Source organism: Mya arenaria, chromosome 2, assembly GCF_026914265.1.
Source record: "Mya arenaria isolate MELC-2E11 chromosome 2, ASM2691426v1".
Lineage (NCBI taxonomy): Eukaryota > Metazoa > Mollusca > Bivalvia > Myida > Myidae > Mya > Mya arenaria.
This window is the reverse complement of record NC_069123.1, coordinates 57,772,933-57,829,928: the sequence shown is the minus strand read 5'-3', so window position 1 is coordinate 57,829,928 and position 56,996 is coordinate 57,772,933. Positions and strand designations below refer to the sequence as shown.

The 56,996-nt window shown below is 37.8% G+C and overlaps 4 protein-coding genes across 6 annotated transcripts in view; 2 read left to right on the top strand and 2 right to left on the bottom strand.

Moving 5' to 3' along the window:
* Positions 1-1,568: 1,568 nt before the first annotated feature.
* LOC128224494 (telomere length regulation protein TEL2 homolog) lies at positions 1,569-21,003 on the top strand. 2 transcript variants are annotated; one of them, XR_008259493.1, is made up of 21 exons: positions 1,569-1,976; positions 3,059-3,280; positions 4,873-5,027; positions 5,326-5,473; positions 7,516-7,618; positions 8,330-8,398; positions 9,848-9,989; positions 10,276-10,412; positions 10,808-10,887; positions 11,228-11,362; positions 11,882-11,970; positions 12,220-12,311; positions 12,578-12,694; positions 13,056-13,127; positions 13,472-13,594; positions 14,438-14,577; positions 16,934-17,033; positions 17,335-17,399; positions 17,697-17,812; positions 18,639-19,593; positions 20,214-21,003. XR_008259493.1 is itself a non-coding variant. In XM_052934346.1 (21 exons), exons 1-21 carry the CDS (start codon positions 1,618-1,620, stop codon positions 20,241-20,243), a joined length of 2,577 nt encoding a protein of 858 aa, XP_052790306.1. In that variant the 5' UTR covers positions 1,569-1,617; the 3' UTR covers positions 20,244-21,003. The 2 variants fall into 2 exon arrangements, 1 of the variants encoding a protein (XP_052790306.1); XM_052934346.1 differs by having other exon boundaries at positions 18,639-18,721.
* A 2,020-nt stretch (positions 21,004-23,023) lies between these two features.
* On the top strand, positions 23,024-24,755 carry LOC128218912 (uncharacterized). Its single transcript, XM_052926689.1, has one exon. It carries the CDS (start codon positions 23,607-23,609, stop codon positions 24,504-24,506), a length of 900 nt encoding a protein of 299 aa, XP_052782649.1. The 5' UTR covers positions 23,024-23,606; the 3' UTR covers positions 24,507-24,755.
* A 14,670-nt stretch (positions 24,756-39,425) lies between these two features.
* Positions 39,426-52,170, bottom strand: LOC128210450 (coiled-coil domain-containing protein 57-like). Of its 2 annotated transcripts, none has more exons than XM_052914808.1 (21): positions 51,959-52,170; positions 49,212-49,366; positions 48,639-48,807; positions 48,352-48,473; positions 48,135-48,223; positions 47,765-47,922; positions 47,244-47,318; positions 46,865-47,065; positions 46,470-46,628; positions 46,067-46,229; positions 45,613-45,747; positions 45,055-45,226; positions 44,605-44,799; positions 44,292-44,329; positions 43,514-43,714; positions 42,905-42,964; positions 42,367-42,604; positions 41,875-42,077; positions 41,324-41,438; positions 40,832-41,011; positions 39,426-40,096 (listed from the first exon to the last, which is right to left on the bottom strand). In XM_052914808.1, exons 1-21 carry the CDS (start codon positions 52,036-52,038, stop codon positions 39,873-39,875), a joined length of 3,132 nt encoding a protein of 1,043 aa, XP_052770768.1. In that variant the 5' UTR covers positions 52,039-52,170; the 3' UTR covers positions 39,426-39,872. The 2 variants fall into 2 exon arrangements, with proteins under 2 accessions (XP_052770768.1, XP_052770763.1); XM_052914803.1 differs by having other exon boundaries at positions 44,229-44,329; positions 51,959-52,169.
* A 1,203-nt stretch (positions 52,171-53,373) lies between these two features.
* LOC128210523 (DNA polymerase beta-like) overlaps positions 53,374-56,996 on the bottom strand; it is a 15,905-nt gene continuing 12,282 nt past the window's right edge. The window contains exon 12 of the mRNA XM_052914874.1: positions 53,374-56,996. This exon is cut by the window's right edge and continues 1,387 nt beyond it. The gene's annotated coding sequence lies outside the window, so the exon portion shown is untranslated.

Below are 56,996 nucleotides of genomic sequence, written 5' to 3'. Positions count from 1 at the left end.
CAGCAAGTGCTGATAGGCGCCTTCATGTCTCTCAGGTAGCCTGCAAACCGACTGCCTGAACTCGTCTATAGATAGCTTGCGCCCAATGGAAACATCAGCCATGAAGCTTGTTTCTTCGTTTAAACTATTGTTACTACATTAGTGTTTATATATCTTGGCATATCTTGATCAGCTCGATAAATACTAATATCAATTTCTTATAAAGCACTTGCTTTGAAGTCCATTGTGACTGCTTCTACCATATCATTCTTACTCGAAAAGAAACACTACCTAGTATCAATTTATTATTAAGAACTGCTTCGAAGCCCGTTATGAAGGTAACTTTCACTGCTGCCTCCTCAAGGATGACAATGAATCTTTTAAATAACATTTTAAAAATGTATAATCAAAATGCTTCTCTTGAATTATATTCCCGTTATATTTCCTTCTCTGATAAAACAAATATCCATATACTAAGTTACGCAGATTGAAGAGAAAAACGCTATACATTGTGTAACATTAAAATTATAAAAACATAAATGTGTCATCTTCTTTTTAAAAAAAAGAGAAAATATCAGGAGTGACAACTATTTCCATGGGCAGACCTTACGGACGTGCATTTTCAGTCCTGAAGCAGTCGCGTGCGTTGGAACGCACGTCTGCACATGACTTTCATCTGTGGTACGTTTTGAACGCACAATCTTCAGATGACAACATGTTCCTGTTTGAAACCAGCTATGTTATAGCCGAGCTTCCTAAAGCCATTTTATCTAGCTCCTACATTGATTTTTTTTTGTTCCGTCGGTCAATCATAACGTTGGCGTAGAATTTCGACTTTGGACTGTTTATGTCTTTGTCGTCCGCACCAACCGGTATAGTAATTCTGGTGGTTGTGCTAACGCCGCTGTTGTGCTAACAGCCGTGGATTTACTATTGATATTGCGGAATCGAGTCTTTGATGTCTGTTTAAGGCTTGCTCAAGTCTGCGCTGACGGTTGCTCCTGGCATAGAACAGTTCTAACAGTTCCGTTTAATACTCTGTGCGCCATATCTGACTGAAGTAAAGCAATGAGCACCGAGCCCATCACCTGTTGTGCAGACGGGGTGCAAATAAATCGGACTCAGTTACCGTAATACATGTTTATGACGATGAGCAGTCGCTGCTTATAAGTGTTGTATCATAAGTATTGGTCAAGCTTAAAAATATGTCCCATACTGTTTTTTTTGTATAGTATACACGTATAAAATTAACACGTTTTTACACGTGCCTATTCGGGCAGCCCTCTACTGTATGTGTTACCAATGCAAAGTAAAATTGGATAACATTCGGGTTTGCATATCATGCTATATCAAATGCTTGAAGGTATTTCAACAATTATTATTTATTTTTAAATCATTATCGTGAGCTGCAATTATTCCATACAGTAAGCGTTTGTCGGTCCTTAACTCCCGATAAAACTTTCTGACGTTATCCTTCTTGCAACAAAGTATAAGTGTACGCAGAAGAACATCGTACCGTTTACCTCGTCAGGGGGGACCACTGCGAACAATATTTTGCTTGTGTCTGCATTTTCTTTGGACCCTTTCAACATGTCCGCGCCCATGAAATAGCCGAATGTTTGCAACCACCAGACAAAAATGTCGTCTGCGGTATATATACGAAGAACTGTTCGCGAAATTCAAAACAAATTAAGAAATGTTAAATCCAAGGACGATTATTTATCATGTTTAAGACTCATTTGCCAATACATTCCGCTAAAAAAATCGGACTCAAAGAATGAGAATTTAGATAAAAAGCCCATTGACGACGAAAACCAGGAAATATTCCTGAAAACTCACTATATTCAAATGTGCAAATTTCTGTTAGATATCATTTCGATAGAAAATGTTGGGCAACTAAGCCATTCTGAATTTTCACAGTATTTCCTTCATATCTTCCTTGACGGATCTTGCGAGAACGCATTCCTCATCTTAATGGACACTATTGCAATCACAAGGTAACACCCCCCCCCCCCCCCAATTTTTTGAGATGTTAATTGAAATACTGTGAAATCATTTATATTCGTTGGCATGAAATTTCGTGGTTTTTCATTAATGAAAAAATAAATCGAAACTGTGATCGTCTGCGTTATCTCCACGCGCTGGCCCGTTATTTCCGTCTTCTACGTCACATGGTTTATGACACTTGCTATAGTGGTACGACATGCCAATCAGTGCATATACCCATGTCCATTATCGATTTAATTGGAAATTAAGGTCATAAAAGAAGATGTACCCTGATCATAAATACAGATATGCGAAGCCATTGAATGCCAATTAGGAATTTTGCAAACTGTGAAAATAATGAGAAGGTTCGTATATTTGAGAAAAAAATCCCAATAGATAGCTGATGTTCAACATTTATTCAAATGTTTTTGTTTAATAAGTGTATTGAACGCGTTGTTTTGTACATACATTACGTTGGGTGCTCAAAACCTCCAATGTAATCGATTAATTGTTTCATTGAAAAAAAAAAACGAGAACCGACACTCATCACTCACATCTTGTTAGCCTGGAGATTTTCATGAACAGCACACGTTTAGGCACGCGCTTCTGTCATTTGGTTCATAAAACACAATAAATGATTTGGTTTATTATTTTTTAAACTCAGATATAATATATTAACAAAACGATGATTATAAGATATACAGTGAGACGTATATTAACCTGTATACTGCGGCCTCTGTAACGAAAATCTTGAGTATGTACATAACATGGCAATTGAAAAAGTGAATAAAGGGTCTATTATTTCGTGGGATCTTGAATTCGTGGATCATCCAACCCACGAAATCCACGAACATTAATGCCCCACGAACATTAATGATTTCACAGTATGTTTATTATGTTTTTATAACTATTAGGACTAACAAGCACAGAGCTCAACCAAATGGTATTACATTGAGGCCACCTTTCATCAAATCAAGTTTGCAGATAGCTGGTATTGAGCTTTTAGGACTCGAGTGATTGAAAGATACTTCAGTATGAAGTCACATTTGCATCGGTAATGATCAATTTTGAATTAATTTTGATTCTATTTCAGCCCAGGATATAAGTTGAATAAGTGCATCTTACTTCTAGAAGAGTTTCTAAAAGCCCACAAAGTAGCAAGCATCCTATTTGAGCAGAGTGGTTTGAACAAGGTAACAAGTTGCTCTATGTTTGAATGGAAGAGACAAGGAAGAATGTTACAATGGGAATCAATGATAGTGGAACTGGCATCAGTACCGGAGAAGATGGCCAATAAACTGAAAACTGAAGTAAGGTAAGTTACCAGGTACATTAAAGAATCTTGATCCTTGCCCTTTTTCTCAAAAAATAAATATCCTAAAACCCATACTCATAATGTCCTAAGTACATGTATTTATAAATACTTCTTTGAATAGCTCTAAGCAGCCAACATTCTCTAACTGCGATGCAGCTGTAGTAAAGTAGTTTTTTTGAGCTGTGTTGAGTTGCATCCTAAATTTATATTATTTTATTCTATTGTTCCATATGTTCTCATACATGTATTTCACAAAATGAAATTGATTTTCTACACTTACATAAAATTATATACTTGAACTACAAAATAGAAATACTAGTTTAAAGATTATTTATCTTAAAGCATTATATTGCAAAAAAAAAACGTTCTTGTCCTAAACAACAAGGCCCAGAACTTGTCTGTTACCATGTCTGCCTTTTATCGATAATATAAATAAACACCAAAATGATCTTGTAAAGCCTAACTAATAATAATTGCCCTATTATAAAATGTTCCCTCATTAATTCTTCATTTACCCATCTTTCTCTTTCATTGCTTTTTTTCAAAATTAAAATAGTTCAAAATTAAAATAGTATCATTTCCATATGTAATCTGCAGGTTTATTTTAATGATCTTGAGACTGAAGCACCATTTTTTTCTGCCTTCTTGGCATGCACTATCTGCCAATGGGAAAGTGGAACCATTATGTTATGTCCATTAGCACCATTCGCACATCTTGTACAATGTATCTGGTATTGGAATGGCCTACTTTCACACACAAGTGTGAGAAGATTACTGTAAATTTCAGGGATGGTAAAATTCCGGATTAATCTGGATTTAAGGCCTCACGGATCGATTTTGAGATTAATGTAAATCCGTTGAGTTTTTTCTGGGGGGGGGGGAGGGGTACAGGGAGCGATTCTAGCTCAGATCGAACAATATGGGTACGAAATGTGAGTTTTCTGGAAGTGTAAAGCCGGAAATTATCGAACCTATTTACGTCTTGGCAGTCGAGCTATATGATTGGTTAAGCTAGCATCAGGTGATTACGGAAATTACCGATGGGACTAGAAGACAGTATCGGGATTTGACAGACGACCAAGACTAATAAACGAGTATTGGAAAAAAAATGACCACAGTAATATACACTAGTTGAATTGAGTGAGCTTATGCAAAAGTCTCTCCCAATATTTATATTTCAGTCCAAGTTAGCTAGTTGTGCAAGTCCAAATTTAAACCCTGCATTTAATTTCCATAGAAAAAAAGAAATAAATAATATTATACATACAATTATATTTATTCAGGATTATCAATATGAATGATAAATAATGAAGGAAAAAATTGTTTCGCATTCATCCACTCTTGTCTTTCTTTTTCGGTCAAAACCAGTGGAACCAAAAATAAAATATTATTATTAATGGTGTGGCCTTGGCTTATGAAGCTGAATATCGACCATAAAAGTTCCTATGTAAAGTATAATCCAGAGTTCAAAAGGCCCTACATCATGGCTATATGTGCTTTTTATACTATCAGTCATTTTCAAAGCCCACAAGCTTAACATACCATAAAAGCTTACATGAAAATGTATAAAAAAATGATTGTGTAATTTGCAGTGAGATATTTCAACAGCAGCATTACATTCCATTGTTGATATCTGACATCCTGCTCACACTGGGAACAGCATGCCGCCATATACGCCTGTCACGAGATTGCAGCCTGGAGTTTGTCAGCCACTTGATTGGAAAGCTTTGCCTTTGTGGATATGCTGGTAGAAATTCTTGTACATTGTATTCCATTACTTCCATTTAAAAAAAATGCATACATCTATATGAATATTTCTGAAAATATTCTGAATGAAAGACAAACATTTCATCTAAGACTATGATAGAAAATAAATAAATGATTATAAATATGTATATGTAAAAACATTTGTAATACTAAATTAAGCGCAACACAAATGTTCTTGACATTGTTTATAAACATTCCTAACTATTTACTTCATAAATACAATCCCAAAACCTGGTTTTAAGATCGCAAGTACATTATTACGTGTTTTGCTCCTACAGATCAGTTTTGGAGACTTGTGCTACGTCAGACGATGCTGCTGGTGCGTAAAGACTTCATCTGGAGCCAGGTGATGGAGACTGTGGTCACAAGAGTGCCTGACCGCTGCATGGAGAGTGTCCTTGTGCCCCTGGTCAAGTCACTTACATGGTATGGCCACTAAATCACAAATATGTGTACGAATTTACTTAGAATACTTAGATGTATATATACCAATATACTTAATATTATTAGATGACGTGGTGCTGGATGGTGTTCTGGTGCCACTTGTAAAGTCGATCACATTGCTCCTCACTTGTAAAATACATGTGTGCATGTTCTTAAAACCCTAACCTAGCGCTTTTAAACACATTATCTAATGTACATATAGGTTCTTTCTTTACGCTTGCCAGTATGAAAAGCTCATACCTGCAGTCAATTGTATAAAACTTGGATAAGTGATTTGATTATTGGATAAATATTGACCATTCAATAAACATTTTGGATAATTTTAACCAAAGGAAAAACTTAACCGGGAAATACAGTTGGCTGCTGCTTAACATCTATATATTAAAGATGGAAAAAATTCATAGACCTTAAATGTTTGTCCATATAACTTTTTTAAATAAGTTTTAAATCATCAAGGATACAAAATTCATACATTTGGTCACGGTAAGAATAATCTCTTTTATGACAAGTTACATACCGTAACTCTATTGAAAATAATATCAAATAAATCTCCCTTGGAGACTTTAATATTCAAATTTTAACAAATGACTACTTTTATGACTAGAAGCATCAATATATATGTCTTATTGCAAACTTATATGTAATACAAAAACTATAACTCTATGACCATTTGTTTTCCAAATTGCCTTCCTTGATATGACAATTGTTTGTAATCCGTTGGTCAAAAGGTTACACCATTTCGTATGTATCATGTTCTGACCTTACTTGACTTGTCTGATCGGTATTGGCATTGCTTTTGCAATGAAAACAGGTTATTAGAAGTAGTACACTGTGCCAGAATTGACACTCTTTGTCTCTTGGACTCATACTTTTAAACATAATGTATGCTGATGATCATCTCCCCTTGGTAAAACGTCACTACAAATATTATTTGTTTTACATAAAAAACACATAAATAAATATAAACAAACTTGCATAATAGGCAGAAGAAAATGGTGCTGACGGCACTTTCACGGGTTTAGGGCATAATATCTAGCCTGAGTTTGATTAGGCCATTTTACTCAATATTCTTCAGAGTTATAACCCTTGATTTGTCAAAATTTGATCCAATTTTTGTGGGTGTCATCTTGTCAATCTTATCCAATCCTTAGCAAAAGAGGCAATGGTGATGAGGATATCTCATTTTCTTTTTATAAATAAGCAGATCACTTAATTATGCCAAAACTTCATCATATTCACTCTGTTCAATTGGGTAGGCAATGCCGTACAATCAGGACCATGAATCGATTATATCCCTTTACCAATGTGAAGTTCGCATGAATGACCAAGCATATGCATAACAACTTTATTTTAATTGTTTTTCTTTTCAATTTCTTTGCGTTTCTCAAAATATGCGAGGAATAGATACACTCAGTGATTTCAAGTGCTATACACTCATTGCTATTTTACTTTTTTTAGCATATGTTATGAAAAGATATTGAATTCATATAAAAATATCTGCATTTACTCATGAAAGGCAACATATTGGATACAAGAAGTTCATTGCAAATGGCCTATATTAAGATAGTCACCCTACTTGACTTACAACATACCTTCCAATCGCATTGACTGTCATAGGTGCTATCATTTGGGACCCTTATCACATCCTATGATGGCTCTAGTTTCATGTGAAATGAGAACTAACTGATTGTAGCTATGAAGAAAATACATCATCAAAAATACAAATAAGAGCTGTATAGTTAACAATTATTATAAAATGATGACAGAAAATGCTCTTGTTGGTAATTCTGTAAGGCATTAAAAACGATATTGGAAATAAAATGACTTGAGGCTTGGATTTACAAACTTTGTTCATGAGAGTGTATGCCAGTTGCAGTAAGTTCATTAAAGTGGGTAAATTAACTTGATATGAACTAAGTTGAAAAGGTTCTTGCCAACATTAAAACATATGTGAGCGAGTCCCTTTAAAGGATTAAACTGATAAAGTGATATTTGAATGTGCTCTATGTTCCTGTTACATGCAGGTATGGTTTGGTGGATCGTTACCTGGGCAACTGTGTGACGCAGAATCAGAAGGTCCAGCTTCTCTTATGTACAAAGCTCATCTTCCACAGGCACTACAAGTCTGTAAGTTTGTCCATGTCACATCAAGCAAGCTGGTACACGATGTATATTTCTACTGATGGTATCTGAATCAGCATGTATGGCTATATATGAAACAAAAAAATAGTACAGGAACAAGGGATGCCAATTTTCCTCTTTTCAGCTTACTCCCTCTGTTTTTGGCCCCAAAATTTTAAATACTAAAATTGATGCCTTTTATTTGATCAATACAAACAATATTGCTTGTGTATAATGGGATAGGGGGTCTCCTATTATGTACTGGTTTCCTCATCTTTTTTTGAACAATTTGCTTTAGCATCCTTGAGAAACTATAGTAACAAAACGATATTTGTTTTAAGTAATGGTGATATGAAAATGTTTTCTTTCTTTTTTCATATACGTTGAATTTGTACCTGTGACTTTCATACAGGTTTGAGTCCATGTGTTAAAGCAGAATATTTACCTTGCTTAGTCCTTTGTATAGGTAACAAGCAAGGAGTTATGAAGTCATTGTTTATTTCAATATTGTGCTGCGATTGGATTAGCATGCTGTCATTTAACCAATGATATACAACGTTGCAGAGGATATTGCCAATTTTTAAGCGTAATGAATACTTATTTAAAATGTTAATGTAATTATTTCACTTTGCTTGTGTGCCCTACTGCATTCATACAGCATAAACACAAGAAAAAATGTGATCAATCCTTTAATGACAAATGATTTTCTACTTTCAGCCTCAAGTCCTTCAGAATGTCATAGGTTACTTAGCAACAGGACCAACAAGACAGTACTTGTATATCAAGGTGGGCCATCTTAAACCAGTGTTTCATAAATCTTGTGTAAAACTACTGTTTGCTTCTAAACTCTGTGAACATTCGTCAATCAGTTAAACATTGCCAGTCACATTTTCCTTTTGCATCAAAGAAACATGTGATTTGTACCTTCCAAACAGCGGCTTCAATCAGTCAGTTGAGACACTTAAAAAAGTTTTGTTTGTCATGGTGCGTTTCTTGTAAGTGTAATTTAAAACTGAGTTCATTGGTTGTTACTAGTAAAACCAATGCAAACTGAAAATATATGGATGCTTTTTAGTAGTTAGTTCCATGTGATACATATAAGTAATCAACAAATGTTATCAACTCGCCGTAAATGTTGTACTTATGATTAAATTTAACATGATTTGTCCATCCAGACTGAGAGCCATAGCTATGTAACTAATGAAGCTAAATGGAAATAAGTGAAACTCATGTCAAGTGTGCAGACCCTAGTAGTGAGCTAATGCATGCCCAAAATGAAATTGCACTTATAATTAATAGTTAATATGTATAATGGCATTAGGGTGATGCTTGTGCAAGTTTTGACAACCTTTCAAAGCTTGCTAATGGATTTGTTTAGTTAGAAATGTATAGCTACATTATGGTGCTAAGCTTGCAGATAAAGTTTGATAAAATTATCAAACAGATTTTTCCATTAAAGTGAGCCATTTTTTATGGATATCAAGGATGAGGTCAATAATGTAATCTTCAGGGTTTGTCAGGTATTTGATTTATTTATTTTATGATCCATTATAATACATGGCAACTCTATATAGACCGTATGGTACAGCGGAGATATAAACATTAGCCTTACACTTAACACATGCCAGTCTTAATTATATCACTGCCCAGGTGTATTGCACAAGTTGTATATATATTGGCCAGTATTCTTTGTAAAATAAAAACACCATCAGTCATTTACATGAAAGAGTACCCGGTATTCACTACTTGCCTGTAAAACCTGTACTTGCCTTCAATGGTCATTAATTACCATTACTGAAAACAACTGTTCTTGTCACAAGTGATGTCTTCACTATTACATTATTTTGTATTTCAAAATTGAATTTAGCTGTTCATATTTTACTTTTTCTATGCTTTAAATTACACTTTGCAGTGTGTTTTTTTAAATTGAAGTCTTGAAATGTTTTGTTCTTGGACAATGCATCATCTGGGCGATATCAATTGTTTAATACACTTGTTATTAAATCATTTGTTATGCGAATCTGATTAGGTTAAAGGTCATATGATTTTCTGTTTTCTCCCTTTTTTCATGTTTTAAATCTTTAATTATGTGATTTTGATGTTGATCACTCAATTGGTGTTCTCTGGTGTGCATGTATGTGTGAGAAGCGAATGCACATTGACACACAAGCAGCATGTGTTTATCAGTCGATATCCATGTACCGTACACTGTCACATGCCAATGTCTTCATGCAGATGTTAAAGGAGCTAGTGCAGGTGTGGGGGGATGAGAGCGCGATGAGGCACACGTCATACGAGCAGCACGTGTACCTGACACAGGCCCTTGTCATCTCTATTGCCTTCCTCACAGAGTCACTCAAACACGAACACAAGGATGGTATGTCAGATTGGCTTGTTGTATTCATCATAGTGGTTGGGTCATTAAAACATATTTATCTGTATGATATTTTTTACTTATAGAATATGAGATAGTAGTATTATTACAGCAAAATCAAATGATATCATGTGGGTTAACACTGAGGTCCACAATTCATGTTATTGAGAGTATGGGAAAACACTCAAAACTCATTTGTTTTTTTTATTTATAAGATAAGCAAAATTTCCATAAAATCTGTCACTTCTTAAACAAATGTCCATAAACGAATAAGAGTATTTTTTGATAGAGTTGCTGAGATACCTTCTTGTGAGTGTGCAGAACCACCTAGGGTTCTCTGACGGGAAGGTACGCAGACTTGGCATGCTGGTTGGAGAAATTGTCACCCGTCGTCTTGAACCTGATGGCCCAGAACTCAGGTTTGAGGTTGGTGTATGGTGGCATATCTTTATGATGTGTGCGTAATATTTCCATTGAGATGTCTCAGCCATTGCTGAATGTCTTGATAAGGAATAAATACCATTAGGTAAAACAAATCTTTGCTTTAAGAGTTGTAGCAAATAATTACATAAGAGTTGTTAAATTAATGAAAAATGAAATTAGAATTTTTTTTATTCACACTTATAAAATTGTACAATTACATGTATGACTACAAAGACAAACAATTAACTAACAATCCAATATTATTCTTCACCGATAAATCCATGGCTTGTGGCAGAGTTCATGATGAAGACAAGTATTCCTGTATTATATTGGGAATTATGCATTAACTTGGTACCTTAATGTACCTATACACGGATTTGTATTTTTTCGGCTTCCAGGTGGAGGAGGATGAGGAGGTTAAAGCCCTAAAATCCCTGCTGGACATCCCAACTGACCCCTTTATAGATGACCTCACTGAGTAAGTATAACCATCTACATATAGTCATTGTTTCAGATATAGGAAGTCTTTTAAAAGGGCTGTAGTGAAAAGGAATGTCAAGTAGGTAATATGAGTCACATTCAACTTAAAGATCAGATTTAACTGAACAGAAAAAATGAGTAGCATGAAATTATCATTTTCAATGTACCGTATACCGGTATATACATTTAGTTTGAAATTACAAGATGGAATGTGTAAATAATTTTTTACTCTTTTCAGGAATAATTCCAATGTTTTACTAGCAAATCTTTATGTGAACTCCATGAAATGTATGTTTCTTATATAATTGTGTGTGTAAAATGTATTATGTATGTTACAGTGAGCTGTGTATGATGCTGTCTGAACGTGGTACGGAGGTGGCTCTGTCTGGACTGGAAGAGATGGTCAGTCCATCAGAGAAACATGTGCCAACCCCGCCAGTCACCCAGCCTGATCCTCCCTCCGACCTTGATAGGTGGGTCGATGTACAAGAGTTTCTGCAGGATGGTAATAGAATAGCTATCGGGATCATGGTCATGGTGCCATTACGATAGCGATATGCATAAGCTATGTGCATGCCGTTTTCTTAGAAACCATTTCAATTTTTTAAGCACATATTTCAGCTGGAAATGTCCTGTCCTGTCTTCTCACAGAATATTATGCCATGTGTAGCTCCAAAAATATTTCACCAACACACAGCAAAGTTGGTCAGCATGGGAAATTGTACACCTGCGATCTCTGTGATATTTTACTGTGTCACAACAAAAGTTGTAGATAAAAAGTCTCTTGAATATAGAAATGGCAGAATCAGTTTTGTAATGCACATACTCATGTTGTTACTTCCAAAACACAAGTTATAACCATTTCGGTGTCCAGTTGGCATATGGGGGTATTCATCACCTGTAGTTTATATCACTAAATATTAACAGTACCACTGTTACTGTACAGTACAGTTGCTTATTCAAAGATGACCTTGTGAGGATTTTTATTCCAGTGATGATGACCTTGAGCCATATGACATGTCACATGATACAGACAAGGTGAAGGTCAGACAGCCGAAGTACATCCGTGACTGCATGGAAGGTAGGTGGCTGAAACCAGGCATAAACACAACTATTTTTAATTCAGAAGGTAGTACTAGTATATGTATAACTTAAAAAAAAAATAAAAAAAAATAAATAAGTTTCAAATTGTTTTGGTACCAAAGGTTAATTTACTTTGAATCTTAACTTGAATTTCATTACTTTTTAAGTATTTACAATATCAGTATTGTGTTAAAGATTAAAAATTTATTTAGACTAAGTTGTTTAACTCACATGTATGATATTTCAGACTTGATAGGTAATGAGGGTCCAGAGAGGGTAGAACAGGCTCTTAAAGCAGCCGAGGGGCTTATCAGGGGGAAACCATATGGGGTCGCTGAGGTAGGGGCTGCTTATTTCTTGTTTTGAAAAGTTGCATGCTTTTTAGGTCAATTTCATGGGTTTTGAGGTTTGTAGATTTTAAATTTTTCCCAAATCTGAAAAAGCAGTCAAAGTATTCAACATTATCATTGCCTCCAATCGCTAAAATTTTACAGGAATTGCAGACAATATTTTCTTATAAATGTCCAATATAATTGTTGTTAATTTAAGGTCCCTGCTACTTGTGTTAGTATCTTAAGTTATATATTTGATTTCTTCCATGCCAGGTGAGTGTGGAGTTCACAAAGGTCCTCGTACATCTTGCAGATGAGTACTCACTTCCTGACTTCCGCACGATCAGGTTCAGCACCCTCGTAGCACTCGCTGTTACAGCACCAGAACAGGTAACTGCAGAGCAGTCACATGCTACATTTACATGTATTACATTACAAGGCAAAAATAAAAAAAGCATAATGCTTTTTTGATATATATTGTACAATTTTTTAATTTTCAAATGTTTCAATTTCATTCTTTTTAAAGTTTGCTGATCAGCAGTTTTGAAAGCAATTATTTTCAGTTTTGAGATCCATGATTTCTGTAGGAACATACATGGTTTACAGAATTACAGTATTAAACAAACAATTTGACTAATTTAGATTGCTTTATCTGCAACACATTTTGTTATTACATGAAACCTTGAATTAAAAATAAAATAAAAAGTTCTGTTTTATAATTGTTCAAGTCAATTATAATTGTACAATACAGGTTGCCAGTTACCTTTCTGAGCAGTTTTATGACAAAAACTACAACATCAGACAGCGCCTGGATATCATAGAGGTAGTTATATACAGCTTGGATTATCAGAAATAGTTATTTATTACTATTTTGTTATATTGTTAATTAAGTCTTATCAATTTTCATTAACATTAGCAAACACATACATATCTTCATGTTTAAAAGTTATGTACTTTTAAATGAAAAAAGTTAATATTGTTATTGTTTAGTCGTTGTAATTGTAGATTTTGCCCACATGGCCGAAGCAAAAAGTGACAGCTGTCGCATTGCTTTGATTTCATTTAGAACTGAGGCAATTTTAAACTTACTTTGAATAAGTGAACATTTTACATTTCACATCAAAAATAATATATCAAATTCATATTGTCCTCTTTGTTTCATCCCAGGTGCTGGGGACAGCTGCCCAGGAGCTGTCTCGCCCCACTGACCCTGCTGCCAAGGGAGACAACCTGCCCAAGCCCAAGGTCCAGGAATTGACTGCCTCCAGCACAGAACCGGAAAGCTGGCAGGTGCAAATATTGGCAGGGAAACTCTACACTCACAGTTTACAGAAATAAAATCGGTTGGGTTTTATGTGCCCAAACATATGGAAATATTCCCCAAAATACGCTCATTTACATATGAGGCAGAAATATTTTGGGTGATATTTTGAAATCACATTCACTCATAACATTAACTTTAAGGACTGCATGTATAGAAACTGCACCCTCTGTTCATTGGTTTTTCCATCGGGCAATGTGCCCATCTGGTACAACCTTATCTCAAAAATGACTTTGTTGATAAAGACAGGATTTCATTTAATCTTCACAGAGTTGCAGAGCACCATTGTAGTGAGGTTTGTCACACATAAGATTGGTGCTCTTATCTCACAGCAACATGGTATGGTGTGTGATCATCTCATCCAATTATGGGCACACTTTGAGATCATGTTGCACACATATAATTTCATAACTTTATAAATATTAACAAAAATTCATAGATTAGTTAATCTCCATTGGAAGTCATGTCAAGCATGACATTTGTTCATCTTAACGGTGAAGGTCACTATTGAAGGTCAATGCATTAGTTATATGTCATTTCTCAGCCATAGGGTTTTGCCCGCTAGGGGAAATTGAATTAATTTCACAGATTTGTAAAGAGCACCATTGGAAGGCAAAAAGGTTTTAATCCTCTTTAGTCCACATATATGTTTTAAACTAATGGTTATCAAGCCCACAGGCTCGATTAGGAGCATTTGTATTGTTTCTGTGACAGCACTGTTACCCTTAATAGGCTTTAGATTTTTAAACTCAATTTTATTCCCATTTATCCTTCTGCTTTTAAAAGTTGAGCATTATGTTGGTATTTTCTAGGACGTAGTACAGCGGAGAATTGAGAGTAAAACCCGGCGGTTTGGGCAGGGGCGGAGCAAGCCAGAGGCCACCCCCATGGAGAACCGTTTTGCCCCCGTGGCTGGACACTTCTTCTACCCGCTCATGGGGAACTTTGACAGGTCAGTCTTTCTGGTCATTCTATTTACATTTTCTGCGTAAACTGAAGATAATATCGGCTTTAGTACCAGTGTAACTTTCCAAGTCTTAACATTCATAATAGGTGTGCATTTACTAGGCCACGAAACCTCTTTCCTCCCCACTGTGGATAAGAAACCTCAAAACGCCACACTGCGCCGTCAGATAATTACTATAATGATTTTGTAGTATACAGTCTAAAATAAGATGCATTCATAGAAAGCAGGATTACAAAATTGTTTTAAAACTATATGAAAATTGTTGACAAAAATTACTGCCTGTCATGATGTCAGTAAGCAACTACAGTCGTAACTCGTTGGCTCGATATTCCAGGGACCAGCCAAAATACTTTGAGCCTCGAAAGTATCGAGCCAAGCGGGAATGCTTACTGAATATGTACTTTTCTTTGATACGTTAAATAACGTCTTGTGTTATCTCGTTCATTATTTGCTATGTTATCTTCGCAAGAGAAGTGTATTTATTCGATATAGTTATCGTAGAGTTCCCAACATGACACATTCAATACTATGAAAATATCGTCTTTGTTAATGCAATAAAATATAAACACATCTACATGTATAACATGCTTGTAAACAAGCAATCTTTATACAGTGAGTAACACATAAGCATAGATTAGCTTGTACCGGGTCCTTCTCTAGATTGCTCAGCATTTGACATTTGTATTAATTCTTCCAATTGGAGAAACATTCAGCACAATATTTTCATGTTAATGACGCCATAAAAATGCATTCAAATATACACATTTAATGACATAATTTTAATGTTTGGTCTCGTGCTAATTAAAGACAGAAATTAAAGTTATGGCATGTTTGCTCAAATAAGTATGATACTAATCAAGCAAATCTAATCGATTAACGCCTTGTGCTTAATAAAGCATGGCATGAAAATCTTACCTAAGCTTGCGAAAATAACGTTGAGCCAAGTACACAAAACCAGGTGTGAAAATCTTACTAGGGACCGTGAAAATGACATCTAGCTGGGAGAAATATTGACCCTCAAGATATTGAGCCATCTGATCAATTTTAATATGAACATATAGTAAAACAAAATCGGTCCTTTTAATCCGGTTCAAGCCAACGAGGATATCGAGCCATGTGATATCGAGCCAACGAGTTTCGACTGTATGCATGTGCATTTTGGTGAAATGTTCTTTTACAGCGTTTATTGCAGTTAATTTGATTAAAGTATATGTATGTAAAATGTTGTACCAAACATAACAAAATGTAGGACTTGTTTAAACTCACGCAACTTGAGCATAATTAAGACTTCAACATTGTATAAATGTATTATGATATTTTCACTTTCAGATCTGAGAACACATTTGAACTGATGGGTGAGGACTGTTATGTACTGGGGTACTTGCACGCCTCATGTATCTTATTTCAACTTTCAGATCAAAAACACATTTGACCTGATGGGTGAAGACTGTTATGAACTTGGGCGCCTCATGTTTCTTTTTTCAATTTCAGACCTAAGAACACATTTGACTTGATGGGTGAGGACTGTTATGAACTTGGGCGCCTCATGTATCTTGCTTTCACTTTCAGATCTGAGAACACATTTGACCTGATGGGTGAGGACTGTTATGTACTTGGGCGCCTCATGTATCTGGATTTCACTTTCAGACCTGAGAACACATTTGACCTGATGGGTGCAGACTGTCATGTACTTGGGCGCCTCATTATCTTGCTTTCACTTTCAGACCTGAGAACACATTTGACCTGATGGGTGCGGACTGTCATGTACTTGGGCGCCTCATGTATCTTGCTTTCAGACCTGAGAACACATTTGATCTGATGGGTGCGGACTGTTATGTACTTGGGCGCCTCATGTATCGTATTTTCACTTTCAGACCTGAGAACACATTTGACCTGATGGGTGCGGACTGTCATGCAATTGGGCGCCTCATGTATCTTGCTTTCACATTCAGACCTGAGAACACATTTGACCTAATGGGTGCAGACTGTTATGTACTTGGGCGCCTCATGTAATGTATTTTCACTTTCAGACCTGAGAACGCATTTGACCAGATGGGTGCGGACTGTTATGTACTTGGGCGCCTCATGTATTGTATTTTCACTTTCAGACCTGAGCACACATTTGACCTAATGGGTGCAGACTGTTATGTACTTGGGCGCCTCATGTATCGTATTTTCACTTCAGACCTGAGAACACATTTGACCTGATGGGTGCGGACTGTCATGTACTTGGGCGCCTCATGTATTGTATTTTCACTCTCAGACCTGAGAACACATTTGACCTGATGGGTGAGGACTGTTATGTACTTGGGCGCCTTATGTATCGTATTTTCACTTTCAGACCTGAGAACACATTTGACCTGATGGGTGAGGACTGTTATGTACTTGGGCGCCTCATGTACACCCTGGGTATTGTCATGTACGCTGCTGCTAACTCACCGGTACAGGAGTTGATCATGTTTTAGTTCTAATGCTTAAATTAGAAAATTATATTTTCTAAACTCTTGATCTTTTTGTCTTGATATATTTTTAACATCAAAATGTAATAATCCAACATCAAATTAGATTGTGTAAATATTACTGGTATACCTTTCTGGCACATTTGTCTTCTTTTCCATATGAAGTGTAATGTGTACCAAAAATTCATATATTTTTGCTTTTTTGTATAGAAAACTTGACACCATTTAAACTGCCTATATACCATTCTGAGTCACAGCCTTGCTTATGTTTCATTCTCTACAGCCAGCCCGACAGATGGCCAGTGCCCTGCTCGAGTTTATCTGGGTTCTCAGGTTTCACGGAGACAGGTCAGTCAAATTAATAGTTTTTGGGCATAATGAGACAGGAAATACATGTGTCGTTTGTGGTACCATTGCTTCATTTAGCAGTGATTGTGGGGCTGTATACAAAGTCAAATCAGAACTGACAAGTACAGTTTGAATCTTGAGATTTATTGCGTAATACTTTTTGTATTTAAGACTGTTTTAACCATTCATGATATTTTAATGGAGTGCTTAGATATATTGCTTATTTCTATACATCAAAATATGGAAATTTGTGTATTTGAAAGCAGTGAGACCTTAACCACGCCCATCTACTTACAGTAAGGTACGACAGGGCCTGTTGTTTGCTGTGTCAATGATTTACCTCTCCGTTCCACCTCACGTTCTCCTAAACGACCTGCAACAGGAAGTGTTCGAGTCCAAAAACTGGCTTGAAGGTAAGAGAGGTTATATAAACTTGCATTACATAGAATTCACCAAATGTTCATAAATAATAATGGTGGTAGCCCTAACTGCACTATCTACCCGCAAGTCCCAAAATTTTGTATGTTTACATTTTAAAGCATACTATATAAAGTTGTTTCTTATCTATATTGAAGCATGATAAAGATCTGCTCTTGTGAAATAAGACTGTTTTGTAATATTTATTGGTAATCTACGGAATCCTGTTAGGGCCATCGCGTCCTCATAAACAATTTTCATTCTTGGGCAATTTCAAGGGGCGAAGTCGTAAAGGCCCTAAGAGGATTCCATAGTAATCTACATTTAATTGCAATGACTGAGAAGTGTGTATTATTCCGTGTTCTAAGTTTGCATAGATCTTTGCTTTAGGTGTGCATGGTTCTATGTATTTAATTATCATGGTTCTATGTTTTAAATTTGCATGGCTATGTGTTTTAAGTTGGCATGGTTCTATGTTTTTAGTTTGCATGGTTCTTAAGTTTGCATGGTTCTGTGTTTTAGGTATGATTCTTTGGTTTTAGTCACTTTCTATTGTAATGCCATTTAGGTCACTTATAAAGCAATGGAAACAACTGGGACAAGCCTATTAGCCTAAAACGATACAAAGGCACACAGGCACACAGGCAAAACAAAAACAAAACAAGAGACACAGTGCTAAACACACATTATGCAAAGATCACTAAATACGTTCATTGGTAAATGTTGAGTAAACCGCCTTGAAAATGTTTTTAGTGCCATTAAGCCTGAAAGTGTATGTTCAACCCTTGTTATGTCATATAAAGTTTTCTGTACTTGTTTCAGATGTGATAGACAAGGATGTGAATGTGCAATGTAAGACCCTGGCTGTGCAGGCTCTTGTTCTACTGGAGAACATCATTAAACAGGTATGGCTGGTTGAATCTCTAGAATAAACCATCCAATGTGCAATGTAAGGCCCTGGCTGTGCAGGCTCTTGTCCTACTGGAGAACATCATTAAACAGGTATGGCTGGTTGAATCTCTAGAATTGCCATCCAATGTGCAATGTAAGGCCCTGGCTGTGCAGGCTCTTGTCCTGCTGGAGAACATCATTAAACAGGTATGGCTGGTTGAATCTCTAGAATATACCATCCAATGTGCAATGTAAGACCCTGGCTGTGCAGGCTCTTGTCCTGCTGGAGAACATCATTAAATAGGTATGGCTGGTTGAATCTCTAGAATATACCATCCAATGTGCAATGTAAGGCCCTGGCTGTGCAGGCTCTTGTCCTACTGGAGAACATCATTAAACAGGTATGGCTGGTTGAATCTCTAGAATAAACCATCCAATGTGCAATGTAAGACCCTGGCTGTGCAGGCTCTTGTCCTGCTGGAGAACATCATTAAATAGGTATGGCTGGTTGAATCTCTAGAATAAACCATCCAATGTGCAATGTAAGGTCCTGGCTGTGCAGGCTCTTGTCCTGCTGGAGAACATCATTAAACAGGTATGGCTGGTTGAATCTCTAGAATATACCATCCAATGTGCAATGTAAGGCCCTGGCTGTGCAGGCTCTTGTCCTACTGGAGAACATCATTAAACAGGTATGGCTGGTTGAATCTCTAGAATAAACCATCCAATGTGCAATGTAAGGCCCTGGCTGTGCAGGCTCTTGTCCTGCTGGAGAACATCATTAAACAGGTATGGCTGGTTGAATCTCTAGAATATACCATCCAATGTGCAATGTAAGGCCCTGGCTGTGCAGGCTCTTGTCCTACTGGAGAACATCATTAAACAGGTATGGCTGGTTGAATCTCTAATATACCATCCCATGTGCAATGTAAGACAATGGCAGGCTGTACTTTTTGGAGAACATCATTAAACAGCCATGCGTTCAGTAAACATGTTTGCAGCAGGGACACAAAACAAAACGTTTGCTAGCGTTTTGTTTACGCTTGTCTTACTGAAGCACAGCAGGTATGTCTGGTTGAATCTCCAATATACCCAATACTGTGATGTGGAAATATATGCTCAACATTTTATTGAAATTATGTTAATACTAGATTTATTTTTTATAAATTGAATAAAATAAAAGTATATGAACTATTCAGGGTCTTCCTAAAAGTCTATTTGTGACATTAAAGCCATCAAAAGCTTGAATAAATTAACCGTACCTTCCAAATGCTTCATGTTCACAACAAGTTGAAACATGAAATTGGCATTCTCATGGTATACATCAACTCAAGTATTTTTTGCCATGATGACTGCCATTGTCTTTCATATGTCTTACAGTTTCATGTAGCTGAATGTGAACAGCTGATGAACACATTCCTATTTCTCAGAAAACTCAATGAAATCTGTGAGTAGGATTAAATGTATTGGTCCTAGATGAAATTGACCACTTGTTGTGTATTTTAGGAGTTCCTGTCAGAGCCAGACTTCAACTGAAGGCAGTGGAAATTCACCTGTATGGTTGGTCTACATGGACAATGTCATATCTGAATCAAAGTGGACTTGCAACTTAGCAAGCTGCCATGGACAGAAGTGGCTTGTGTAACGTCAAAACTGGCATGGTGTTCTATGGAAGAGCCTCACTTGTGAACATTCAGATTGGAGTTGGTGGATAGAGCATATGCAGCATGGATGAAGGATAATGTTGAAGTGCTTTCTGACATATCACTGACATGTAGGCATGCTCTGTGAATAACTGTTACTTTGGGTGGTGATGTAAACATAAAACGGCAACATCGCTTAAATTAGAAACCCCTTTTTCTAAGGCTGTCAGACTTCTTTAATTTTTGCTGCTTTCCAGTTGTTGTTTCCTAAAATGAATAAACAAGAATGCCATATCAAGTTCATAACTTGAAAGAGCAGATATTCAAATAAAAAGAAACCATGTTGTAGTGTTTATAAAGATCAAAGCAAAAATATGTATTCACTTCATGTTTTTCAGGACTGAACTTGGTAAAATATTGATGCCTGATTTTATCGTCTGTTATTGAGTACATATTGTCATTTGTTTATTAAGTTGCAAAAATATCTTATAATAATCATTGATGGTAGATTTTGTCCAATGGCAGGTATTTAGACTACATTGTTGAGACATATGAGATCTTGATGTTCCAGTTATGTTATAATTATAACAGTTATCGTCTTTAAATACCAAATTTTTACTTTGTTATAGACATTGAAGTAAAATAAAATATGTGAAAACATGGTGTGATTTCTACATTTGTAATATAACAATTATGCTATTGCATATTAAAGATATGATGAATTATTTCACCCTATCCACTCTGACAAAATGGAGTGTGAAATAGAAGATGGTTCTGTCCTCCCATTCTGCTGGGTGTTGTGTTTTCTGAAGGATATTGATAAACTTTGGGAATAAATTACGTCTTAATTCAAATCTCCGACATAGTTATTTTCATCAATCTCATGACCTGTTTTACTTTCGTAAATGACATACCACTAGAGGCGCAAGACCCATGTTGGGGCCAAGTTGGCACAAGGTCAAGATCGAAACTGTAGGTTGGATTTCGGGTCAAGCATTTTGTTCCGATTTTAAATATATCGTTGTATTCAGGGTACTAGGGTCCGTATTCAAAATGACTACTAGTATGAATTAATGCCTTCACTGTCACTTGCGGTCTTCTCAATACCTCTTACATCATTCTATTAGTGAAAGTACCGGTAATGTAAAACCCATGCTGAAACCGCACCAAAGTACTGAATCCAGTAGTCGAAACTTGCATTTCATGTGCTCCAAGTCTCCCAACGATGACGATTACTCCTTTTCCATGGTGAAACCCTAGTGGATTGAACCGCTAGCTCAAGATAATATCACTTACTTTTGAGGATATTTTGAAGCTGCTATAAATGTTTGTCAAAGGTCGTGAGGGTCAAACGTAAATTTCAGGATCAGTCATTATCTTGAACACCATGACCACAGATACGTCGAAAACAAATAACGATAGTGTCATTTCATCATATATGTTGGCCTACATATTCTTAACTCATCATGTTTATTCAATGTTGCCTAACTGCTGAACAATCACACTACCTACCAAATTTGCCTTTGTTGATTTTCACACCTTGTAAGAGTGCGGAAATTGCGTATACTAGTTATTTTAGCCGAAAATCTAACAATTATTAAAAATAAAACTATACATATCAATACAGATTCAGGTTATGGGAAGGCTTTGATTATTCAATTTAAAAAGAGTAATGATTCAAAGTGCATTTTTCTTTCCACAAATCAGCATTACCGACTTGCCGACGTGAGGCAAAATTGGTCTTGCAGCTTTTTTTGCTGTGTGTCTAACCAATGGTAATCTTGCGGCTCTCGATGATAAATACCTTGTCGTGTTTAGCAGAAGAATTTCCATTAATCAAACATTCTTACAACTATCACACGACTGTCGCAAGATTGTCTCACGAATATTGTATTTCATAAGAGGCTCATACATCATTACCAGTCTGTCGTGCGTTAGTATCGCGTATACTTGTACTTGCAGCATATTTTTAGGGGTTAATTCATTGAGCGAATAAACATTCGGAACATAATTCTATTTTACCTGATCGGCTACGCCTGGCCCTGCCGGTTGAACTCAAACACGCGCATATTATAGTTATATAGCGTTTATACGGGCCCGTGCACAGCGCATGAACCGGCGAAACCACTGACGTTGGTGGGTTCAGCCGTGGATCGACCAGCGGCTGATGAATAGGCAGTATAGTACTTTGAAGCAAGATTTGCCGATGACGTTGTGCGGTCACGGTCATGCGAATGGAGTCCGCTGCTGTTAGACAATCGATGGCAATTCTGGCCAGCAAGGCACCTTAAAACAGCGACACCGGGCTCTTCAATTACAAGGAGTACTTCTCCATAGTACTGCTTGGAGTGGTTGATGGCAACTACAATTTCTTGTGGACGGACGTTGGTGCAACTGGAAGGGAACCGACTGAGCCTGAACGTCTTCCTGGTAATGACCGTAACATCCCATTCTTTCTGATGGGGACCTCGCGTTCCCAATGCGCGCCTGGATGATGCAGCCGTATAGGAGGAAAGGGTACTCGACCATGACGAGCGCATCGAACCTACAAGGGCCCGTTGCGTGGTGGAAAACGCATTTGGAATCCTAGCTCACCAATGGTGCGTGTGCATGGTTTACCGAATTTGTGTTTTTGCCATGCATGTAACACAAATACTATCTTGCATTGACGCATGGAGAAAATAAAGAATGCCATTATATTTAGAAAAGACGAGTATGATAAACTTGTGTGATTTTCAAAAATTCTGGAGCAGCAGTGAATATATTTGTACATTGTTGCGCATCAAGTTTGACTAAAATCCACCAAAATCACTCTGATGGCTGATGTAATAGCAATAATGTACAGATCGAAAGTCAAAGTGGACCAAATATGTTGGGAAAATGCTAAAAAAAAGAATTCATAACTGCCGTGCAATTAGTATTCTGAGAGGTTCACCTAATCATACAGCGTTACAATATCTTGTTCTAAAAAGTCACCTTAATGATATCTGGTTGATTTATTGATATTGTTACTACATGTATGTAGAAACCTTTAGAACGATTGATGTATTTCGACATGTCTGGACTAAACATGTTCTAGATAGGGATTTCAGTAATGAGGAAGTATAGATAAGAAGCGACAAGGTTATCTACATTAAAGTAAATAAACGTTTATTACAATACGGACTTACAAATAAGATTAACCTGACGTAAGTTATCGTTTCACTGATCTTAAGACGAATTATTTTGGGGACGAGACATTCGTTACACACTCGTCATGGCGGATCATACTTATAGAAGTAGAAGACGTATCATGGTCCGTATTTTCTCGAACCAAGAGCAGATGTCACCAAACTTCAGGGACCCGAATGGTAAGCCATTGTTTAAGAAGTTGACCAGTCCGCCGGATGACAACGACATCGACGTTGAGAAAATAAAATGGACGTTTAAATTTCTCGGACTTGACGAGAGGGACATTGTTCTATCCAAACGTCGAAAAAAGGAGGAAGTGATAAAGATGTTCAACCGCTGGGGTGGAAATTGTAATGAAGAACATGAAGAGAAGAATTTGGCTCAGTGGTACGATTATTTTTTCTTTGTTTTTCTGGGATACTGCAATGACATCGAAAAGACACACTTTCAGTTTGATGATGGACGTATGCCAATATCTGATATATATGACCAAATTAAAACCATGAAGCCGTATGTCGGAAAGCCGAAAGTGTTTCTTATTCAGGCGGATGATATTTCCCTCCTACCGTCTAAATTCATTACCAAAGGAGGGAGCGACAGGGAAATCAAGACGCGTACATTACCACAAGATGCCGACAGGCTTATCATTTCGTCCGACATTCCACAGCTCTTTGCAAATCGAAACCACCCGGAATATACAAAGCTCACAGATTCCACAGGTTCCCCGGGTCAAGCTCAACCTCCACGGCCGCGTTGGTCCTTTCTGGTTGAAGCATTCTCTGACGTCATGACCGATCGGCAGTATACAACACCTGGTAACGGCGACTTGCTAACACGCACCTGCTTCATCAACGCAAAGGTTAGCGCTTTGGTAGATGAATTACATCAAGATTTAAGAGCTGAAAGAACAAGGGAAGAGGAAACTAGAGAAAATCCACACGTTCCCATGACGGTGTCAACACTTAGAAAGTTGATATTTTTGTAACATTGTCTGCAGTAACTATTGACGGTCTCCATCTTCACAAATGCACGTGCCATAATACAATAACGTGTACTTTATTGTTTACACATGCTCACTATCAGCTACCGTTTATAATAAATCAAGTTAACAAGAACTAGTATCAATACAGTTATTTTTGTATTGGCCTGAAGGATCGTTAGTAATCTTTTTAGTAATATGTATTATATTTCGAGTCTTAAACACTTCAGTTAAATAAAAAGACAGTATACTACGCACGTGTGTTTTTACTACTATCAGAAATGTACATGTATCCTAAAATTTTAACTTCGTGTGTCTCCATCATTTGTAACGAGACCACTAAATGATCCTCCTGGGAAACTTTGTTGACATCAACCCATTGGTAGACATACCTAATTCTAAGACACGGAACAGTAGCCCAATGATTTAGACAAAAAATATGCGTGCTATGTGGACAGACAGTATACAGTGGACAAATGGTAGACAGGTAGTATACAGTGAGCCAATTGGTTTAAACAGACAGTCTACAGGCTCTGTGGTTTAGACAGACAGTATACAGTGACCAAATGGAAGACAGGTAGTAAACAGTGACCAAATTGGTTTAAACAGACAGTTACACTTGCCCAGTTGTTTAGACAAACAGCATAGAGTAGCTCGAAAAGTTAAGACACACAGTTAACAATGACCTAATGTTTTAGACGGACAGTATTTAGTTGTCCTATGGAAGACGGCAATAAAAATTTGCCCAATGGTGGACAGATAGTATTCAATTTCCTAATGGTTAAGACAGTTAGTATACAGTGGCCAAATGAAAGACATACAGTAAACAGTGGACAAATGGTCAACAGGTAGTGTACAGAGGCCCAATGATAGACATACAGTATACAGAGACCAAATGGTTAACAAGTAGTGTACAGAGGCCCAATGATAGACATACTGTATACAGAGACCAAATGGTTAACAGGTAGTGTACAGAGGCCCAATGATAGACATACAGTATACAGAGACCAAATGGTCAACAGGTAGTGTACAGAGGCCCAATGATAGACATACAGTATACAGAGACCAAAGGGTTAACAGGTAGTGTACAGAGGCCCAATGATAGACATACAGTATACATAGACCAAATGGTTAACAAGTAGTGTACAGAGGCCCAATGATAGACATACAGTATACAGAGACCAAATGGTTAACAGGTAGTATACAGAGGCCCAATGATAGACATACAGTATACAGAGACCAAATGGTTAACATGTAGTGTACAGAGGCCCATTGATAGACATACAGTATACAGAGACCAAAGGGTTAACAGGAAGTGTACAGAGGCCCAATGATAGACATACAGTATACAGTGACCAAATGGAAAACAGACAGTATTCAGTGACCCAATAGAAGACAGACAGTATACAGTGGTCAAATGGAAGACAGATAGTATAAAGTGGCGAAATGGTTTACAGTCAGTGTACAAAGGCCAAATGGTAGACATGCAGTATACAGTGACCCAATGGTTAATAGGAGATATACAGAGGCCAAATGATCTAGACAGGCAGTATACAGTGGCCAAATGGTTTAGACAGATAGTATGCAGTGGCCAAATGGTTTAAACAGGCAGTATACAGTGGTCCAATGGTAGACAAACAGTATACAGTGGCCATGGTAGACAGGCAGTATACAGTGGCCAAATGGTAGACAGACAGTGTACAGTGATCCAATGGTAGACAAACAGTATACAGTGGCCATGGTAGACAAACAGTATACAGTGGCCAAATGATAGACAGGCAGTATACAGTGATCAAATGGTAGACAAACAGTATACAGTGGCCATGGTAGACAGGCAGTATACAGTGGCCAAATGGTAGACAGGCAGTATACAGTATACAGGCAGCCAAATGGAAGACAGGGAGTATACAATGGCTAAATGGTTTAGACAGGCAATATACAGTGGCTAAATTGTTGAGAGAGGCAGTTTACAGTTGCCAAATTGTTTAGACAGGCAGTATACAGTGACCAAATGGTTGAGACAGACAGTATACAGTGGCCATGGTAGACAGGTAGTGTACATAGACCAAATGGTAGACAGACAGTATTCAGTAGGGATGCAAACGAATGGCAAAATCGATATTCGAATATTCGGTAATTCTTTCGATCGAATATTCGAATATTCGATAAAAATTGAATCTTTAAAAAGTAATAGTTATCTATTAATTTTAGTTATAAACCACGATACCCTTTTCTTTGTCTGTCGAATGTTTCTAGTGTTATCGTAATACAATACAATACATAGCAGCGTGTCGAATATTATTACATCGACATATGAAATACATATCTAGCACACAACAAGCACATAACAAGCACATACAATTCGATGAAATCACTCATCAATAAAATCATCACATATGATGGCCTTGTTCTTATTCAGAAATATTATCTTATCAACAAGATCACATGACAGTCTGTTTCTAAGTTTGTTAACAATGAGTCCGGCGCAGGAGAAAATTCTTTCTGATGGCACAGACGTCGCAGGTATCCCAAGCAGTTGGCGAGCAACATGTGCAACGCGAGGAACACAAATCATGTTTAAGACCAGAAACGGTAAACTTTTTCATTGATTGCTGTTTACTGCTTTCACTTTGAGAACTCGGATGCTTAGCCTTCACGTGATTCCAGAGATTAGTCGTCGTGCCCATGTACGACAACCTCACACTGCATAGTTTGCACGTGACAGATTTCTTGTCAACAGAGCGCGTGAAATAAGTCCATACTTCAGATGTGGCTGGCATCTTTTACGTTGTTAAGAAATACAAATCTAATATATAATAATAATAATAAGTTTAACTTATAATGTTTTGCGAACATATATTCTGAAGGAATGAAGTGGTATCTACTTTCAGCGTATAATATCAATCACCGATTTGAGCAATATTGATCAGCTTAATTGGCAGGCAAACTGACAAGAGGGTGTGAAGGCCGCTTCCTTAAATTCTTAATTGGCATGGTCATTTAAAAGAACTGAAAATCAATTAAACTTGTTTGATGTCACTTCCTAATAGCCAGTTATTTTACAATTATGGACACTGTTTATAGTACCCTACGATCGATCCCTAATTGACACATGACGCACACTCGATTGTCATCTCGTTAACGCATCAGGCACAAGATGCGTATTGTTGTAAAAACAAGATAATATAATTTTAAACACAACAACTGCCCTAAAGACTCAAGGTTTATATCATTATTTTTTGAAAAAAATAATCGAATATTCGAATACCGATTTTAACATTCGAACACTAAACGTTCGATCGAATATTCGAATATTCGTTTGCATCCCTAGTATTCAGTGACCCATTGGAAGACAGGCAGTATACAGTGGCCCAATGGTTAACAGGCGGTAAACAGAGGCCAAATGATTAAGACAGGCAGTATACAGTGGTCAATTGGTTAAGACAGATAGTATACTGTGGCCAAATGATTAAGACCGGCAGAATACAGTGGTCAATTGGTTAAGACAGATAGTATACAGTGGCCAAATGGTTTACATGCAGTATACAGTGCCTAATGGTAGACAGACAGTAAACAGTGTTTATGGTAGACAGGCAGTATACAGTGGCCAAATGGTTGAGACAGGCAGTATACAGTGGCCAAATGGTTGAGACAGGCAGTATACAGTGGCCAAATGGTAGACAGGCAGTATACAGTGGCCAAATGGTAGACAGGCAGTATGCAGTGGCCAAATGGTTTAGACAGAAGTATACAGTTGGCGAATGGTTAAGACAGACAGTATACAGTGGCCAAATGGTTGAGACAGACAGTATTCAGTGGCCATGGTAGACAGGCAGTGTACAGAGGCTAACTGGTAGACAGACAGTATTCAGTGACCCAATGGAAGACAGACAGTATACAGTTGCCCAATAGAAGACAAAACGTATACAGTGGCCAAATGGTTTACAGGCTAAATGATACACATGCAGTATACAGGGGCTCAATGGTCAACAGGCACAATACAGTGACCCAATGGTTTCGACAGGCGGTATACAGTGGCCCAATGGTTAACGGACAGTATACAGAGGCCAAATGATTAAGACAGGCAGTATACAGTGGCCAAATGGTTTAGACAGGCAATATACAGTGGCCAAATGGTTTACATGTAGTATACAGTGACCAAATGGTAGACAGACAATATACAGTGACCATATTAAACAGGCAGTATACAGTGGCCAAATGGTACACAGGCACTATACAGTGGACAAATGGTTTTGACAGACAGTATACAGTTGCCGAATGGTTTAGTCAGACAGTATACAGTGGCAAATGGTTGAGACAGACAGTATACTGTGACCATGGTAAACAGGTAGTGGACAGAGGCCAAATGGTAGACAGACAGTATACAGAGGCCAAATGGTTTACAGGCAGTATCTAGTGACCCAATGGTTAACAGGCAGTATATAGTGGCCATGGTAAACAGGAAGTGGACAGAGTCCAAATGGTAAACAGGCAGTATACAGTGGCAAAATGGTTGACAGGCATTATACAGAGGCCAAATGGTAGACAGGCAGTATACAGAGGCCAAATGGTTTACAGGCAGTATCTAGTGACCCAATGGTTAACAGAAAGTATACTGTGACCATGGTAAACAGGTAGTGGACAGTGGCCAAATGGTTGACAGGAAGTATACAGAGGCCAAATGGTAGACAGGCAGTATACAGCGGCCAAATGGTAGACAGGCAGTATACAGTGGCCAAGTGGTAGACAGGCAGTATACAGTGGTCAATTGGTTTAGACAGACAGTATACAGTTGCTGAATGGTTTAGACAGACAGCATACAGTGGCCAAATGGTTGAGACAGACATTATACAGTGGCCGAATGGTTTAGACAGACAGTATATAGTGGCCAAATGGCTGAGACAGGCAGTATACAGTGGTCAAATGATTTAGACCAGCAGTATACAGTGGCCAAATGGTTGAGACAGGCAGTATACAGTGGCTAAATGGTTTAGACAGGCAGTATTCAGTGGTCAAATGGTTCAGACAGGCAGTAATAAATGGTCAAATGGTTTACATGCAGTATACAGTGACCCAATGGTAGACAGACGGTATACAGAGGCCATGGTAGACAGGCAGTATACAGAGGCCAAATGGTAGACAGGCAGTATACAGTGGCCAAATGGTTGACAGACAGTATACAGTGGCCATGGTAGACAGGCAGTATACAGAGGCCAAATGGTAGACAGGCAGTATACAGTGGCCAAATGGTTGACAGACAGTATACAATGGCCAAATGGTAGACAGACAGTATACAGTGGTCATGGTAGACAGGCAGTATACACAGGCCAAATGCTAGACAGACAGTATACAGTGGCCATGGTAGACAGGTAGTGTACAGAAGTCAAATGGTAGACAGACAGTTTTCAGTGACCCAATGGAAGACATACAATATACAGTGGCCAAATGATTAAGACAGGCAGTATACAGTGATCAACTGGTTTAGACAGATAGTATACAGTGGCCACATGGTTTACATAATGAATACAGTGACCCAATGGTAGACAGGCAGTATACAGTGGTCAAATGGTTTAGACAGACAGTATACAGTTGCCGAATGGTTTAGACAGACAGCATAAAGTGGCCAAATGGTTTAGACAGAAAGTATACAGAGGCCATGGTAGACAGGCAGTATACAGTGGCCAAATGGTAGACAGGCAGTATAAATTAGCCGAATGGTTTGGGCAGACAGTACACACTTGCCAAATGGTTGAGACAGACAGTATACAGTGGCCATGGTAGACAGACAGTATACAGAGGCCATGGTAGACAGACAGTATACAGTGGCCAAATGGTAGACAGGCAGTATAAATTAGCCGAATGGTTTGGGCAGACAGTACACACTTGCCAAATGGTTGAGACAGACAGTATACAGTGGCCATGGTAGACAGGTAGTGTACAGAAGACAGAAGCCAAATGGTAGACAGACAGTATTCAGTGACCCAATGGAAGACAGACAGTATACAGTGGCCAAATGATTAAGACAGGCAGTAAACAGTGGTCATTTGATTTAGACAGATAGTATACAGTGGCCAAATGGTACACATGCAGAATACAGTAACCCAATGGTAGACAGGCAGTATACAGTGGCCAAATGGTTGACAGGCAGTATACAGTGGCCAAATGGTTTAGCCAGACAGTATACAGTTGCCGAATGGTTTAGACAGACAACATACAGTGGCCAAATGGTTGAGACAGACAGTATACAGTTGCCGAATGGTTTAGACAGAAGTATACAGTGGCCATGGTAGACAGACAGTATACAGTGGCCAAATGGTTGAGACAGACAGTATACAGTTGCCATGGTAGACAGGCAGTATACAGTGGCCAAATGGTTTAGATAGACAGTATACAGTTGCCGAATGGTTTAGACAGAAGTATACAGTGGCCATGGTAGATAGACAGTATACAGTGGCCAAATGGTTGAGACAGACAGTATACAGTTGCCGAATGGTTTAGACAGACAACATACAGTGGCCAAATGGTTGAGACAGACAGTATACAGTGGCCATGGTAGACAGGCAGTATACAGTGGCCAAATGGTTTAGATAGACAGTATACAGTTGCCGAATGGTTTAGACAGACAACATACAGTGGCCAAATGGTTGAGACAGACAGTATACAGTGGCCATGGTAGACAGGCAGTATACAGTGGCCAAATGGTTTAGATAGACAGTATACAGTTGCCGAATGGTTTAGACAGACAACATACAGTGGCCAAATGGTTGAGACAGACAGTATACAGTGGCCATGGTAGACAGGCAGTATACAGTGGCCAAATGGTTGAGACAGACAGTATACAGTGGCCATGGTAGACAGGCAGTATACAGTGGCCAAATGGTTGAGACAGACAGTATACAGTGGCCAAATGGTTGAGACAGGCAGTATACAGTGGCCAAATGGTTTAGATAGACAGTATACAGTTGCCGAATGGTTTAGACAGACAACATACAGTGGCCTAATGGTTGAGACAGACAGTATACAGTGGCCATGGTAGACAGGCAGTATACAGTGGCCAAATGGTTGAGACAGACAGTATACAGTTGCCGAATGGTTGAGACAGACAGTATACAGTTGCCAAATGGTTGAGACAGACAGTATACAGTGGCCATGGTAGACAGGCAGTATACAGTGGCCAAATGGTTGAGACAGACAGTATACAGTTGCCGAATGGTTTAGACAGACAACATACAGTGGCCTAATGGTTGAGACAGACAGTATACAGTGGCCATGGTAGACAGGCAGTATACAGTGGCCAAATGGTTGAGACAGACAGTATACAGTTGCCGAATGGTTGAGACAGACAGTATACAGTGGCCAAATGGTTGAGACAGACAGTATACAGTGGCCATGGTAGACAGACAGTATACAGTTGCCGAATGGTTGAGACAGACAGTATACAGTGGCCAAATGGTTGAGACAGACAGTATACAGTTGCCGAATGGTTGAGACAGACAGTATACAGTGGCCATGGTAGACAGACAGTATACAGTTGCCGAATGGTTGAGACAGACAGTATACAGTTGCCAAATGGTTGAGACAGACAGTATACAGTTGCCGAATGGTTGAGACAGACAGTATACAGTTGCCGAATGGTTGAGACAGACAGTATACAGTTGCCGAATGGTTGAGACAGACAGTATACAGTGGCCAAATGGTTGAGACAGACAGTATACAGTTGCCGAATGGTTGAGACAGACAGTATACAGTTGCCGAATGGTTGAGACAGACAGTATACAGTGGCCAAATGGTTGAGACAGACAGTATACAGTTGCCGAATGGTTGAGACAGACAGTATACAGTGGCCAAATGGTTGAGACAGACAGTATACAGTTGCCGAATGGTTGAGACAGACAGTATACAGTGGCCAAATGGTTGAGACAGACAGTATACAGTTGCCGAATGGTTGAGACAGACAGTATACAGTTGCCGAATGGTTGAGACAGACAGTATACAGTGGCCTAATGGTTGAGACAGACAGTATACAGTTGCCGAATGGTTTAGACAGACAACATACAGTGGCCTAATGGTTGAGACAGACAGTATACAGTGGCCAAATGGTTGAGACAGACAGTATACAGTTGCCGAATGGTTTAGACAGACAACATACAGTGGCCAAATGGTTGAGACAGACAGTATACAGTGGCCATGGTAGACAGGCAGTATACAGTGGCCAAATGGTTGAGACAGACAGTATACAGTTGCCGAATGGTTTAGACAGACAACATACAGTGGCCAAATGGTTGAGACAGACAGTATACAGTTGCCAAATGGTTGAGACAGACAGTATACAGTTGCCGAATGGTTTAGACAGACAACATACAGTGGCCAAATGGTTGAGACAGGCAGTATACAGTTGCCGAATGGTTGAGACAGACAGTATACAGTGGCCTAATGGTTGAGACAGACAGTATACAGTGGCCATGGTAGACAGGCAGTATACAGTGGCCAAATGGTAGACAGGCAGTATAAATTAGCCGAATGGTTTGGGCAGACAGTACACACTTGCCAAATGGTTGAGACAGACAGTATACAGTGGCCATGGTAGACAGACAGTATACAGTGGCCATGGCAGACAGGCAGTATACAGTGGCCAAATGGTAGACAGACAACATACAGTTGCCGAATGGTTGAGACAGACAGTATACAGTTGCCGAATGGTTTAGACAGACAACATACAGTGGCCTAATGGTTGAGACAGACAGTATACAGTGGCCATGGTAGACAGGCAGTATACAGTGGCCAAATGGTTGAGACTGACAACATACAGTGGCCAAATGGTTGAGACAGACAGTATACAGTTGCCGAATGGTTGAGACAGACAGTATACAGTTGCCGAATGGTTGAGACAGACAGTATACAGTTGCCGAATGGTTTAGACAGACAACATACAGTGGCCAAATGGTTGAGACAGACAGTATACAGTGGCCATGGTAGACAGGCAGTATACAGTGGCCAAATGGTTGAGACTGACAGTATACAGTTGCCGAATGGTTGAGACAGACAGTATACAGTTGCCGAATGGTTGAGACAGACAGTATACAGTGGCCAAATGGTTGAGACAGACAGTATACAGTTGCCGAATGGTTTAGACAGACAACATACAGTGGCCAAATGGTTGAGACAGACAGTATACAGTGGCCATGGTAGACAGGCAGTATACAGTGGCCAAATGGTTGAGACAGACAGTATACAGTGGCCTAATGGTTGAGACAGACAGTATACAGTTGCCGAATGGTTGAGACAGACAGTATACAGTTGCCGAATGGTTTAGACAGACAACATACAGTGGCCAAATGGTTGAGACAGACAGTATACAGTGGCCATGGTAGACAGGCAGTATACAGTGGCCAAATGGTTGAGACAGACAGTATACAGTTGCCGAATGGTTTAGACAGACAACATACAGTGGCCAAATGGTTGAGACAGACAGTATACAGTGGCCATGGTAGACAGGCAGTATACAGTGGCCAAATGGTTTAGATAGACAGTATACAGTTGCCGAATGGTTGAGACAGACAGTATACAGTGGCCTAATGGTTGAGACAGACAGTATACAGTGGCCTAATGGTTGAGACAGACAGTATACAGTGGCCAAATGGTTGAGACAGACAACATACAGTGGCCTAATGGTTGAGACAGACAGTATACAGTTGCCGAATGGTTGAGACAGACAGTATACAGTTGCCAAATGGTTGAGACAGACAGTATACAGTTGCCGAATGGTTGAGACAGACAGTATATAGTGGCCAAATGGTTGAGACAGACAGTATACAGTGGCCGAATGGTTGAGACAGACAGTATACAGTGGCCAAATGGTTGAGACAGACAACATACAGTGGCCAAATGGTTGAGACAGACAGTATACAGTTGCCGAATGGTTGAGACAGACAACATACAGTGGCCAAATGGTTGAGACAGACAACATACAGTGGCCAAATGGTTGAGACAGACAGTATATAGTGGCCAAATGGTTGAGACAGACAACATACAGTGGCCTAATGGTTGAGACAGACAGTATACAGTTGCCGAATGGTTTAGACAGACAACATACAGTGGCCAAATGGTTGAGACAGACAGTATACAGTTGCCAAATGGTTGGGACAGACAGTATACAGTGGCCAAATGGTTGAGACAGACAGTATACAGTTGCCGAATGGTTTAGACAGACAACATACAGTGGCCAAATGGTTGAGACAGACAGTATATAGTGGCCATGGTAGACAGACAGTATACAGTGGCCAAATGGTTTAGATAGACAGTATACAGTTGCCGAATGGTTTAGACAGACAACATACAGTGGCCTAATGGTTGAGACAGACAGTATACAGTGGCCATGGTAGACAGGCAGTGTACAAAGGCCAAATGGTAGACAGACAGTTTTCAGTGACCCAATGGAAGACAGACAGTATACAGTTGCCCAATAGAAGACAAAAAGTATACAGTGGCTAAACTGTTTAGACAGGCAGTATTCAGTGGTCAAATGGTTGAGACAGGCAGTATACAGATGCCAAATGGTTAACATGCAGTATACAGTGACCCAATGGTAGACAGACAGTATACAGTGACCATGGAAGACAGGCAGTATACAGTGGCCCAATGGTAGACAGGCAGTATACAGTGGCCAAATAGTAGACAGACAGTATACAGTGGCCAAATGGTTTAGACAGGCAGTATACAGTGGCCAAAGGACTGAGACAGGCAGTATACAGTGACCAAATGATTTAGACAGGCAGTATGCAGTGGCCCAATGGTTTAAAAAGGCAGAATTCAGTGGCTAAATGGTTTAGACAGGCAGTATACAGTGGCCAAATGGTTGGGACAGGCAGTAATAAATGGCCAAATGGTTCGCAAGCAGGCAGTTTTCAGGAACCAAATGGTAGACAGGCAGTATACAGTGGCTATATGGTTTAGACAGGCAGTATGCAGTGGCCCAATGGTTTAGAAAGGCAGTATACAGTGGCTAAATGGTTTAGACAGGCAGTATACGGAGGCCAAATGGTTGAGACAGGCAGTAATAAATGGCCAAATGGTTCACAGGCAGGCAGTTTTCAGGAACCAAATGGTAGACAGGCAGTATACAGTGGCTAAATGATTTGGACAGGTAGCATTCAGTGGCTAAATGGTTGAGACAGACCGTAAACAGTGACCAAATGGTTTAGACAGGCAGTATACAGTGGCTGAATGGTTGAGACAGACAGTATACAGTGACCAAATGGTTTAGACAGGTAGTATATAGTGGCCAAATGGTAGACAGGCATTATACAGTGGCCAAATGGTTTAAACAGGCAGTATACAGAGGTCAAATTATTAAGACAGGCAGTACCAATGGCTCAATTGTAGACAGGCAGTATACAGTGGCCAAACGGTATACAGGCGGTATACAGTGGCCAAATGGTAGACAGGCAGTATATGGTGGATAAATGGTAGACAGGCAGATGCAGTGGCCAAATGGTGGACAGGCAGTGGCCAAATTCTTAAGACAGACAGTATACAGTGGCCCAAATGTTTAGTCAGACAGTATACAGTGGCCCAGGGGTTAAGACAGACAGTATACAGGGGCACAATCGTTTAATGACAGAGGGACATTATACAAAGGCCAAAAAGTTCAGACAGGCAGTATATAGTGGCAAAATGGTTTGGACAGACAGTAAACAGTGACCCAATGTATCCATAAGCCAAATTGTTTAGACAGACAGTATATAGTGGCAAAATGGTTTGGGCAATCATCAGTATATAATGGCCTTATGGTTTATATAGACAGTATATAGTGGCTTAGTGGCAGACAGACAGTACACATAGGCTTAATGGTAGACATACAGTATACAGAAGCCAAATGGTTTGGGCAGACAGTATACAGTGGCTAAATGATAGACAGACAGTATAAATTAGCCAAATGGTTTGGGCAGACAGTACACAGAGGCGAAATGGTAGACAGGCAGTATACAGTGGCCTTATGGTTTAGACATGCAGTATGCAGTGGCCTTATGGTTTAGACAGGCAGTATACAGTAGCCTTATGGTTTAGACAGACAGTATACAGAGGCCTTATGGTTTAGACAGGCAGTATACAGTGGCGTTATGGTTTAGACATGCAGTATACAGTGGCCTTATGGTTTAGACAGACAGTATACAGTAGCCTTATGGTTTAGACAGGCAGTATACAGTAGCCTTTTGGTTTAGACATGCAGTATACAGTGGCCTTATGGTTTAGACAGGCAGTATACAGTAGCCTTATGGTTTAGACAGGCAGTATACAGTAGCCTTTTGGTTTAGACATGCAATATACAGTGGCCATATGGTTTAGACATGCAGTATACAGTAGCCTTATGGTTTAGACATGCAGTATACAGTAGCCTTATGGTTTAGACAGACAGTATACAGTAGCCTTATGGTTTAGACAGGCAGTATACAGTAGCCTTATGGTTTAGACATGCAGTATACAGTGGCCTTATGGTTTAGACATGCAATATACAGTAGCCTTATGGTTTAGACAGGCAGTATACAGCAGCCTTATGGTTTAGACATGCAATATACAGTAGCCTTTTGGTTTAGACATGCAATATACAGTGGCCATATGGTTTAGACATGCAATATACAGTGGCCATATGGTTTAGACATTCAATATACAGTGGCCATATGGTTTAGACATGCAATATACAGTGGCCTTATGGTTTAGACAGACAGTATACAGTGGTAAAATAGTAGACAGTAGTTTACAGTGGCCTTATGGTTTAGACAGGCAGTATACAGTGGTAAAATAGTAGACAGTAGTATACAGGGGCTTTATGGTTTAGACAGGCAGTATACAGTGGTAAAATAGTAGACAGTAGTAAACAGTGGCCTTATGGTTTAGACAGGCAGTATACAGTGGTAAAATAGTAGACAGTAGTATACAGTGGCCTTATGGTTTAGACAGGCAGTATACAGTGGTAAAATAGTAGACAGTAGTATACAGTGGCCTTATGGTTTAGACAGGCAGTATACAGTGGTAAAATAGTAGACAGTAGTATACAGTGGCCTTATGGTTTAGACAGGCAGTATACAGTGGTAAAATAGTAGACAGTAGTATACAGCGGCCTTATGGTTTAGACAGGCAGTATACAGTGGTAAAATAGTAGACAGTAGTAAACAGTGGCCTTATGGTTTAGACAGGCAGTATACAGTGGTAAAATAGTAGACAGTAGTATACAGTGGCCTTATGGTTTAGACAGGCAGTATACAGTGGTAAAATAGTAGACAGTAGTATACAGTGGCCTTATGGTTTAGACAGGCAGTATACAGTGGTAAAATAGTAGACAGTAGTATACAGTGGCCTTATGGTTTAGACAGGCAGTATACAGTGGTAAAATAGTAGACAGTAGTATACAGTGGCCTTATGGTTTAGACAGGCAGTTTTTCCGAGGGTAACTGCAGTGCTCTTTTAACACCTCTTATTTTTGCATTTTATATTATATATAAGTCTATTTGTTAAATACCTAAAATTATAATTCATACATTTAAGAAGTTTAAAATAAAAATATGAAGAAAAAAAGTTGATGAGATCATTTCCAAACAATAGCATTACTACAATGGAACCCACCATTGGTTTAGACATGCAATATACAGTGGCCATATGGTTTAGACATGCAGTATACAGTAGCCTTATGGTTTAGACATGCAGTATACAGTAGCCTTATGGTTTAGACAGACAGTATACAGTAGCCTTATGGTTTAGACAGGCAGTATACAGTAGCCTTATGGTTTAGACATGCAGTATACAGTGGCCTTATGGTTTAGACAGGCAGTATACAGTAGCCTTATGGTTTAGACAGGCAGTATACAGCAGCCTTATGGTTTAGACATGCAATATACAGTAGCCTTTTGGTTTAGACATGCAATATACAGTGGCCATATGGTTTAGACATGCAATATACAGTGGCCATATGGTTTAGACATTCAATATACAGTGGCCATATGGTTTAGACATGCAATATACAGTGGCCTTATGGTTTAGACAGACAGTATACAGTGGTAAAATAGTAGACAGTAGTTTACAGTGGCCTTATGGTTTAGACAGGCAGTATACAGTGGTAAAATAGTAGACAGTAGTATACAGGGGCTTTATGGTTTAGACAGGCAGTATACAGTGGTAAAATAGTAGACAGTAGTAAACAGTGGCCTTATGGTTTAGACAGGCAGTATACAGTGGTAAAATAGTAGACAGTAGTATACAGTGGCCTTATGGTTTAGACAGGCAGTATACAGTGGTAAAATAGTAGACAGTAGTATACAGTGGCCTTATGGTTTAGACAGGCAGTATACAGTGGTAAAATAGTAGACAGTAGTATACAGTGGCCTTATGGTTTAGACAGGCAGTATACAGTGGTAAAATAGTAGACAGTAGTATACAGCGGCCTTATGGTTTAGACAGGCAGTATACAGTGGTAAAATAGTAGACAGTAGTAAACAGTGGCCTTATGGTTTAGACAGGCAGTATACAGTGGTAAAATAGTAGACAGTAGTATACAGTGGCCTTATGGTTTAGACAGGCAGTATACAGTGGTAAAATAGTAGACAGTAGTATACAGTGGCCTTATGGTTTAGACAGGCAGTATACAGTGGTAAAATAGTAGACAGTAGTATACAGTGGCCTTATGGTTTAGACAGGCAGTATACAGTGGTAAAATAGTAGACAGTAGTATACAGTGGCCTTATGGTTTAGACAGGCAGTATACAGTGGCCTTATGGTTTAGACAGGCAGTATACAGTGGTAAAATAGTAGACAGTAGTGTACAGTGGCCAAATGGTACACAGACATCATACAGAGTCCAAATTAGTTCAACAGGAATATAACTGAGTACTGTTTTATTTTATGGTTGAAAGGGAAAAATGAAGATTTTTTTTGTACAAATGTTTATTTTATGATGAAACAAAAAGACAGAAAAAGACAGCTGGCGACATTTGGAAAACAATATATCACATAATTTTATCAAGTACTTTATCATGACATTTTCCTACAGAGTATGCTGAACTATAAACCTTGACAAAATGTCCTATCACAGACAGTTGTAAAGATACCTTCTTATTTTTCTAATGAGTTTAAACAATAAAATCAGTGCATACATGAACTAGTACATCAAATGGATGGACGATTTTTGCATTAATTAAACAGTAAAATGAGATTGCTTAACTTACATTACGCCACTAAATCAGTTTGAATTTACACTTCACAAAATACTCCTTCACTCTCTTCCATAAATATGCATGACCTTCATTGTACATGACCTTAACAGTGGGCAGTTGATTGGTAAGATGAATGCCACAAGGTGAGGTTATACATCAGCAGCGTGTGCTATCTGGCATTCTTATCCTCTTTGATGTTATAATTCCTTACAAGAGGTTTATTCTGCACTTTCTTAAATACGCGGCCCGAGGCCTTGTTGGACAGTTTTTTCTCCTGGCGGGGCCTCTGCTGCCCTGTGGGCCGCCCAGATAGGTAAATGTCTCCCTGCTCTTCATTTTCTGAGGTGCGGCTGTCACTAAGGAGGCTCTCCTTGCTGGCCTGGGTGGGCATTGCTGTAAGGTAGTGCAGTGGAGTTAGTGATAAACAAATTCACAAATGCAAAGGGCTCTACTTCTGAATTTTTCTCTCAAAGAAATTAAAATTGTATTTGGCAAAGTCTAAGTAAGTACTTTTTAATATCATTAAAGCTGTACTGAGTCAACAATATAAGATATTCAAAATATTTGGATTCTTTAAAGATGCACTCTTACCCCCAATTAAGATTTAAAACAATCAATACAATTGTTTTAACATATCAAAAAGGATGAATAAATATGGAAAGCATTGGTTCCTATGAAGGATACCGAGTTTAAATTGAAAGATAGGTGCAGAAAACACGACATTTCTCTCTGCACCGACATTTCTATCTTATGAGACAATAGTAGATCACAGTAAATCTTTTAGCATTCACAAATCATTTAATATTTTTGCATTTTCAGCTATTAAATACACGGTTACACGATATTAAATACACGGTTACAATCGTGTTATCAGTAATATAATCCATAACTGCATTATTAAGTTAGTAGTTAAAGGTCTATCACTCAAAATTTATGTTTGTTATACATGACTGTGTATGTATTGATTTTGAATAAGAGTGTCACTTAAGATATTGGTATATACATACTATTCATGTATACATTGCAGTTACAAAATCTCTCATTTATAGGGAAAATATAATGATGTGTGTCTGTTAGTGTGTGATGGGGATGATTCTGATGGTGGGTTGAGTATGGTACATTGCCCACCTCTTTGGTCCTGGGCTGTGAGACGGGGTGTGGGGGAGGGGCGACCGTCATCAAGCATGCGCCAGATCTCCTGGAGAGATTCCCCACCCACAGAGGACATCTCCACCCCCGGGATGCTGTACACAGTCTCTCCACCCTCTGTGTTCACACTCGCACGCACATCAAACTCAGTGTCAATAGCTGCAATACATGGTCTCTTATAACAAGTGGATAAACCTGTATATCTATTCCATTATGTAGTAATATAATTCATTACATATTAATTACATTTAGTAAATTTCTTCACAATGAAATTATTATTCAATTAGAGAATTCAAAATCAGAAAACTAAATCAGTGAATCATATACTAGATAAAGCAAGTTTAAGAAAACAATTCAGTGATACAAAAGTATTTTCAAGCCATTAAATTTACGTTTCATAATATCATAATGGCTTGGATAGATCAATAAAACTTTAACACTAAGCAACTGTGTTGTAAGCCAACAACTTACATTCCCGTAAGCGGCTGGGTTTCTTCAGTATGGATGGGGGTTTGTAATCGTCATCAGACATCGATGGCTGGTTCTCAACCTTTGGCCCAACAAACCTCTGTGCATATTGTAGCTCCTGTGCCAGAAATCAGGACATAGATTATGACATCACATAGTAGAAAACTATGTTACAGGAGGAAATCTGTGTGCATAACAAACATAACAAAATGTCACTACTGTACAATGAATATATGTGTGACCTTTGTCACAGTTTTAAGCTGCACCAGTTAGAAGAATGTGATTTATTGGGCCAATAAGCTCCGTTACTAGGCATGCAGGAAAATTGTCCCATGGTTAATCCCTGGATAGGCAACATACCTTTCTGAACCTGTGACACATCTATTGCTTTCCCATTTTTTAAAATGATTCATAATTATACACGCAATATGTAGTGATATATCTCTAATCAAGGAAAATACAATTGCTCAAAAATTCTGTGCCATTAATTGTTATAGAAAACAAACCAAGATACTTTAGTAGTGTACATATTTAGTACCCTCAAATGCAATTACCTGTCTGGTGAGCTCATATTGAAGCTTTTCCAGCTGGTTTAGTTTGTTGGCCACCTGGTCTGATGTCATCTTGGAGTTAGAAGAATCCATTTGCATGAGTTTGATTTGTTGAGTCACATGATCAACATTCCCTGATCTGATTGACTGCATCAGAGGTCTAGGAAGATGTTTCCCACTTGGTCCTATATTTATGTTTTCTACTCCTGTAAAAATGTAGAAATAAAAGGTAGAATATTTGTTTGAACACAGTTTGTTTTAAATTACAAGTATCATTTTTCAAGTGAACATCAAATTCATCATAAATCTGCTAAATGAACAGGTTATTCAAGTCATGAAGTTAAATGTCACAGCAAAGGAAACATATGCGGTCAGTTTAGGGATAGATCTCGGGAGCCACTGCTTACAAGTCAGGTTCTCTACTAACTGAACTAACTTGCCCCTCACATGAACACTGACCTTTTGTAAGTTACAACCATGCCACACCAAACTCACCTGCACGTTTGAGCTCTGCCCTCAGTTTGTTTCCCATCTCAATGAGCTGCTGTTTTTCCCGTGCCAGCTCTGTGATCTTCCTAGCTGCATTCTTCAGTTTCCCATGGAGGGCATGCACCTGGTTGCTGTGGCCAACAGCCCCACTGTCCCCACTCTCTGACCCTCCACCACCAGGGAATTGGGCCCCATGCTGCTTGAGGCTGAGGATCTCGCCCTGCAGTTGCTGGATCAATAACTCCTGTAACAAGCATTGATTAAGATATGAATTGGTTGTGAACATTGTAGGATTAAATTTTAAAATTGAAAACCAAATTCAAGGTCTTTAAATTATAAAACTACAGCAGTATGACATTTGATACACAAATATAATTCAATAGTATTTTTACTTCATTGAAATTGCAATTCTTCAATGTAAATGTACTCGTACGGTCTGTAGTACACTGTACACCATTTACGAATCATCTATGAGAATAAACTAGATACATACACATGTGTTGTGAATGTTATCAATAAAAGGAGAATAAAATCGTTACTTTACCTGTGCACCATAATTTATTGATGGCCTTTTCTCCGCTAATTGTAACTTCAGATTTGAAAGCTTAAAAATTCAAAGCAGAATATAATTAAAACAAACTGAAACAAAATATTTAAAAACAAAGATTATCAGAAATTTCAAAATTTTTATCAATACAAAAACTACACAATATTATTAACATTGCAATGAGCACCAAACTCTTTACTTAATAAATGGCATAGCCAAAAGTGAAATTTACTTTTATTGTTCTTAATTACTACAAACACCATTTTCTTTCATTATTTGCCTACCAGAATATATAATGGCATTTAATTATAGTTAAAAATTATGTGAACAGTATGCTTAAGTTGTGTCATTTCAGAATTAATGTTTGATTAGGATGGGTGAACATACTAAAGTTTCAAAACAGTGAAAAATATCAAATTGCAGTTTTCACTGTTTCACAATTACAGTTGTATTTCACTGACAAATCTCTACAAACCACTGAAAAGCATGCAATACCATTGTACTTAACAAATATCTAGCTAAGGAAACAAGAACTTTTTGATAAACAAGCAACAATTCAAAGCCATCTCAATGACCAAGTACATCATCTTTTCTGCCTCCAGTTACCTCCTGTTGGAGACTTGTGGCCTCCATGTTGCGTTCAAGGTTGCTACGGTAATACTCATCCGCCTCCTTCCTCGCCTCCAACAGCTGGAGTTCAAGGTCGGAGATTTTCTGTCTGAGACTGGTAAGCTCCGTCTGACTGCGCCTTGTGAGAGCTCCCAGCTCATACTGAAGCTGCTCAACCTCCACCTGCCGTTCCCGCTGCTGTAAAATAACAACAGAAATAATTGCAATATATAAATTGATTGTATTTTACACTAGATTGAATTGCCCCATCAATCCACATTTGTGAACTAGAGCTATCACTAAGGGAAACCACCATTTAGGCCTGACATTGACAATTCAATGGTAAAATTGTATGGTTTGGTTACAAAAGAAATCAGATGTACAATGGCCATTTTGTTATATTTTGCACTGATAAATGCAACAAAAGCGTGTTAAACCATAACATGTAAATGTTCAAAATGTCAAGAAGTTTCAACAAATTTCAAATGATTAAAGTCATAAGTTCTAAAAGAGTTAAGACAGTGTGATATGACTGCATACAGCAATCAACCATCTGTCGCATACCCTTGCTCAACGATAAAATATAATAAACATTCATCAATCCTTAAAAAAATTATATGAACAACTGAATTAAGTATTTCTGTATTTTTAAAAAGGGATATGAAATGTCCAAATAATAACACTCTTGAGTAATTCAAAGAAAATGTGATACCAGTTTGTTATTGTTTTCCCGAGTTTTCTCCTGGTAGAGTATATTTGCCTGCTGTTTTTTTACCTGGGCTGATAGTTCCACTTTCTCCGCCCGCAGAGACCCTGAAATGGTCCATGCAAGAATAATACTGGTACTACAGAATGCAGTAAATGACAAGCAAGTCTAAGCATGTGTTAATGTTTATGTTAAGATTCATGTAAAATGAGTAAAGATTTATATAACAAGAAATTTTGAACACAAATGTAAATTTTTAAGACTTTAAAAATTTAATAGAATACAAATATCTCCTGGAAAACTTGCTATTTCAAACACTATTACATTGTCTTTCAATTTTATTAAAATAATGAATAAAATAAATTAGTCATTGAACACCTACCAATGAGGTCATTGAGAGACTGGATGTGGTTTTTCACAAGGAAGTTGTCCTTCACCTCTGACATGACCTCGTCCTGGTTGCTAGGCAATGGAGCTGGAATTCGCCCAAACCTGTGAGCAACATCTTTATCACTTTCGAGGTCACGAACATGCTTGCGCAACTTGTGACACTCTGCCTCCAGGTCCAACACATAATCTGATGGGGATGAATGAATGTAAACAAATAGAATGGGATTGCTATAATTTTTGTGTAATAATATATGTTTTTTCCGAGGGTAACTGCAGTGCTCTTTTAACACCTCTTATTTTTGCATTTTATATTATATATAAGTCTATTTGTTAAATACCTAAAATTATAATTCATACATTTAAGAAGTTTAAAATAAAAATATGAAGAAAAAAAGTTGATGAGATCATTTCCAAACAATAGCATTACTACAATGGAACCCACCATTGGCCACCTTTCCACTGGTTCCCATTTTCTCCCTTTCTGTGGGCACCCCAGTGCCCAGCTGCTCCATCTGTGCCCGCATTTCCCGCACAACTTGCTTGAGACTTGCATTCTGTTCCTCCAGACTTGTGTAATCCTCCCGACTCACAACTGCTGAACGCTCAACCTCCACCTGTGTTTTGAGAATCAGGGAATAATAAACTCTAATAATGCACCAAAGTCTACAATCATGAACACAAATGTTGTGCTTCCAATAGATACTGAACAAAGGCCTATATGATTAAAGCAGAAAGGTCAAATAATGTTTTTAAAATAAATATAATTGTTTCATATCTGCAATATCAATTAACTTGATGAATAAATTTGATTACTTGCAAAGCTGGCATGACAAGAAATAAAATTAAAAAGCATTAAGCTACAATGAATAATAAAAAAACTAAAAAATGCTGAACCAAAAAAAGTTAAAATTTATTTATTTATGCATACTGAAAAAGTCTCAAAACTTCCATGGCCAGTCACTTCCTCATGTCCTGTGGTACGTGCATCAGCTCTACTAACCTGCATGTTTTTGTCTAGCTGGATGTCATGCTGTTTGAGCGTGGCCAGACACTGTTCTCTCACAGTCTGTAGTACATGTATCAGCTTTTCCCGCTGCTCCAGCTCACGGCTCTTTTGCTTCACACTTGCTTGGGCCTGTCAATAGAAGGTTTCATGTGGCACCACACTTACAAAATGGTTCAATGTATGCAATGTCCATGAGCTGTCTAGACTCAAAGTCATATTAATAGAATTGGCATTGTGGTCTTCATTAAAGGTAATTGGCAAGGCAATACATAATAACAGTACATTACCTACTATCATACATGTATTACAAACATCTTAATCTGCAGACTAGTAGTAGTAGATATACTACTTATCTAATTTGTAAAGGTTTATGATATAAAGGAAAACACAATAGATCTTCAAGATTCTGAAGAAGCTATTATCAACCAACAGTATGCGTAGTCAATACCTCATCCCTTGCTTTAGTGAGTTTCCTGACTAGGTCCTCTGACTGCTCGTAGGTCTGGCGCTCGAGACCCTCGTGTCGTCGCTGCCAATCTAGCTCCATCTGGGTCTTGCTACGCTCAAGTGCCGACTCACGCTCTATGGCTGACGCAAGTTCCTTCTTATATCTACATATATAAAGAAAGGTTTTGTCTTTCAAAATAATATTAAATGTACTTTTAATAAAAATGGTTTCATAATTCATAAAATTCATGGGTGCTTCATTGTTTCTTAATAACTGCAGGAATATAAAATGTATTTAAAAAGTAAACATTTAACAAATCTTTACTGCACTTGTATCAATCATTACTTTTTATTAAGTTACACTTATTTCTTGAATCTAAGATAAATACGTAGTCCTTTATTACCTCTCTATGTCTTCCTTCTTCTGTATGATTTCCTGGCGTAGTTTGTCCTCATTTTCTCTTAGTGCCTGTACTTCCAGGTTCTGGCCAACCTGATCACGCGACACGGACGACAACTGGCGGTCACAACGCTCCTTCATGGCGTGCAATTCCTCTTGTAGTCTAAAAAACGAACAATGACTAGAAAATGTGACTGTGTAAAACACAACAAACTTTTATTTTTAACATAATTTTATCTTTTACGTAACTCATAATCTAATTTTCATCAAGTATAAACATAGAATATTAAACTAAGGTAAATTAGGTTTAACGTTATTAATTTTAGCTTTCCTTTTGCTTTTCCAAATATTACTTTAGTAATATAATCAGGGTGAATACAAAACTAGATGAGAGCTAACTTCTTCATGGCAGTGGTTTTTTCCTTCTCCGTGTCCTGTGCAGCCCACTGCAGTTTGCGTATCTCCACGGCCCTATCCTCCAATTGAGACTGAAGCTCTCGCACCTGGCCCACCAGCTCTGACTCACGCCCAGCAAACGATTCCCGCGCCGCTGATAGGGCAGCCTCCTTTTCACGACAGTAGCTGTCTAACTCAGCATGCCTAAAAATAAGCTACAAATTAAGATCATTTCTAATTACTTATGAGATAACAAGCACTATACTGGACTAGAAACAGGATCTATTGTATTACTTTTTACTGGCTTATGTTACCCTTTTAATCATCCAACACCATTTCTTTTAATATAAGATCTTTGTAATTTACTACTCCATGTACATACTTTCTTTTGTACTCTTCATCCTGCCTCTTAGCTGCCAAATCTTTCTGGTGGATCTGGTTCTCCAAGTCTGAAATACTACAAACAAACAAGATTTACAAGTTTGTATTAAACAATGATTCCCAATGGTGTCATGTTAATGATAGGAGAAGAATGATAAAGTACCATACAAAATAAAAGTTTCTTACAAACATGTTATACATGTAAGAGCATTTTGCAAAATAAGAAACCTTAACGAAAACTGAGTGACTATAGCCTGTTTCTAAAAAGTGATGTAAGGTCTAATAGCTTGGCTTCAAAACAAACAAAAGCAGTCTGTAGAAATATGTATTAATATGTATAAAAAAATCCTTCTCCTGAACCCTCTGTCTCTTCTCAGCCTCACTGTACCCTGATTAACTTTCTGTTTCCCCTCCCTGTGCCACTCAATGTACCTATAATGCTTTATCTGTTATTCCTACTCTGCCTTTAGTGCCTTCTCCAAGGCCCTCTGCCTACCCGAGATTAAGCCCTACCCCATGTACCTGGCATCTTTCATGGCCCTTTGGTCCTGTAGTTCCCATTCCTTCTGCTTAAGAGCCTTCTCCAGGGCCCGCTGTCCCCCCTCGGCCTCACTATATTCCTGACCTACTTTCTGTTCTGCAGCTCTTGATAACTCCAGCTCCTTTCCCAACAACTTGGCCTGCAATCAAGAACCTATCAATTTAAACTACCATAATTTAACAGACTACCTGTAAACATTAAACTTTACATCATTTTGTCACAAAACCTTTTTCTGAAAATGGTCTTTCATTCCTATTGATTATTTAAAATTATATTGTGTAAGAAGATGTTTTTTTATATCAGCAAAACATGTGAACATGTAGGTGTTAAATAAACAAAAGTGAAACAAACCTTGAGTTCATATTCTAGCACTTTAGCACTCATCTCATCAGCCTGAATGCGGAATTCATGTTCTCTTTTCCGCATTGCTTCCTCATATTCTAAAAACATGAATGTTGTCTATATATGCACAGACCTAAAAACTGTATACAAAGATCAAATACCTCATGGACAGAAAATCAGTTTTCATACTAATTTTAGTGCTTTAAAAAAACATGTGATGAAATACCTGTGGTGATTTCCCGTTTCTGAGCGTCCATCTCCTCCTGTAGTTCTGTGAGCTGGCGCTGCAGTTTCCGCTTGAATGACTCATACTCCTTTCTCTCCTCTTGGACCTCTCCATCTTTTGAGCTGCAAATCGGAGCATACAGGTAAGAGTAAAGTTTTAACCCTGGAAAGGATGAAGGCAAACTTGCCTGTATTTAAAATTACATTGACAACAGGGTTTGAATTCATGACAAAGCCTGACACAACATGTTTAAACTTAAACTAAAGAAATACGATTTCCTTTCTTACCTTCTGTAAGTATCAATTTCAGCCTGTTTCTCCCTTAGCCTGGCCTGATAGTGCAACTGTAGCTCTTCTCTTGATTTTCCTTCACAATTCAACTGTGTCTTCAAGTCATCAATAGCTATCTTACACTCACTCACTTCTGCATTCTTTGTATTCAACTGGGCCTTCAGGTCTAAGGAAATACAATGTCAGTTAAAATAAGCCAATCAGTACTGGGTATTTAAAAGCTCATGAAAAACTTATTTATCATCTATCAGCGTTTATTTTCATGATAGTTAATGTTATTATATCCCTTTTTACATCAATTAAAATTCATACTGTCATTTGAATTTTTCAGTAATCAGTTGAATTTTGGCAGAAAAATGTTTGAAAGTTTTCCTAAACTAGTAAATACAACATTAAAACTCAGTTGCATATAGCAATGTGCCACAGGCTCCATAATTCATAATGTACATTTGCAATCTAGATGTATCACTAACTAGTCAGCTTAGTATAATACTGGTTGAGTACCTACAGCCACCTTTTAAACTGAATACCAACATAATGAACATGTGGTAACAAAAATTATTCTGTTACCTGCAAATGAAGCATCGTATCTGTCCAGCTCTGTATCTCGTTCCTCGAGAAGTCTCAGGTTGTACTTGAAGTCTTCCTTCAGCTTCAGGAACTTGCCTCTCTCCTCAGTTAACTGTCGGTCCTTCTCCTGACATGCTTGCTCCAGGGTCTCGATTCTAAGATGCAGGTTCAAAGTTGATACTGATATTTTACTTTGACAGTAAAGGAAAACCAAAATAAACTTAAGATGTATTCAGTATTGGTAAAATTTCTGTTCTGTTACAATGATTAAATTCTGTCACAGACTAAGAAAAGTGTGCAAGGGGACCATTCAGGTCCCATCTTAAGTTGCTTATAGTAGAATTAAGCTAAGCTCACTATTTTTGTTTCAGTATAGTTTGTGTAAAATTTACAATCTGAAGAGTTATTGGACTTAAAATGGAAATTATCTGTATGTTTATCACGATAAAATATTTTTATTTAAAAAAATCAAGGCTAAGTTAAAGATTTGGCTTAATGAAATAAGCCACTTAAGCTTGTTATGCTTAAGAACTTTTGAGAAATGGGAGCCTGGTGATCAAACATAGGATTGCCTGTTTGCATGTCAGGTGCTAACTGGCCATGACAACCTACATACTTATGTTCTGTTGTTCAAGTGGCAACGTGACAAACATATAACAACCAAAATATATTCTTTATACAGGTTAAAAATCTGCTATACATACAGTGAAACCACTGATGAGCCACTGCAATTTCCCGTTAACTAAACTTACCGGGTATCCATGACATGAGTTAGATATTTAACAGCCTTTTGCTTTAATCCTATCCTTAATACCTTTCACATCTTATGTGTGTACTGTATTAAACTAACTCAAAATAACTTATCATTGGACTCACAGTGTTCAAGTTTTATATCTATTTCTAGACTTTTTAAGTATACTATCAGACACAATCAATTTCTTCTGTTTCTACTCATTCCATGTGTGGTCTAAGTATTACTTGTATTTAAATTTCTGAAAATGTTCAAAAAGACTAACAACAAAAACAGCTAAAACATAAATGAAACTCCAAAAAAGAATTGAAACAAGGAGGTAAACTCAACAAAAGCACTGCATATGGATGTTGAGGAGCATAGTTAAAGAGATATTTATGCCTCAGGGTTTTCAATCAGCAGAAGTAGACATATCATATGTCTGGAAAATCCCAAAATACATCCCTAGAATTTAACCCCAAGTGTTTTTCAACATCCTGAAAATGCATTCAAAAGATTACCAGTCAATTTCTGAGAAACTCTCAATGCATACATTGCGAAATATTAAATAATAATGTGTGTAGGCAGAGGACAATCATTACTACAAAAGGGTGCGCTCATATTCAACTGCAGATGAAAGTTTGTCAACGACTGCCAAATGTGCCACAGATTTTTTTAAATCCAACTTTATTATATACGGAGTGAGGCAAATCAGCTCCTTACCAAATCGGCCTACTACGAAATCAGACCCTGAGACATTTCAGAAAATTTCATTACAAACAATTAAATAAAACAAAATTATTAAATGATGATTGGTTTCTGACAGATGACAGTGTATAAATGAAGACATGGGGAATTTTAAGGCCAATAGAGCCTGAACAGGAGCTATAAAGGATGCAAACGTTTAAGCAATGACGACGACACTTGAATAAAATCCAAAACATTGATGAGTTTCTGACATAGGAGAAAAAATACAACCTCCAAAACTGGCAACAGGAGCGGCAATAACACAATATGAAAGTTATGATGCTGGCAACTAACATAAACAAGGACTATAATGACGTAAAAATAAGAAATATCAACAAAGAGAGACTAAAAATCATGTTGATATAAGATGGAAAATTGTGGAAAATTACGAAGGAAGGGGTATATGACAACAATGGCAGGCTAAAGCCAATAACAAAACATAAAATAAGTGACAGATTTGGAAACAATGGTGATTGTTGTATAACAACAGTGATGTAGACCAGGACAATGGGAAAAACGTGGCAAGAGTACTGTCAATGATCATAATGGGAAGGGTATACAACAGGGCCTTAAGTAAGGTAATGACTAAGGTAGGAGTTACAACAGTGACTGAAGAGTTAACAGCAGCATAACAACAGCCACAGAAAGGATAGCAGGGGCAACAGGTATGCTTGCAGCAAAAGTATAAACAATGGCGTTAGAATGTAAACAACAGCGATCAAAAGAGTATCAACAGGAGCAGGAGTTTACAAAGGGGCAAAGTAAGAACAACTGTTACGGGAGGGGTAACATCATTGACTGAAGAGTAAACAGCAGGTTTACTACAGCAACAGGAAGAGAATCAGCAACAAACTTTGAGGCAAAAGTGTAAACAATGATACAAGAAGTGTATACAATGTCAATGAGAAGGGTATCAATGACAGAAATAGACACCAGGAAACATAACAAATTTGGGATGGGTTACAACGTCCACAGATTTGTCAACAATGACAATTACTCATTTACAGTGTAATCAAAAGTAATTGGAGGGATGACATCAAAGGGAATTAAGGAGTCAACAATGGGGTAACAAAATACAAATAATAAATGTCATTGTACCATATATGCGCTCTTAAACAAAGTTCCTTGAACATTTCGTAAAATTCGACATTGAATATTGCAAAATTTCTGAATTGGGTTTTGTTCAAACTCCTGATACTGGAGTAAAGAATAAGTTTGATTCCTATGTTGCTACTATATCTTGAAGTGAAGATACAAAAAAAGTAAAAACCTATGTTCCGTTATATCTTTCCATTCTCTTTCTTTTTGTGCAGCAATTTCACGCCATTGGTCAGATTTTACCTCGGCCATATTTGCAATACTTCATTTGTCTTATCTATTTCAAGAAGGTGTCTAATTGTATGATTAATTTATTGACATTTCTTGTTTTAACTTGAGCGCTTTCCTCCATTTGTAAACAAATCATCATGGTCGCTCAGACGCTCATGAGAATAATCAAAAGGCTATACACAACTATTAATTTTCAATTTCTAGATTAATGTTATGTTACAATCGTGGTAGAAATCGTTACTCAAATTGTGCCTTTCAATATAAGGTCTATATTACTATTAGGGCATTTGTCGATACACAGTAAAAAAATCAAATAATGTTACATGATAGTTCTTGTTCAAATCTGTGACTTAAAACCTCTGGCAGTTTCATAAAGCTTCAAGTCTGTGTACATGTATGTTCAAGACAAAGATTCAATGATCTAACCACTAGTCTAGCCTCTTGATTCTTGACCTTGGTGTAGCCTGGTTCCAGCAAGCGCAGAGTAAAACACAGTACCCAAATTTCATTAAAATCATTCATGGGGTATATAAGGGCACACAAAATAAAGGCTCAATCCTGAGCAAGTGACTTTTATAAAAAAAGGACATGTGGCTTTAGCTTTACAGAAATCATTTATCATTAAAGGGGTTCTAGAGTTATCAAGCAGAACTAGCTACTCGCATAAGCTGCCTTAACACCAACTTTCATAACTGTTCATCAATTCTTTCTTAAGTTATTGGGGGGAATCCATTTTTATTATTATTAGTAGTGACCTTGAATTCAACCCCACCCCTCTTTAGCAATCCCAAGCTAGCTCTTCATATAAGCTATTTACAAACCAACTTCCATCATTATTCATTAATTCTTTCTTAAGTTATTGAGCAGAAACTATTTTAATATTTTTAGTAACAGTGACCTTGACCCCTTCAAAAGCTATTCCAAGCTAGCTCCTTACATTAGCTACCTACAAACCATCTTTCATTACTATCCATCAATGGTAGCTTAAAGTTATTGGGTGGTAATCAATGTTTGATGCCTGCCCAGCTTTCCCAATCAACGACATCTCCAGTCTAAAACCTGTTTTTTTCGTTGAGAACCTGGCTAAAAATTTAGGTATTGGCTTCCTCATATACTCTTTAATGAAAGCTTAAACCATGAGTATACTTATTATACACTATTTGACTTATTTCATTTGAAACTAAATCAATTGACTATTCTTTAAGGTTAATTGTCCTTTCAATTGCCAATATATGACAGAAACTTACTATACACACTTGAATAATGTCATCTGAAGTCCTTGAAACACAATAAGTATTGAAATGATGCAAGTTGATAAAAAACAATAAATACTGAAGAAAAAAATATGACACATGGTCAATATGTACAATCTTTATTTCTACATGCTAGAATGTATGCAATGTGCAGTAATCATGCTAATTGCCTAAAACAAATAAACAAGTGCAATTGTACATCTGCATTAAACCATATACAATGGATTTAGTTGCTACTCCTCTCTGTCTAAATTTGGTACAAGTACAATGTAATTAATTTAGTTATTCAAAGTATTATTATCAATGTGTAACATTTACATGTATTTAAATGGCATTACACAACCATGAAGAACTAGTAGCAAATTAAACAACAGACAAATACAACAATACATTGATCATCAATCAAACAAACATGTAAATGAGCTTCACAACATACATTAAATTAATACAAGACACTTAGAATAAAATATTTACTTCACATACCAATACGAATTAAACCATAACAGTTCTTAACAATGTTAACAAAATGAATATGAAGCAAGAGCTGTCGAAAGATTATTCACCGCTTGGTCTTAGAAACGAATACAATAATGATGTTATATGTGCCTGTCAAAAGCAATAAAAAAAGTCAAATGTAAACGTTAACATGAAATGCCGCACCACGACCAAACAAGGTTTTTAATTATTTACAGAAACTTCAGCCTTCATTGTAAGATTCAGTTTCAACCGTTTATCTTTTTTTATTTACAGTGACCTAGACCTTGACCCCAGGGGCCCCAAACAAATCAAATCCAATGATAGGTTCGGGTCCCTATTAACTCTTTAAAGTTCAGTTAAGATAAGTCAACCCTAACTAAAGTTATTGGGTTTCAACTGTTTTCCTATTTATAGCAAGAGTGACCTTGACCCCAAGGACCCACAATGCAATGAAAGCAGGGTTTCCGCCAGGAAATGCTTATGGCATGTCGGGAGGGGAGGGTTTGGGAGGGGTGTCCCCGCCCAACGTCGATTTTTTTTAATTTTCGTAATCAAAATGGTGCAATTTCCTGCATTTTAAACACGTTTACCGTTATGTTCCTATGATTTAGAATTAACAACTCAAGTCCGATTTTCATTAAAAATATTTGCGAAAAGGTTTAATTGTTACTCTTCATTTATTATTGGTATTTCTCAAGTATTCCGACAATACAATATCGACGGTATTGATCGTAAACCGTATTGATCGACTCATGTTTCGTTTAGTGCGGGTATTATTTATATTGACACCGTTGACGTCACAGCAAAATGCGTAAAACACGCTTTCTGCATGCTGGACACAAGAGCCCAGAGCAAAGCGACTGCTCGTGGGTGTATTTAAAGCTGCAACAGCTAAAAAATTTAAAGCCGGGTCGGCTAAATAATAACTAAAAGGGAATGTAATGATTATTTTCATATTAATTTATCTTTTTTTCAAAAAAAATAAAAGAACGATAAAATAATCAAAGTTTAATAATAAGCAACACAAAATATAACATTACACAAAACTAAAGACGGGAACGCGACTCAATTACATACGGCGACATAGCATATAACCAGTGTTAACACAGATATCTTAACACGGTTTTCAATTACAATTTAATAATTGGTAAACAAAAGAACAATTAACAAACGGACAAAAATAAAACGACACATAATTTATGTTACCAAAATCAATTAACACTTATTGTTTACTAAATGCATTCATAGGTGATTATAGAGATGAAGATCGCAATTACGGCAGTGGTGTTTTTCACACATTCTCATTTTGATAAAGAATAGGAGGAGTTTGGTTAATTGCACCGTCGATCCTCACCGACACGCCTTCATGCTGTCGTCGATCCTGAATGGCTGATACAAATGCCGTAATAGTCCCGACACGCCTTCTGGCTGTCTGTCAACCGTTGCAACCGTTGCAATCGCAGCGAAATTGTGTATTGTCAAAACTGATGATTGTTTTGATAAGGATTGTCGCTGCGCGGATTAAAGCATGTCGGCATAATTAACGCGTGTCGGTAATTAGCCTTGCTAGCGGAAGGCACGTCGGGCCCGACAAGCCATAAAGGCCTGGCGGAAACCCTGAATGAAAGTTTAGTAAAGATATGTCCACCCTAACTAAAAACAAGAGGCCCAAAAGGGCCTATGCTCTACTGGCATGGCTTTTGTGGTCATATCAATCCAGAGCATGTATGTATGGGTAAAAGGCAACAGACATATACTTCATGTTTTGTGTTTGGGTTACCTGAAAACGTAGCACGTTCAACATCTGAGCCCAGAAAGTATTGTAAGCAGATTAATTGCATGAACTATTTTAATATGTGCCAAGTAAAAGTCATCTGACAAAAAAAAATGCTTTCAAAACTGTACTCATAATAAAAATTTCTGTAGTTTTAAAAGTTAAAAAAAGTTGGTCAAAAGGTCAAAGTCAAGGGCATCCTAGGACAACATTGATCAATTTGAACAAACATTCACAATCAATTGTGCTAAGATGGATGCATGAACACACAAAAAGATTTTCAAACCTTTCCAGATTTATGTTTACCAAACCTGTGAACCCTGGGTGTGGCCAGTAATGACACCAGGTGCATAACTTAAACATTCACAACCAATTTTGTTAAGATGAATGCGCAAAACTTAACTTCAAGCTAAAAAATGGCCTTTGGGCTTTCAACAAGAACAAGGCAGAGTAATTCACAAAATCAACTGCAGAAGCAACTAGAAATGTGTCCATAGGACACGGATGCCCCCACTTCGATTTTTTGTCACAGAAAATAAGCCATAATGATTATTCAGGATAATCTGAGGGCCCTAACTCCTAAATGATTAAAGCGATTTCCATGGCTATCGAACTTGATCAAGATATTATGGTCACAAACATGTGTTAAAAGTTTGGTGAGGATTGGACAAACAGTTTTCAAGAATTAGATCGGAAACAATCTTCGGGACGTATTTTTCAAGTCTTTTTTTGCAAATAAAGGGCCGTAACTCCTAAATGACAAAAGCGATTTCCATGGCTATCAAACTTGATCAAGATATTATGGTCACAATCATGTATGTAAAGTTTGGTGAGGATTGGACACATACTTTTCAAGAATTAGATTGGAAACATATATTTTTGAAGTATTTTTGGCAAAAAAGGGCCGTAACTCCTAAATGACTAAAGCAATTTCCATGACTATCGAACTTGATCAAGATATTATGGTCACAAACATGTGTTTAAAGTTTGGTGAGGATTGGACAAACGGTTTTCAAGAATTAGATCGGAAACAATCTTCGGAAATTTTTGGCAAAAAAGGGCCGTAACTCCTAAATGACTAAAGCGATTTCCATGACTATCGAACTTGATCAAGATATTATGGTCACAAACATGTGTTTAAAGTTTGGTGAGGATTGGACAAACGGTTTTCAAGAATTAGATCGGAAACAATCTTCGGTACGTACGTACGTACGGACAAGGGCAACCCTATATGCCGCCACTTTGTGGGGGCATAAAAAGCAAATTGTCTCTCAAAATCCTAGACTTGCAAATTGTCTCCCTTAACTCTAGACTTGAATTTACATGTACATGTAAACTTGACTAAAAATAGAATTCACTCATGCAGACCTGGCTAAAAATAGAAAGCATTTCTTTAAAACTTTCATGGCCCATAATCTAGGCATTTATGGGCGGATCTGGTTTTCAAAAGGAACCGAGCTCTAATGGATATCTAG

Excerpts from the sequence above, each read along its gene's own strand:
- LOC128218912 (XM_052926689.1), top strand. The coding sequence starts at position 23,607 with ATGGCGGATCATACTTATAGAAGTAGAAGACGTATCATGGTCCGTATT.
- LOC128224494 (XM_052934346.1), top strand. The coding sequence starts at position 1,618 with ATGTCGTCTGCGGTATATATACGAAGAACTGTTCGCGAAATTCAAAAC. Across the intron at positions 8,399-9,847 it reads GACAGTACTTGTATATCAAG|ATGTTAAAGGAGCTAGTGCA; the intron begins GTGGGCCATCTT and ends GTCTTCATGCAG. Across the intron at positions 13,595-14,437 it reads CAGAACCGGAAAGCTGGCAG|GACGTAGTACAGCGGAGAAT; the intron begins GTGCAAATATTG and ends GGTATTTTCTAG.
- LOC128210450 (XM_052914803.1), bottom strand. The coding sequence starts at position 52,038 with ATGGCCGAGGTAAAATCTGACCAATGGCGTGAAATTGCTGCACAAAAA. Across the intron at positions 49,367-51,958 it reads AAAGATATAACGGAACATAG|AATCGAGACCCTGGAGCAAG; the intron begins GTTTTTACTTTT and ends CCTGCATCTTAG. Across the intron at positions 41,439-41,874 it reads AATATGAGCTCACCAGACAG|GAGCTACAATATGCACAGAG; the intron begins GTAATTGCATTT and ends TTTCTGGCACAG.